The following is a 72,089-nucleotide window of genomic DNA, read 5'->3' as shown; positions in this document are numbered from 1 at the left end:
TTCCCCATTCAAAATGCATGTAACAGTGAGAAACGCACTGTCTTGGCGAAAGAAAGCTATTTTGTACAACTTCATAGAAATAGCTGTAACTTTTGATAGAAGACTCAGACAAACATGTTTATGGCCTTATATTATAGAACTCAAGGTCTCCGTGCTGGGAAAACAGGTTTTGCAGCTGTTTGAGCTAAGATTTCCAAGTTATTCACATAATGAAAACCTATACTTTGTTTCGGTCGAGTTCCCCATTCAAATGCATGTAACAGTGAGAAACGCACTGTCTTGGCGAAAGAAAGCTATTTTGTACAACTTCATATAAATAGCTGTAACTTTTGATAGAAGACTCGGATACACATGTTTATGGCTTTATCTTATAGAACTCAAGGTCTCCGTGCTGGGAAAACAGGTTTTGCAGCTGTTTGAGCTAAGATTTCCAAGTTATTCACATAATGAAAACCTATACTTTGTTTCGGTCGAGTTCCCCATTCAAAATGCATGTAACAGTGAGAAACGCACTGTCTTGGCGAAAGAAAGCGTTTTTGTACAACTTCATAGAAATAGCTGTAACTTTTGATAGAAGACTCGGATACACATGTTTATGGCTTTATCTTATAGAACTCAAGGTCTCCGTGCTGGGAAAACAGGTTTTGCAGCTGTTTGAGCTAAGATTTCCAAGTTATTCACATAATGAAAACCTATACTTTGTTTCGGTCGAGTTCCCCATTCAAATGCATGTAACAGTGAGAAACGCACTGTCTTGGCGAAAGAAAGCGTTTTTGTACAACTTCATATAAATAGCTGTAACTTTTGATAGAAGACTCGGATACACATGTTTATGGCCTTATATTATAGAACTCAAGGTCTCCGTGCTGGGAAAACAGGTTTTGCAGCTGTTTGAGCTAAGATTTCCAAGTTATTCACATAATGAAAACCTATACTTTGTTTCGGTCGGGTTCCCCATTCAAAATGCATGTAACAGTGAGAAACGCACTGTCTTGGCGAAAGAAAGCGCTTTTTGTACAACTTCATAGAAATAGCTGTAATTTTTGATAGAAGACTCAGACAAACATGTTTATGGCCTTATATTATAGAACTCAAGGTCTCCGTGCTGGGAAAACAGGTTTTGCAGCTGTTTGAGCTAAGATTTCCAAGTTATTCACATAATGAAAACTTATACTTTGTTTCGGTGGAGTTCCCCATTCAAATGCATGTAACAGTGAGAAACGCACTGTCTTGGCGAAAGAAAGCGTTTTTGTACAACTTCATATAAATAGCTGTAACTTTTGATAGAAGACTCGGATACACATGTTTATGGCTTTATCTTATAGAACTCAAGGTCTCCGTGCTGGGAAAACAGGTTTTGCAGCTGTTTGAGCTAAGATTTCCAAGTTATTCACATAATGAAAACTTATACTTTGTTTCGGTCGAGTTCCCCATTCAAATGCATGTAACAGTGAGAAACGCACTGTCTTGGCGAAAGAAAGCGTTTTTGTACAACTTCATATAAATAGCTGTAACTTTTGATAGAAGACTCGGATACACATGTTTATGGCTTTATCTTATAGAACTCAAGGTCTCCGTGCTGGGAAAACAGGTTTTGCAGCTGTTTGAGCTAAGATTTCCAAGTTATTCACATAATGAAAACCTATACTTTGTTTCGGTCGAGTTCCCCATTCAAAATGCATGTAACAGTGAGAAACGCACTGTCTTGGCGAAAGAAAGCGTTTTTGTACAACTTCATAGTAATAGCTGTAACCTTTGATAGAAGACTCAGACAAACATGTTTATGGCCTTATATTATAGAACTCAAGGTCTCCGTGCTGGGAAAACAGGTTTTGCAGCTGTTTGAGCTAAGATTTCCAAGTTATTCACATAATGAAAACTTATACTTTGTTTCGGTGGAGTTCCCCATTCAAATGCATGTAACAGTGAGAAACGCACTGTCTTGGCGAAAGAAAGCGCTTTTTGTACAACTTCATAGAAATAGCTGTAACTTTTGATAGAAGACTCAGACAAACATGTTTATGGCCTTATATTATAGAACTCAAGGTCTCCGTGCTGGGAAAACAGGTTTTGCAGCTGTTTGAGCTAAGATTTCCAAGTTATTCACATAATGAAAACTTATACTTTGTTTCGGTGGAGTTCCCCATTCAAATGCATGTAACAGTGAGAAACGCACTGTCTTGGCGAAAGAAAGCGTTTTTGTACAACTTCATATAAATAGCTGTAACTTTTGATAGAAGACTCGGATACACATGTTTATGGCTTTATCTTATAGAACTCAAGGTCTCCGTGCTGGGAAAACAGGTTTTGCAGCTGTTTGAGCTAAGATTTCCAAGTTATTCACATAATGAAAACTTATACTTTGTTTCGGTCGAGTTCCCCATTCAAATGCATGTAACAGTGAGAAACGCACTGTCTTGGCGAAAGAAAGCGTTTTTGTACAACTTCATATAAATAGCTGTAACTTTTGATAGAAGACTCGGATACACATGTTTATGGCTTTATCTTATAGAACTCAAGGTCTCCGTGCTGGGAAAACAGGTTTTGCAGCTGTTTGAGCTAAGATTTCCAAGTTATTCACATAATGAAAACCTATACTTTGTTTCGGTCGAGTTCCCCATTCAAAATGCATGTAACAGTGAGAAACGCACTGTCTTGGCGAAAGAAAGCGTTTTTGTACAACTTCATAGTAATAGCTGTAACCTTTGATAGAAGACTCAGACAAACATGTTTATGGCCTTATATTATAGAACTCAAGGTCTCCGTGCTGGGAAAACAGGTTTTGCAGCTGTTTGAGCTAAGATTTCCAAGTTATTCACATAATGAAAACTTATACTTTGTTTCGGTGGAGTTCCCCATTCAAATGCATGTAACAGTGAGAAACGCACTGTCTTGGCGAAAGAAAGCGCTTTTTGTACAACTTCATAGAAATAGCTGTAACTTTTGATAGAAGACTCAGACAAACATGTTTATGGCCTTATATTATAGAACTCAAGGTCTCCGTGCTGGGAAAACAGGTTTTGCAGCTGTTTGAGCTAAGATTTCCAAGTTATTCACATAATGAAAACTTATACTTTGTTTCGGTCGAGTTCCCCATTCAAATGCATGTAACAGTGAGAAACGCACTGTCTTGGCGAAAGAAAGCGTTTTTGTACAACTTCATATAAATAGCTGTAACTTTTGATAGAAGACTCGGATACACATGTTTATGGCTTTATCTTATAGAACTCAAGGTCTCCGTGCTGGGAAAACAGGTTTTGCAGCTGTTTGAGCTAAGATTTCCAAGTTATTCACATAATGAAAACTTATACTTTGTTTCGGTCGAGTTCCCCATTCAAATGCATGTAACAGTGAGAAACGCACTGTCTTGGCGAAAGAAAGCGTTTTTGTACAACTTCATAGAAATAGCTGTAACTTTTGATAGAAGACTCAGACAAACATGTTTATGGCCTTATATTATAGAACTCAAGGTCTCCGTGCTGGGAAAACAGGTTTTGCAGCTGTTTGAGCTAAGATTTCCAAGTTATTCACATAATGAAAACCTATACTTTGTTTCGGTCGAGTTCCCCATTCAAAATGCATGTAACAGTGACAAACGCACTGTCTTGGCGAAAGAAAGCGTTTTTGTACAACTTCATAGAAATAGCTGTAACTTTTGATAGAAGACTCAGACAAACATGTTTATGGCCTTATATTATAGAACTCAAGGTCTCCGTGCTGGGAAAACAGGTTTTGCAGCTGTTTGAGCTAAGATTTCCAAGTTATTCACATAATGAAAACCTATACTTTGTTTCGGTCGAGTTCCCCATTCAAATGCATGTAACAGTGAGAAACGCACTGTCTTGGCGAAAGAAAGCGTTTTTGTACAACTTCATATAAATAGCTGTAACTTTTGATAGAAGACTCGGATACACATGTTTATGGCTTTATCTTATAGAACTCAAGGTCTCCGTGCTGGGAAAACAGGTTTTGCAGCTGTTTGAGCTAAGATTTCCAAGTTATTCACATAATGAAAACCTATACTTTGTTTCGGTCGAGTTCCCCATTCAAAATGCATGTAACAGTGACAAACGCACTGTCTTGGCGAAAGAAAGCGTTTTTGTACAACTTCATATAAATAGCTGTAACTTTTGATAGAAGACTCGGATACACATGTTTATGGCTTTATCTTATAGAACTCAAGGTCTCCGTGCTGGGAAAACAGGTTTTGCAGCTGTTTGAGCTAAGATTTCCAAGTTATTCACATAATGAAAACCTATACTTTGTTTCGGTCGGGTTCCCCATTCAAAATGCATGTAACAGTGAGAAACGCACTGTCTTGGCGAAAGAAAGCGTTTTTGTACAACTTCATAGAAATAGCTGTAACTTTTGATAGAAGACTCAGACAAACATGTTTATGGCCTTATATTATAGAACTCAAGGTCTCCGTGCTGGGAAAACAGGTTTTGCAGCTGTTTGAGCTAAGATTTCCAAGTTATTCACATAATGAAAACCTATACTTTGTTTCGGTCGAGTTCCCCATTCAAATGCATGTAACAGTGAGAAACGCACTGTCTTGGCGAAAGAAAGCGTTTTTGTACAACTTCATATAAATAGCTGTAACTTTTGATAGAAGACTCGGATACACATGTTTATGGCTTTATCTTATAGAACTCAAGGTCTCCGTGCTGGGAAAACAGGTTTTGCAGCTGTTTGAGCTAAGATTTCCAAGTTATTCACATAATGAAAACCTATACTTTGTTTCGGTCGAGTTCCCCATTCAAATGCATGTAACAGTGAGAAACGCACTGTCTTGGCGAAAGAAAGCTATTTTGTACAACTTCATAGAAATAGCTGTAACTTTTGATAGAAGACTCGGATACACATGTTTATGGCTTTATCTTATAGAACTCAAGGTCTCCGTGCTGGGAAAACAGGTTTTGCAGCTGTTTGAGCTAAGATTTCCAAGTTATTCACATAATGAAAACTTGTACTTTGTTTCGGTCGAGTTCCCCATTCAAATGCATGTAACAGTGAGAAACGCACTGTCTTGGCGAAAGAAAGCGTTTTTGTACAACTTCATAGAAATAGCTGTAACTTTTGATAGAAGACTCAGACAAACATGTTTATGGCCTTATATTATAGAACTCAAGGTCTCCGTGCTGGGAAAACAGGTTTTGCAGCTGTTTGAGCTAAGATTTCCAAGTTATTCACATAATGAAAACCTATACTTTGTTTCGGTCGAGTTCCCCATTCAAAATGCATGTAACAGTGAGAAACGCACTGTCTTGGCGAAAGAAAGCGTTTTTGTACAACTTCATAGAAATAGCTGTAACTTTTGATAGAAGACTCGGATACACATGTTTATGGCTTTATCTTATAGAACTCAAGGTCTCCGTGCTGGGAAAACAGGTTTTGCAGCTGTTTGAGCTAAGATTTCCAAGTTATTCACATAATGAAAACTTATACTTTGTTTCGGTCGAGTTCCCCATTCAAATGCATGTAACAGTGAGAAACGCACTGTCTTGGCGAAAGAAAGCGTTTTTGTACAACTTCATATAAATAGCTGTAACTTTTGATAGAAGACTCGGATACACATGTTTATGGCTTTATCTTATAGAACTCAAGGTCTCCGTGCTGGGAAAACAGGTTTTGCAGCTGTTTGAGCTAAGATTTCCAAGTTATTCACATAATGAAAACCTATACTTTGTTTCGGTCGGGTTCCCCATTCAAATGCATGTAACAGTGAGAAACGCACTGTCTTGGCGAAAGAAAGCGTTTTTGTACAACTTCATAGAAATAGCTGTAACTTTTGATAGAAGACTCAGACAAACATGTTTATGGCCTTATATTATAGAACTCAAGGTCTCCGTGCTGGGAAAACAGGTTTTGCAGCTGTTTGAGCTAAGATTTCCAAGTTATTCACATAATGAAAACTTATACTTTGTTTCGGTCGAGTTCCCCATTCAAATGCATGTAACAGTGAGAAACGCACTGTCTTGGCGAAAGAAAGCGTTTTTGTACAACTTCATATAAATAGCTGTAACTTTTGATAGAAGACTCGGATACACATGTTTATGGCTTTATCTTATAGAACTCAAGGTCTCCGTGCTGGGAAAACAGGTTTTGCAGCTGTTTGAGCTAAGATTTCCAAGTTATTCACATAATGAAAACCTATACTTTGTTTCGGTCGAGTTCCCCATTCAAATGCATGTAACAGTGAGAAACGCACTGTCTTGGCGAAAGAAAGCTATTTTGTACAACTTCATAGAAATAGCTGTAACTTTTGATAGAAGACTCGGATACACATGTTTATGGCTTTATCTTATAGAACTCAAGGTCTCCGTGCTGGGAAAACAGGTTTTGCAGCTGTTTGAGCTAAGATTTCCAAGTTATTCACATAATGAAAACTTGTACTTTGTTTCGGTCGAGTTCCCCATTCAAATGCATGTAACAGTGAGAAACGCACTGTCTTGGCGAAAGAAAGCGTTTTTGTACAACTTCATAGAAATAGCTGTAACTTTTGATAGAAGACTCAGACAAACATGTTTATGGCCTTATATTATAGAACTCAAGGTCTCCGTGCTGGGAAAACAGGTTTTGCAGCTGTTTGAGCTAAGATTTCCAAGTTATTCACATAATGAAAACCTATACTTTGTTTCGGTCGAGTTCCCCATTCAAAATGCATGTAACAGTGAGAAACGCACTGTCTTGGCGAAAGAAAGCGTTTTTGTACAACTTCATATAAATAGCTGTAACTTTTGATAGAAGACTCGGATACACATGTTTATGGCTTTATCTTATAGAACTCAAGGTCTCCGTGCTGGGAAAACAGGTTTTGCAGCTGTTTGAGCTAAGATTTCCAAGTTATTCACATAATGAAAACCTATACTTTGTTTCGGTCGGGTTCCCCATTCAAAATGCATGTAACAGTGAGAAACGCACTGTCTTGGCGAAAGAAAGCGTTTTTGTACAACTTCATAGAAATAGCTGTAACTTTTGATAGAAGACTCAGACAAACATGTTTATGGCCTTATATTATAGAACTCAAGGTCTCCGTGCTGGGAAAACAGGTTTTGCAGCTGTTTGAGCTAAGATTTCCAAGTTATTCACATAATGAAAACTTATACTTTGTTTCGGTCGAGTTCCCCATTCAAATGCATGTAACAGTGAGAAACGCACTGTCTTGGCGAAAGAAAGCGTTTTTGTACAACTTCATATAAATAGCTGTAACTTTTGATAGAAGACTCAGATACACATGTTTATGGCTTTATCTTATAGAACTCAAGGTCTCCGTGCTGGGAAAACAGGTTTTGCAGCTGTTTGAGCTAAGATTTCCAAGTTATTCACATAATGAAAACCTATACTTTGTTTCGGTCGAGTTCCCCATTCAAATGCATGTAACAGTGAGAAACGCACTGTCTTGGCGAAAGAAAGCTATTTTGTACAACTTCATAGAAATAGCTGTAACTTTTGATAGAAGACTCGGATACACATGTTTATGGCTTTATCTTATAGAACTCAAGGTCTCCGTGCTGGGAAAACAGGTTTTGCAGCTGTTTGAGCTAAGATTTCCAAGTTATTCACATAATGAAAACTTGTACTTTGTTTCGGTCGAGTTCCCCATTCAAATGCATGTAACAGTGAGAAACGCACTGTCTTGGCGAAAGAAAGCGTTTTTGTACAACTTCATATAAATAGCTGTAACTTTTGATAGAAGACTCGGATACACATGTTTATGGCTTTATCTTATAGAACTCAAGGTCTCCGTGCTGGGAAAACAGGTTTTGCAGCTGTTTGAGCTAAGATTTCCAAGTTATTCACATAATGAAAACCTATACTTTGTTTCGGTCGGGTTCCCCATTCAAAATGCATGTAACAGTGAGAAACGCACTGTCTTGGCGAAAGAAAGCGTTTTTGTACAACTTCATAGAAATAGCTGTAACTTTTGATAGAAGACTCAGACAAACATGTTTATGGCCTTATATTATAGAACTCAAGGTCTCCGTGCTGGGAAAACAGGTTTTGCAGCTGTTTGAGCTAAGATTTCCAAGTTATTCACATAATGAAAACCTATACTTTGTTTCGGTCGAGTTCCCCATTCAAAATGCATGTAACAGTGAGAAACGCACTGTCTTGGCGAAAGAAAGCGTTTTTGTACAACTTCATATAAATAGCTGTAACTTTTGATAGAAGACTCGGATACACATGTTTATGGCTTTATCTTATAGAACTCAAGGTCTCCGTGCTGGGAAAACAGGTTTTGCAGCTGTTTGAGCTAAGATTTCCAAGTTATTCACATAATGAAAACTTATACTTTGTTTCGGTCGAGTTCCCCATTCAAATGCATGTAACAGTGAGAAACGCACTGTCTTGGCGAAAGAAAGCGTTTTTGTACAACTTCATATAAATAGCTGTAACTTTTGATAGAAGACTCGGATACACATGTTTATGGCTTTATCTTATAGAACTCAAGGTCTCCGTGCTGGGAAAACAGGTTTTGCAGCTGTTTGAGCTAAGATTTCCAAGTTATTCACATAATGAAAACTTATACTTTGTTTCGGTCGAGTTCCCCATTCAAATGCATGTAACAGTGAGAAACGCACTGTCTTGGCGAAAGAAAGCGTTTTTGTACAACTTCATATAAATAGCTGTAACTTTTGATAGAAGACTCGGATACACATGTTTATGGCTTTATCTTATAGAACTCAAGGTCTCCGTGCTGGGAAAACAGGTTTTGCAGCTGTTTGAGCTAAGATTTCCAAGTTATTCACATAATGAAAACCTATACTTTGTTTCGGTCGAGTTCCCCATTCAAAATGCATGTAACAGTGAGAAACGCACTGTCTTGGCGAAAGAAAGCGTTTTTGTACAACTTCATAGTAATAGCTGTAACCTTTGATAGAAGACTCAGACAAACATGTTTATGGCCTTATATTATAGAACTCAAGGTCTCCGTGCTGGGAAAACAGGTTTTGCAGCTGTTTGAGCTAAGATTTCCAAGTTATTCACATAATGAAAACTTATACTTTGTTTCGGTGGAGTTCCCCATTCAAATGCATGTAACAGTGAGAAACGCACTGTCTTGGCGAAAGAAAGCGCTTTTTGTACAACTTCATAGAAATAGCTGTAACTTTTGATAGAAGACTCAGACAAACATGTTTATGGCCTTATATTATAGAACTCAAGGTCTCCGTGCTGGGAAAACAGGTTTTGCAGCTGTTTGAGCTAAGATTTCCAAGTTATTCACATAATGAAAACTTATACTTTGTTTCGGTCGAGTTCCCCATTCAAATGCATGTAACAGTGAGAAACGCACTGTCTTGGCGAAAGAAAGCGTTTTTGTACAACTTCATATAAATAGCTGTAACTTTTGATAGAAGACTCGGATACACATGTTTATGGCTTTATCTTATAGAACTCAAGGTCTCCGTGCTGGGAAAACAGGTTTTGCAGCTGTTTGAGCTAAGATTTCCAAGTTATTCACATAATGAAAACTTATACTTTGTTTCGGTCGAGTTCCCCATTCAAATGCATGTAACAGTGAGAAACGCACTGTCTTGGCGAAAGAAAGCGTTTTTGTACAACTTCATAGAAATAGCTGTAACTTTTGATAGAAGACTCAGACAAACATGTTTATGGCCTTATATTATAGAACTCAAGGTCTCCGTGCTGGGAAAACAGGTTTTGCAGCTGTTTGAGCTAAGATTTCCAAGTTATTCACATAATGAAAACCTATACTTTGTTTCGGTCGAGTTCCCCATTCAAAATGCATGTAACAGTGACAAACGCACTGTCTTGGCGAAAGAAAGCGTTTTTGTACAACTTCATAGAAATAGCTGTAACTTTTGATAGAAGACTCAGACAAACATGTTTATGGCCTTATATTATAGAACTCAAGGTCTCCGTGCTGGGAAAACAGGTTTTGCAGCTGTTTGAGCTAAGATTTCCAAGTTATTCACATAATGAAAACCTATACTTTGTTTCGGTCGAGTTCCCCATTCAAATGCATGTAACAGTGAGAAACGCACTGTCTTGGCGAAAGAAAGCGTTTTTGTACAACTTCATATAAATAGCTGTAACTTTTGATAGAAGACTCGGATACACATGTTTATGGCTTTATCTTATAGAACTCAAGGTCTCCGTGCTGGGAAAACAGGTTTTGCAGCTGTTTGAGCTAAGATTTCCAAGTTATTCACATAATGAAAACCTATACTTTGTTTCGGTCGAGTTCCCCATTCAAAATGCATGTAACAGTGACAAACGCACTGTCTTGGCGAAAGAAAGCGTTTTTGTACAACTTCATATAAATAGCTGTAACTTTTGATAGAAGACTCGGATACACATGTTTATGGCTTTATCTTATAGAACTCAAGGTCTCCGTGCTGGGAAAACAGGTTTTGCAGCTGTTTGAGCTAAGATTTCCAAGTTATTCACATAATGAAAACCTATACTTTGTTTCGGTCGGGTTCCCCATTCAAAATGCATGTAACAGTGAGAAACGCACTGTCTTGGCGAAAGAAAGCGTTTTTGTACAACTTCATAGAAATAGCTGTAACTTTTGATAGAAGACTCAGACAAACATGTTTATGGCCTTATATTATAGAACTCAAGGTCTCCGTGCTGGGAAAACAGGTTTTGCAGCTGTTTGAGCTAAGATTTCCAAGTTATTCACATAATGAAAACCTATACTTTGTTTCGGTCGAGTTCCCCATTCAAATGCATGTAACAGTGAGAAACGCACTGTCTTGGCGAAAGAAAGCGTTTTTGTACAACTTCATATAAATAGCTGTAACTTTTGATAGAAGACTCGGATACACATGTTTATGGCTTTATCTTATAGAACTCAAGGTCTCCGTGCTGGGAAAACAGGTTTTGCAGCTGTTTGAGCTAAGATTTCCAAGTTATTCACATAATGAAAACCTATACTTTGTTTCGGTCGAGTTCCCCATTCAAATGCATGTAACAGTGAGAAACGCACTGTCTTGGCGAAAGAAAGCTATTTTGTACAACTTCATAGAAATAGCTGTAACTTTTGATAGAAGACTCGGATACACATGTTTATGGCTTTATCTTATAGAACTCAAGGTCTCCGTGCTGGGAAAACAGGTTTTGCAGCTGTTTGAGCTAAGATTTCCAAGTTATTCACATAATGAAAACTTGTACTTTGTTTCGGTCGAGTTCCCCATTCAAATGCATGTAACAGTGAGAAACGCACTGTCTTGGCGAAAGAAAGCGTTTTTGTACAACTTCATAGAAATAGCTGTAACTTTTGATAGAAGACTCAGACAAACATGTTTATGGCCTTATATTATAGAACTCAAGGTCTCCGTGCTGGGAAAACAGGTTTTGCAGCTGTTTGAGCTAAGATTTCCAAGTTATTCACATAATGAAAACCTATACTTTGTTTCGGTCGAGTTCCCCATTCAAAATGCATGTAACAGTGAGAAACGCACTGTCTTGGCGAAAGAAAGCGTTTTTGTACAACTTCATAGAAATAGCTGTAACTTTTGATAGAAGACTCGGATACACATGTTTATGGCTTTATCTTATAGAACTCAAGGTCTCCGTGCTGGGAAAACAGGTTTTGCAGCTGTTTGAGCTAAGATTTCCAAGTTATTCACATAATGAAAACTTATACTTTGTTTCGGTCGAGTTCCCCATTCAAATGCATGTAACAGTGAGAAACGCACTGTCTTGGCGAAAGAAAGCGTTTTTGTACAACTTCATATAAATAGCTGTAACTTTTGATAGAAGACTCGGATACACATGTTTATGGCTTTATCTTATAGAACTCAAGGTCTCCGTGCTGGGAAAACAGGTTTTGCAGCTGTTTGAGCTAAGATTTCCAAGTTATTCACATAATGAAAACCTATACTTTGTTTCGGTCGGGTTCCCCATTCAAATGCATGTAACAGTGAGAAACGCACTGTCTTGGCGAAAGAAAGCGTTTTTGTACAACTTCATAGAAATAGCTGTAACTTTTGATAGAAGACTCAGACAAACATGTTTATGGCCTTATATTATAGAACTCAAGGTCTCCGTGCTGGGAAAACAGGTTTTGCAGCTGTTTGAGCTAAGATTTCCAAGTTATTCACATAATGAAAACTTATACTTTGTTTCGGTCGAGTTCCCCATTCAAATGCATGTAACAGTGAGAAACGCACTGTCTTGGCGAAAGAAAGCGTTTTTGTACAACTTCATATAAATAGCTGTAACTTTTGATAGAAGACTCGGATACACATGTTTATGGCTTTATCTTATAGAACTCAAGGTCTCCGTGCTGGGAAAACAGGTTTTGCAGCTGTTTGAGCTAAGATTTCCAAGTTATTCACATAATGAAAACCTATACTTTGTTTCGGTCGAGTTCCCCATTCAAATGCATGTAACAGTGAGAAACGCACTGTCTTGGCGAAAGAAAGCTATTTTGTACAACTTCATAGAAATAGCTGTAACTTTTGATAGAAGACTCGGATACACATGTTTATGGCTTTATCTTATAGAACTCAAGGTCTCCGTGCTGGGAAAACAGGTTTTGCAGCTGTTTGAGCTAAGATTTCCAAGTTATTCACATAATGAAAACTTGTACTTTGTTTCGGTCGAGTTCCCCATTCAAATGCATGTAACAGTGAGAAACGCACTGTCTTGGCGAAAGAAAGCGTTTTTGTACAACTTCATAGAAATAGCTGTAACTTTTGATAGAAGACTCAGACAAACATGTTTATGGCCTTATATTATAGAACTCAAGGTCTCCGTGCTGGGAAAACAGGTTTTGCAGCTGTTTGAGCTAAGATTTCCAAGTTATTCACATAATGAAAACCTATACTTTGTTTCGGTCGAGTTCCCCATTCAAAATGCATGTAACAGTGAGAAACGCACTGTCTTGGCGAAAGAAAGCGTTTTTGTACAACTTCATATAAATAGCTGTAACTTTTGATAGAAGACTCGGATACACATGTTTATGGCTTTATCTTATAGAACTCAAGGTCTCCGTGCTGGGAAAACAGGTTTTGCAGCTGTTTGAGCTAAGATTTCCAAGTTATTCACATAATGAAAACCTATACTTTGTTTCGGTCGAGTTCCCCATTCAAATGCATGTAACAGTGAGAAACGCACTGTCTTGGCGAAAGAAAGCTATTTTGTACAACTTCATAGAAATAGCTGTAACTTTTGATAGAAGACTCGGATACACATGTTTATGGCTTTATCTTATAGAACTCAAGGTCTCCGTGCTGGGAAAACAGGTTTTGCAGCTGTTTGAGCTAAGATTTCCAAGTTATTCACATAATGAAAACTTGTACTTTGTTTCGGTCGAGTTCCCCATTCAAATGCATGTAACAGTGAGAAACGCACTGTCTTGGCGAAAGAAAGCGTTTTTGTACAACTTCATATAAATAGCTGTAACTTTTGATAGAAGACTCGGATACACATGTTTATGGCTTTATCTTATAGAACTCAAGGTCTCCGTGCTGGGAAAACAGGTTTTGCAGCTGTTTGAGCTAAGATTTCCAAGTTATTCACATAATGAAAACCTATACTTTGTTTCGGTCGGGTTCCCCATTCAAAATGCATGTAACAGTGAGAAACGCACTGTCTTGGCGAAAGAAAGCGTTTTTGTACAACTTCATAGAAATAGCTGTAACTTTTGATAGAAGACTCAGACAAACATGTTTATGGCCTTATATTATAGAACTCAAGGTCTCCGTGCTGGGAAAACAGGTTTTGCAGCTGTTTGAGCTAAGATTTCCAAGTTATTCACATAATGAAAACCTATACTTTGTTTCGGTCGAGTTCCCCATTCAAAATGCATGTAACAGTGAGAAACGCACTGTCTTGGCGAAAGAAAGCGTTTTTGTACAACTTCATATAAATAGCTGTAACTTTTGATAGAAGACTCGGATACACATGTTTATGGCTTTATCTTATAGAACTCAAGGTCTCCGTGCTGGGAAAACAGGTTTTGCAGCTGTTTGAGCTAAGATTTCCAAGTTATTCACATAATGAAAACTTATACTTTGTTTCGGTCGAGTTCCCCATTCAAATGCATGTAACAGTGAGAAACGCACTGTCTTGGCGAAAGAAAGCGTTTTTGTACAACTTCATATAAATAGCTGTAACTTTTGATAGAAGACTCGGATACACATGTTTATGGCTTTATCTTATAGAACTCAAGGTCTCCGTGCTGGGAAAACAGGTTTTGCAGCTGTTTGAGCTAAGATTTCCAAGTTATTCACATAATGAAAACTTATACTTTGTTTCGGTCGAGTTCCCCATTCAAATGCATGTAACAGTGAGAAACGCACTGTCTTGGCGAAAGAAAGCGTTTTTGTACAACTTCATATAAATAGCTGTAACTTTTGATAGAAGACTCGGATACACATGTTTATGGCTTTATCTTATAGAACTCAAGGTCTCCGTGCTGGGAAAACAGGTTTTGCAGCTGTTTGAGCTAAGATTTCCAAGTTATTCACATAATGAAAACCTATACTTTGTTTCGGTCGAGTTCCCCATTCAAAATGCATGTAACAGTGAGAAACGCACTGTCTTGGCGAAAGAAAGCGTTTTTGTACAACTTCATAGTAATAGCTGTAACCTTTGATAGAAGACTCAGACAAACATGTTTATGGCCTTATATTATAGAACTCAAGGTCTCCGTGCTGGGAAAACAGGTTTTGCAGCTGTTTGAGCTAAGATTTCCAAGTTATTCACATAATGAAAACTTATACTTTGTTTCGGTGGAGTTCCCCATTCAAATGCATGTAACAGTGAGAAACGCACTGTCTTGGCGAAAGAAAGCGCTTTTTGTACAACTTCATAGAAATAGCTGTAACTTTTGATAGAAGACTCAGACAAACATGTTTATGGCCTTATATTATAGAACTCAAGGTCTCCGTGCTGGGAAAACAGGTTTTGCAGCTGTTTGAGCTAAGATTTCCAAGTTATTCACATAATGAAAACTTATACTTTGTTTCGGTCGAGTTCCCCATTCAAATGCATGTAACAGTGAGAAACGCACTGTCTTGGCGAAAGAAAGCGTTTTTGTACAACTTCATATAAATAGCTGTAACTTTTGATAGAAGACTCGGATACACATGTTTATGGCTTTATCTTATAGAACTCAAGGTCTCCGTGCTGGGAAAACAGGTTTTGCAGCTGTTTGAGCTAAGATTTCCAAGTTATTCACATAATGAAAACTTATACTTTGTTTCGGTCGAGTTCCCCATTCAAATGCATGTAACAGTGAGAAACGCACTGTCTTGGCGAAAGAAAGCGTTTTTGTACAACTTCATAGAAATAGCTGTAACTTTTGATAGAAGACTCGGATACACATGTTTATGGCTTTATCTTATAGAACTCAAGGTCTCCGTGCTGGGAAAACAGGTTTTGCAGCTGTTTGAGCTAAGATTTCCAAGTTATTCACATAATGAAAACCTATACTTTGTTTCGGTCGAGTTCCCCATTCAAAATGCATGTAACAGTGACAAACGCACTGTCTTGGCGAAAGAAAGCGTTTTTGTACAACTTCATAGAAATAGCTGTAACTTTTGATAGAAGACTCAGACAAACATGTTTATGGCCTTATATTATAGAACTCAAGGTCTCCGTGCTGGGAAAACAGGTTTTGCAGCTGTTTGAGCTAAGATTTCCAAGTTATTCACATAATGAAAACCTATACTTTGTTTCGGTCGAGTTCCCCATTCAAATGCATGTAACAGTGAGAAACGCACTGTCTTGGCGAAAGAAAGCGTTTTTGTACAACTTCATATAAATAGCTGTAACTTTTGATAGAAGACTCGGATACACATGTTTATGGCTTTATCTTATAGAACTCAAGGTCTCCGTGCTGGGAAAACAGGTTTTGCAGCTGTTTGAGCTAAGATTTCCAAGTTATTCACATAATGAAAACCTATACTTTGTTTCGGTCGAGTTCCCCATTCAAAATGCATGTAACAGTGACAAACGCACTGTCTTGGCGAAAGAAAGCGTTTTTGTACAACTTCATATAAATAGCTGTAACTTTTGATAGAAGACTCGGATACACATGTTTATGGCTTTATCTTATAGAACTCAAGGTCTCCGTGCTGGGAAAACAGGTTTTGCAGCTGTTTGAGCTAAGATTTCCAAGTTATTCACATAATGAAAACCTATACTTTGTTTCGGTCGGGTTCCCCATTCAAAATGCATGTAACAGTGAGAAACGCACTGTCTTGGCGAAAGAAAGCGTTTTTGTACAACTTCATAGAAATAGCTGTAACTTTTGATAGAAGACTCAGACAAACATGTTTATGGCCTTATATTATAGAACTCAAGGTCTCCGTGCTGGGAAAACAGGTTTTGCAGCTGTTTGAGCTAAGATTTCCAAGTTATTCACATAATGAAAACCTATACTTTGTTTCGGTCGAGTTCCCCATTCAAAATGCATGTAACAGTGACAAACGCACTGTCTTGGCGAAAGAAAGCGTTTTTGTACAACTTCATATAAATAGCTGTAACTTTTGATAGAAGACTCGGATACACATGTTTATGGCTTTATCTTATAGAACTCAAGGTCTCCGTGCTGGGAAAACAGGTTTTGCAGCTGTTTGAGCTAAGATTTCCAAGTTATTCACATAATGAAAACCTATACTTTGTTTCGGTCGAGTTCCCCATTCAAATGCATGTAACAGTGAGAAACGCACTGTCTTGGCGAAAGAAAGCTATTTTGTACAACTTCATAGAAATAGCTGTAACTTTTGATAGAAGACTCGGATACACATGTTTATGGCTTTATCTTATAGAACTCAAGGTCTCCGTGCTGGGAAAACAGGTTTTGCAGCTGTTTGAGCTAAGATTTCCAAGTTATTCACATAATGAAAACTTGTACTTTGTTTCGGTCGAGTTCCCCATTCAAATGCATGTAACAGTGAGAAACGCACTGTCTTGGCGAAAGAAAGCGTTTTTGTACAACTTCATAGAAATAGCTGTAACTTTTGATAGAAGACTCAGACAAACATGTTTATGGCCTTATATTATAGAACTCAAGGTCTCCGTGCTGGGAAAACAGGTTTTGCAGCTGTTTGAGCTAAGATTTCCAAGTTATTCACATAATGAAAACCTATACTTTGTTTCGGTCGAGTTCCCCATTCAAAATGCATGTAACAGTGAGAAACGCACTGTCTTGGCGAAAGAAAGCGTTTTTGTACAACTTCATATAAATAGCTGTAACTTTTGATAGAAGACTCGGATACACATGTTTATGGCTTTATCTTATAGAACTCAAGGTCTCCGTGCTGGGAAAACAGGTTTTGCAGCTGTTTGAGCTAAGATTTCCAAGTTATTCACATAATGAAAACCTATACTTTGTTTCGGTCGGGTTCCCCATTCAAAATGCATGTAACAGTGAGAAACGCACTGTCTTGGCGAAAGAAAGCGTTTTTGTACAACTTCATAGAAATAGCTGTAACTTTTGATAGAAGACTCAGACAAACATGTTTATGGCCTTATATTATAGAACTCAAGGTCTCCGTGCTGGGAAAACAGGTTTTGCAGCTGTTTGAGCTAAGATTTCCAAGTTATTCACATAATGAAAACTTATACTTTGTTTCGGTCGAGTTCCCCATTCAAATGCATGTAACAGTGAGAAACGCACTGTCTTGGCGAAAGAAAGCGTTTTTGTACAACTTCATATAAATAGCTGTAACTTTTGATAGAAGACTCAGATACACATGTTTATGGCTTTATCTTATAGAACTCAAGGTCTCCGTGCTGGGAAAACAGGTTTTGCAGCTGTTTGAGCTAAGATTTCCAAGTTATTCACATAATGAAAACCTATACTTTGTTTCGGTCGAGTTCCCCATTCAAATGCATGTAACAGTGAGAAACGCACTGTCTTGGCGAAAGAAAGCTATTTTGTACAACTTCATAGAAATAGCTGTAACTTTTGATAGAAGACTCGGATACACATGTTTATGGCTTTATCTTATAGAACTCAAGGTCTCCGTGCTGGGAAAACAGGTTTTGCAGCTGTTTGAGCTAAGATTTCCAAGTTATTCACATAATGAAAACTTGTACTTTGTTTCGGTCGAGTTCCCCATTCAAATGCATGTAACAGTGAGAAACGCACTGTCTTGGCGAAAGAAAGCGTTTTTGTACAACTTCATATAAATAGCTGTAACTTTTGATAGAAGACTCGGATACACATGTTTATGGCTTTATCTTATAGAACTCAAGGTCTCCGTGCTGGGAAAACAGGTTTTGCAGCTGTTTGAGCTAAGATTTCCAAGTTATTCACATAATGAAAACCTATACTTTGTTTCGGTCGGGTTCCCCATTCAAAATGCATGTAACAGTGAGAAACGCACTGTCTTGGCGAAAGAAAGCGTTTTTGTACAACTTCATAGAAATAGCTGTAACTTTTGATAGAAGACTCAGACAAACATGTTTATGGCTTTATCTTATAGAACTCAAGGTCTCCGTGCTGGGCAAAAAGGTTTTGCAGCTGTTTGAGCTAAGATTTCCAAGTTATTCACATAATGAAAACCTATACTTTGTTTCGGTCGAGTTCCCCATTCAAATGCATGTAACAGTGAGAAACGCACTGTCTTGGCGAAAGAAAGCTATTTTGTACAACTTCATAGAAATAGCTGTAACTTTTGATAGAAGACTCGGATACACATGTTTATGGCTTTATCTTATAGAACTCAAGGTCTCCGTGCTGGGAAAACAGGTTTTGCAGCTGTTTGAGCTAAGATTTCCAAGTTATTCACATAATGAAAACTTGTACTTTGTTTCGGTCGAGTTCCCCATTCAAATGCATGTAACAGTGAGAAACGCACTGTCTTGGCGAAAGAAAGCGTTTTTGTACAACTTCATATAAATAGCTGTAACTTTTGATAGAAGACTCGGATACACATGTTTATGGCTTTATCTTATAGAACTCAAGGTCTCCGTGCTGGGAAAACAGGTTTTGCAGCTGTTTGAGCTAAGATTTCCAAGTTATTCACATAATGAAAACCTATACTTTGTTTCGGTCGGGTTCCCCATTCAAAATGCATGTAACAGTGAGAAACGCACTGTCTTGGCGAAAGAAAGCGTTTTTGTACAACTTCATAGAAATAGCTGTAACTTTTGATAGAAGACTCAGACAAACATGTTTATGGCCTTATATTATAGAACTCAAGGTCTCCGTGCTGGGAAAACAGGTTTTGCAGCTGTTTGAGCTAAGATTTCCAAGTTATTCACATAATGAAAACCTATACTTTGTTTCGGTCGAGTTCCCCATTCAAATGCATGTAACAGTGAGAAACGCACTGTCTTGGCGAAAGAAAGCGTTTTTGTACAACTTCATAGAAATAGCTGTAACTTTTGATAGAAGACTCGGATACACATGTTTATGGCTTTATCTTATAGAACTCAAGGTCTCCGTGCTGGGAAAACAGGTTTTGCAGCTGTTTGAGCTAAGATTTCCAAGTTATTCACATAATGAAAACTTATACTTTGTTTCGGTCGAGTTCCCCATTCAAATGCATGTAACAGTGAGAAACGCACTGTCTTGGCGAAAGAAAGCGTTTTTGTACAACTTCATATAAATAGCTGTAACTTTTGATAGAAGACTCGGATACACATGTTTATGGCTTTATCTTATAGAACTCAAGGTCTCCGTGCTGGGAAAACAGGTTTTGCAGCTGTTTGAGCTAAGATTTCCAAGTTATTCACATAATGAAAACCTATACTTTGTTTCGGTCGGGTTCCCCATTCAAAATGCATGTAACAGTGAGAAACGCACTGTCTTGGCGAAAGAAAGCGTTTTTGTACAACTTCATATAAATAGCTGTAACTTTTGATAGAAGACTCGGATACACATGTTTATGGCTTTATCTTATAGAACTCAAGGTCTCCGTGCTGGGAAAACAGGTTTTGCAGCTGTTTGAGCTAAGATTTCCAAGTTATTCACATAATGAAAACTTATACTTTGTTTCGGTCGAGTTCCCCATTCAAATGCATGTAACAGTGAGAAACGCACTGTCTTGGCGAAAGAAAGCGTTTTTGTACAACTTCATATAAATAGCTGTAACTTTTGATAGAAGACTCGGATACACATGTTTATGGCTTTATCTTATAGAACTCAAGGTCTCCGTGCTGGGAAAACAGGTTTTGCAGCTGTTTGAGCTAAGATTTCCAAGTTATTCACATAATGAAAACCTATACTTTGTTTCGGTCGGGTTCCCCATTCAAAATGCATGTAACAGTGAGAAACGCACTGTCTTGGCGAAAGAAAGCGTTTTTGTACAACTTCATAGAAATAGCTGTAACTTTTGATAGAAGACTCGGATACACATGTTTATGGCTTTATCTTATAGAACTCAAGGTCTCCGTGCTGGGAAAACAGGTTTTGCAGCTGTTTGAGCTAAGATTTCCAAGTTATTCACATAATGAAAACCTATACTTTGTTTCGGTCGGGTTCCCCATTCAAAATGCATGTAACAGTGAGAAACGCACTGTCTTGGCGAAAGAAAGCGTTTTTGTACAACTTCATAGAAATAGCTGTAACTTTTGATAGAAGACTCAGACAAACATGTTTATGGCCTTATATTATAGAACTCAAGGTCTCCGTGCTGGGAAAACAGGTTTTGCAGCTGTTTGAGCTAAGATTTCCAAGTTATTCACATAATGAAAACCTATACTTTGTTTCGGTCGAGTTCCCCATTCAAAATGCATGTAACAGTGACAAACGCACTGTCTTGGCGAAAGAAAGCGTTTTTGTACAACTTCATATAAATAGCTGTAACTTTTGATAGAAGACTCGGATACACATGTTTATGGCTTTATCTTATAGAACTCAAGGTCTCCGTGCTGGGAAAACAGGTTTTGCAGCTGTTTGAGCTAAGATTTCCAAGTTATTCACATAATGAAAACTTATACTTTGTTTCGGTCGAGTTCCCCATTCAAATGCATGTAACAGTGAGAAACGCACTGTCTTGGCGAAAGAAAGCGTTTTTGTACAACTTCATATAAATAGCTGTAACTTTTGATAGAAGACTCGGATACACATGTTTATGGCTTTATCTTATAGAACTCAAGGTCTCCGTGCTGGGAAAACAGGTTTTGCAGCTGTTTGAGCTAAGATTTCCAAGTTATTCACATAATGAAAACCTATACTTTGTTTCGGTCGAGTTCCCCATTCAAAATGCATGTAACAGTGACAAACGCACTGTCTTGGCGAAAGAAAGCTATTTTGTACAACTTCATATAAATAGCTGTAACTTTTGATAGAAGACTCGGATACACATGTTTATGGCTTTATCTTATAGAACTCAAGGTCTCCGTGCTGGGAAAACAGGTTTTGCAGCTGTTTGAGCTAAGATTTCCAAGTTATTCACATAATGAAAACCTATACTTTGTTTCGGTCGGGTTCCCCATTCAAAATGCATGTAACAGTGAGAAACGCACTGTCTTGGCGAAAGAAAGCGTTTTTGTACAACTTCATAGAAATAGCTGTAACTTTTGATAGAAGACTCGGATACACATGTTTATGGCTTTATCTTATAGAACTCAAGGTCTCCGTGCTGGGAAAACAGGTTTTGCAGCTGTTTGAGCTAAGATTTCCAAGTTATTCACATAATGAAAACCTATACTTTGTTTCGGTCGGGTTCCCCATTCAAAATGCATGTAACAGTGAGAAACGCACTGTCTTGGCGAAAGAAAGCGTTTTTGTACAACTTCATAGAAATAGCTGTAACTTTTGATAGAAGACTCAGACAAACATGTTTATGGCCTTATATTATAGAACTCAAGGTCTCCGTGCTGGGAAAACAGGTTTTGCAGCTGTTTGAGCTAAGATTTCCAAGTTATTCACATAATGAAAACCTATACTTTGTTTCGGTCGAGTTCCCCATTCAAAATGCATGTAACAGTGAGAAACGCACTGTCTTGGCGAAAGAAAGCGTTTTTGTACAACTTCATAGAAATAGCTGTAACTTTTGATAGAAGACTCGGATACACATGTTTATGGCTTTATCTTATAGAACTCAAGGTCTCCGTGCTGGGAAAACAGGTTTTGCAGCTGTTTGAGCTAAGATTTCCAAGTTATTCACATAATGAAAACTTGTACTTTGTTTCGGTCGAGTTCCCCATTCAAATGCATGTAACAGTGAGAAACGCACTGTCTTGGCGAAAGAAAGCGTTTTTGTACAACTTCATATAAATAGCTGTAACTTTTGATAGAAGACTCGGATACACATGTTTATGGCTTTATCTTATAGAACTCAAGGTCTCCGTGCTGGGAAAACAGGTTTTGCAGCTGTTTGAGCTAAGATTTCCAAGTTATTCACATAATGAAAACCTATACTTTGTTTCGGTCGGGTTCCCCATTCAAAATGCATGTAACAGTGAGAAACGCACTGTCTTGGCGAAAGAAAGCGTTTTTGTACAACTTCATAGAAATAGCTGTAACTTTTGATAGAAGACTCAGACAAACATGTTTATGGCCTTATATTATAGAACTCAAGGTCTCCGTGCTGGGAAAACAGGTTTTGCAGCTGTTTGAGCTAAGATTTCCAAGTTATTCACATAATGAAAACCTATACTTTGTTTCGGTCGAGTTCCCCATTCAAATGCATGTAACAGTGAGAAACGCACTGTCTTGGCGAAAGAAAGCGTTTTTGTACAACTTCATAGAAATAGCTGTAACTTTTGATAGAAGACTCAGACAAACATGTTTATGGCCTTATATTATAGAACTCAAGGTCTCCGTGCTGGGAAAACAGGTTTTGCAGCTGTTTGAGCTAAGATTTCCAAGTTATTCACATAATGAAAACTTATACTTTGTTTCGGTCGAGTTCCCCATTCAAATGCATGTAACAGTGAGAAACGCACTGTCTTGGCGAAAGAAAGCGTTTTTGTACAACTTCATATAAATAGCTGTAACTTTTGATAGAAGACTCGGATACACATGTTTATGGCTTTATCTTATAGAACTCAAGGTCTCCGTGCTGGGAAAACAGGTTTTGCAGCTGTTTGAGCTAAGATTTCCAAGTTATTCACATAATGAAAACCTATACTTTGTTTCGGTCGGGTTCCCCATTCAAAATGCATGTAACAGTGAGAAACGCACTGTCTTGGCGAAAGAAAGCGTTTTTGTACAACTTCATAGAAATAGCTGTAACTTTTGATAGAAGACTCAGACAAACATGTTTATGGCCTTATATTATAGAACTCAAGGTCTCCGTGCTGGGAAAACAGGTTTTGCAGCTGTTTGAGCTAAGATTTCCAAGTTATTCACATAATGAAAACCTATACTTTGTTTCGGTCGAGTTCCCCATTCAAAATGCATGTAACAGTGACAAACGCACTGTCTTGGCGAAAGAAAGCGTTTTTGTACAACTTCATATAAATAGCTGTAACTTTTGATAGAAGACTCGGATACACATGTTTATGGCTTTATCTTATAGAACTGAAGGTCTCCGTGCTGGGAAAACAGGTTTTGCAGCTGTTTGAGCTAAGATTTCCAAGTTATTCACATAATGAAAACTTATACTTTGTTTCGGTCGAGTTCCCCATTCAAATGCATGTAACAGTGAGAAACGCACTGTCTTGGCGAAAGAAAGCGTTTTTGTACAACTTCATATAAATAGCTGTAACTTTTGATAGAAGACTCGGATACACATGTTTATGGCTTTATCTTATAGAACTCAAGGTCTCCGTGCTGGGAAAACAGGTTTTGCAGCTGTTTGAGCTAAGATTTCCAAGTTATTCACATAATGAAAACCTATACTTTGTTTCGGTCGGGTTCCCCATTCAAAATGCATGTAACAGTGAGAAACGCACTGTCTTGGCGAAAGAAAGCGTTTTTGTACAACTTCATATAAATAGCTGTAACTTTTGATAGAAGACTCGGATACACATGTTTATGGCTTTATCTTATAGAACTCAAGGTCTCCGTGCTGGGAAAACAGGTTTTGCAGCTGTTTGAGCTAAGATTTCCAAGTTATTCACATAATGAAAACTTATACTTTGTTTCGGTCGAGTTCCCCATTCAAATGCATGTAACAGTGAGAAACGCACTGTCTTGGCGAAAGAAAGCGTTTTTGTACAACTTCATATAAATAGCTGTAACTTTTGATAGAAGACTCGGATACACATGTTTATGGCTTTATCTTATAGAACTCAAGGTCTCCGTGCTGGGAAAACAGGTTTTGCAGCTGTTTGAGCTAAGATTTCCAAGTTATTCACATAATGAAAACCTATACTTTGTTTCGGTCGGGTTCCCCATTCAAAATGCATGTAACAGTGAGAAACGCACTGTCTTGGCGAAAGAAAGCGTTTTTGTACAACTTCATAGAAATAGCTGTAACTTTTGATAGAAGACTCGGATACACATGTTTATGGCTTTATCTTATAGAACTCAAGGTCTCCGTGCTGGGAAAACAGGTTTTGCAGCTGTTTGAGCTAAGATTTCCAAGTTATTCACATAATGAAAACCTATACTTTGTTTCGGTCGGGTTCCCCATTCAAAATGCATGTAACAGTGAGAAACGCACTGTCTTGGCGAAAGAAAGCGTTTTTGTACAACTTCATAGAAATAGCTGTAACTTTTGATAGAAGACTCAGACAAACATGTTTATGGCCTTATATTATAGAACTCAAGGTCTCCGTGCTGGGAAAACAGGTTTTGCAGCTGTTTGAGCTAAGATTTCCAAGTTATTCACATAATGAAAACCTATACTTTGTTTCGGTCGAGTTCCCCATTCAAAATGCATGTAACAGTGACAAACGCACTGTCTTGGCGAAAGAAAGCGTTTTTGTACAACTTCATATAAATAGCTGTAACTTTTGATAGAAGACTCGGATACACATGTTTATGGCTTTATCTTATAGAACTCAAGGTCTCCGTGCTGGGAAAACAGGTTTTGCAGCTGTTTGAGCTAAGATTTCCAAGTTATTCACATAATGAAAACTTATACTTTGTTTCGGTCGAGTTCCCCATTCAAATGCATGTAACAGTGAGAAACGCACTGTCTTGGCGAAAGAAAGCGTTTTTGTACAACTTCATATAAATAGCTGTAACTTTTGATAGAAGACTCGGATACACATGTTTATGGCTTTATCTTATAGAACTCAAGGTCTCCGTGCTGGGAAAACAGGTTTTGCAGCTGTTTGAGCTAAGATTTCCAAGTTATTCACATAATGAAAACCTATACTTTGTTTCGGTCGAGTTCCCCATTCAAAATGCATGTAACAGTGACAAACGCACTGTCTTGGCGAAAGAAAGCGTTTTTGTACAACTTCATATAAATAGCTGTAACTTTTGATAGAAGACTCGGATACACATGTTTATGGCTTTATCTTATAGAACTCAAGGTCTCCGTGCTGGGAAAACAGGTTTTGCAGCTGTTTGAGCTAAGATTTCCAAGTTATTCACATAATGAAAACCTATACTTTGTTTCGGTCGGGTTCCCCATTCAAAATGCATGTAACAGTGAGAAACGCACTGTCTTGGCGAAAGAAAGCGTTTTTGTACAACTTCATAGAAATAGCTGTAACTTTTGATAGAAGACTCAGACAAACATGTTTATGGCCTTATATTATAGAACTCAAGGTCTCCGTGCTGGGAAAACAGGTTTTGCAGCTGTTTGAGCTAAGATTTCCAAGTTATTCACATAATGAAAACCTATACTTTGTTTCGGTCGAGTTCCCCATTCAAAATGCATGTAACAGTGAGAAACGCACTGTCTTGGCGAAAGAAAGCGTTTTTGTACAACTTCATAGAAATAGCTGTAACTTTTGATAGAAGACTCGGATACACATGTTTATGGCTTTATCTTATAGAACTCAAGGTCTCCGTGCTGGGAAAACAGGTTTTGCAGCTGTTTGAGCTAAGATTTCCAAGTTATTCACATAATGAAAACTTGTACTTTGTTTCGGTCGAGTTCCCCATTCAAATGCATGTAACAGTGAGAAACGCGCTGTCTTGGCGAAAGAAAGCGTTTTTGTACAACTTCATATAAATAGCTGTAACTTTTGATAGAAGACTCGGATACACATGTTTATGGCTTTATCTTATAGAACTCAAGGTCTCCGTGCTGGGAAAACAGGTTTTGCAGCTGTTTGAGCTAAGATTTCCAAGTTATTCACATAATGAAAACCTATACTTTGTTTCGGTCGGGTTCCCCATTCAAAATGCATGTAACAGTGAGAAACGCACTGTCTTGGCGAAAGAAAGCGTTTTTGTACAACTTCATAGAAATAGCTGTAACTTTTGATAGAAGACTCAGACAAACATGTTTATGGCCTTATATTATAGAACTCAAGGTCTCCGTGCTGGGAAAACAGGTTTTGCAGCTGTTTGAGCTAAGATTTCCAAGTTATTCACATAATGAAAACCTATACTTTGTTTCGGTCGAGTTCCCCATTCAAATGCATGTAACAGTGAGAAACGCACTGTCTTGGCGAAAGAAAGCGTTTTTGTACAACTTCATAGAAATAGCTGTAACTTTTGATAGAAGACTCAGACAAACATGTTTATGGCCTTATATTATAGAACTCAAGGTCTCCGTGCTGGGAAAACAGGTTTTGCAGCTGTTTGAGCTAAGATTTCCAAGTTATTCACATAATGAAAACCTATACTTTGTTTCGGTCGAGTTCCCCATTCAAAATGCATGTAACAGTGAGAAACGCACTGTCTTGGCGAAAGAAAGCGTTTTTGTACAACTTCATAGAAATAGCTGTAACTTTTGATAGAAGACTCGGATACACATGTTTATGGCTTTATCTTATAGAACTCAAGGTCTCCATGCTGGGAAAACAGGTTTTGCAGCTGTTTGAGCTAAGATTTCCAAGTTATTCACATAATGAAAACTTATACTTTGTTTCGGTCGAGTTCCCCATTCAAATGCATGTAACAGTGAGAAACGCACTGTCTTGGCGAAAGAAAGCGTTTTTGTACAACTTCATATAAATAGCTGTAACTTTTGATAGAAGACTCGGATACACATGTTTATGGCTTTATCTTATAGAACTCAAGGTCTCCGTGCTGGGAAAACAGGTTTTGCAGCTGTTTGAGCTAAGATTTCCAAGTTATTCACATAATGAAAACCTATACTTTGTTTCGGTCGGGTTCCCCATTCAAAATGCATGTAACAGTGAGAAACGCACTGTCTTGGCGAAAGAAAGCGTTTTTGTACAACTTCATAGAAATAGCTGTAACTTTTGATAGAAGACTCGGATACACATGTTTATGGCCTTATATTATAGAACTCAAGGTCTCCGTGCTGGGAAAACAGGTTTTGCAGCTGTTTGAGCTAAGATTTCCAAGTTATTCACATAATGAAAACTTATACTTTGTTTCGGTCGAGTTCCCCATTCAAATGCATGTAACAGTGAGAAACGCACTGTCTTGGCGAAAGAAAGCGTTTTTGTACAACTTCATATAAATAGCTGTAACTTTTGATAGAAGACTCGGATACACATGTTTATGGCTTTATCTTATAGAACTCAAGGTCTCCGTGCTGGGAAAACAGGTTTTGCAGCTGTTTGAGCTAAGATTTCCAAGTTATTCACATAATGAAAACCTATACTTTGTTTCGGTCGAGTTCCCCATTCAAATGCATGTAACAGTGAGAAACGCACTGTCTTGGTGAAAGAAAGCGTTTTTGTACAACTTCATATAAATAGCTGTAACTTTTGATAGAAGACTCGGATACACATGTTTATGGCTTTATCTTATAGAACTCAAGGTCTCCGTGCTGGGAAAACAGGTTTTGCAGCTGTTTGAGCTAAGATTTCCAAGTTATTCACATAATGAAAACCTATACTTTGTTTCGGTCGGGTTCCCCATTCAAAATGCATGTAACAGTGAGAAACGCACTGTCTTGGCGAAAGAAAGCGTTTTTGTACAACTTCATAGAAATAGCTGTAACTTTTGATAGAAGACTCGGATACACATGTTTATGGCTTTATCTTATAGAACTCAAGGTCTCCGTGCTGGGAAAACAGGTTTTGCAGCTGTTTGAGCTAAGATTTCCAAGTTATTCACATAATGAAAACCTATACTTTGTTTCGGTCGGGTTCCCCATTCAAAATGCATGTAACAGTGAGAAACGCACTGTCTTGGCGAAAGAAAGCGTTTTTGTACAACTTCATAGAAATAGCTGTAACTTTTGATAGAAGACTCAGACAAACATGTTTATGGCCTTATATTATAGAACTCAAGGTCTCCGTGCTGGGAAAACAGGTTTTGCAGCTGTTTGAGCTAAGATTTCCAAGTTATTCACATAATGAAAACTTATACTTTGTTTCGGTCGAGTTCCCCATTCAAATGCATGTAACAGTGAGAAACGCACTGTCTTGGCGAAAGAAAGCGTTTTTGTACAACTTCATATAAATAGCTGTAACTTTTGATAGAAGACTCGGATACACATGTTTATGGCTTTATCTTATAGAACTCAAGGTCTCCGTGCTGGGAAAACAGGTTTTGCAGCTGTTTGAGCTAAGATTTCCAAGTTATTCACATAATGAAAACCTATACTTTGTTTCGGTCGAGTTCCCCATTCAAAATGCATGTAACAGTGAGAAACGCACTGTCTTGGCGAAAGAAAGCGTTTTTGTACAACTTCATAGAAATAGCTGTAACTTTTGATAGAAGACTCGGATACACATGTTTATGGCTTTATCTTATAGAACTCAAGGTCTCCGTGCTGGGAAAACAGGTTTTGCAGCTGTTAAAGCTAAGATTTCCAAGTTATTCACATAATGAAAACTTATACTTTGTTTCGGTCGAGTTCCCCATTCAAATGCATGTAACAGTGAGAAACGCACTGTCTTGGCGAAAGAAAGCGTTTTTGTACAACTTCATATAAATAGCTGTAACTTTTGATAGAAGACTCGGATACACATGTTTATGGCTTTATCTTATAGAACTCAAGGTCTCCGTGCTGGGAAAACAGGTTTTGCAGCTGTTTGAGCTAAGATTTCCAAGTTATTCACATAATGAAAACCTATACTTTGTTTCGGTCGGGTTCCCCATTCAAAATGCATGTAACAGTGAGAAACGCACTGTCTTGGCGAAAGAAAGCGTTTTTGTACAACTTCATAGAAATAGCTGTAACTTTTGATAGAAGACTCAGACAAACATGTTTATGGCCTTATATTATAGAACTCAAGGTCTCCGTGCTGGGAAAACAGGTTTTGCAGCTGTTTGAGCTAAGATTTCCAAGTTATTCACATAATGAAAACTTATACTTTGTTTCGGTCGAGTTCCCCATTCAAATGCATGTAACAGTGAGAAACGCACTGTCTTGGCGAAAGAAAGCGTTTTTGTACAACTTCATATAAATAGCTGTAACTTTTGATAGAAGACTCGGATACACATGTTTATGGCTTTATCTTATAGAACTCAAGGTCTCCGTGCTGGGAAAACAGGTTTTGCAGCTGTTTGAGCTAAGATTTCCAAGTTATTCACATAATGAAAACCTATACTTTGTTTCGGTCGAGTTCCCCATTCAAATGCATGTAACAGTGAGAAACGCACTGTCTTGGCGAAAGAAAGCTATTTTGTACAACTTCATAGAAATAGCTGTAACTTTTGATAGAAGACTCGGATACACATGTTTATGGCTTTATCTTATAGAACTCAAGGTCTCCGTGCTGGGAAAACAGGTTTTGCAGCTGTTTGAGCTAAGATTTCCAAGTTATTCACATAATGAAAACCTATACTTTGTTTCGGTCGAGTTCCCCATTCAAAATGCATGTAACAGTGAGAAACGCACTGTCTTGGCGAAAGAAAGCGTTTTTGTACAACTTCATAGAAATAGCTGTAACTTTTGATAGAAGACTCGGATACACATGTTTATGGCTTTATCTTATAGAACTCAAGGTCTCCGTGCTGGGAAAACAGGTTTTGCAGCTGTTTGAGCTAAGATTTCCAAGTTATTCACATAATGAAAACCTATACTTTGTTTCGGTCGAGTTCCCCATTCAAAATGCATGTAACAGTGAGAAACGCACTGTCTTGGCGAAAGAAAGCGTTTTTGTACAACTTCATAGAAATAGCTGTAACTTTTGATAGAAGACTCGGATACACATGTTTATGGCTTTATCTTATAGAACTCAAGGTCTCCGTGCTGGGAAAACAGGTTTTGCAGCTGTTTGAGCTAAGATTTCCAAGTTATTCACATAATGAAAACCTATACTTTGTTTCGGTCGGGTTCCCCATTCAAAATGCATGTAACAGTGAGAAACGCACTGTCTTGGCGAAAGAAAGCGTTTTTGTACAACTTCATAGAAATAGCTGTAACTTTTGATAGAAGACTCAGACAAACATGTTTATGGCCTTATATTATAGAACTCAAGGTCTCCGTGCTGGGAAAACAGGTTTTGCAGCTGTTTGACCTAAGATTTCCAAGTTATTCACATAATGAAAACCTATACTTTGTTTCGGTCGAGTTCCCCATTCAAATGCATGTAACAGTGAGAAACGCACTGTCTTGGCGAAAGAAAGCGTTTTTGTACAACTTCATAGAAATAGCTGTAACTTTTGATAGAAGACTCGGATACACATGTTTATGGCTTTATCTTATAGAACTCAAGGTCTCCGTGCTGGGAAAACAGGTTTTGCAGCTGTTTGAGCTAAGATTTCCAAGTTATTCACATAATGAAAACCTATACTTTGTTTCGGTCGGGTTCCCCATTCAAAATGCATGTAACAGTGAGAAACGCACTGTCTTGGCGAAAGAAAGCGTTTTTGTACAACTTCATAGAAATAGCTGTAACTTTTGATAGAAGACTCAGACAAACATGTTTATGGCCTTATATTATAGAACTCAAGGTCTCCGTGCTGGGAAAACAGGTTTTGCAGCTGTTTGAGCTAAGATTTCCAAGTTATTCACATAATGAAAACCTATACTTTGTTTCGGTCGAGTTCCCCATTCAAAATGCATGTAACAGTGACAAACGCACTGTCTTGGCGAAAGAAAGCGTTTTTGTACAACTTCATATAAATAGCTGTAACTTTTGATAGAAGACTCGGATACACATGTTTATGGCTTTATCTTATAGAACTCAAGGTCTCCGTGCTGGGAAAACAGGTTTTGCAGCTGTTTGAGCTAAGATTTCCAAGTTATTCACATAATGAAAACTTATACTTTGTTTCGGTCGAGTTCCCCATTCAAATGCATGTAACAGTGAGAAACGCACTGTCTTGGCGAAAGAAAGCGTTTTTGTACAACTTCATATAAATAGCTGTAACTTTTGATAGAAGACTCGGATACACATGTTTATGGCTTTATCTTATAGAACTCAAGGTCTCCGTGCTGGGAAAACAGGTTTTGCAGCTGTTTGAGCTAAGATTTCCAAGTTATTCACATAATGAAAACCTATACTTTGTTTCGGTCGAGTTCCCCATTCAAAATGCATGTAACAGTGACAAACGCACTGTCTTGGCGAAAGAAAGCGTTTTTGTACAACTTCATATAAATAGCTGTAACTTTTGATAGAAGACTCGGATACACATGTTTATGGCTTTATCTTATAGAACTCAAGGTCTCCGTGCTGGGAAAACAGGTTTTGCAGCTGTTTGAGCTAAGATTTCCAAGTTATTCACATAATGAAAACCTATACTTTGTTTCGGTCGGGTTCCCCATTCAAAATGCATGTAACAGTGAGAAACGCACTGTCTTGGCGAAAGAAAGCGTTTTTGTACAACTTCATAGAAATAGCTGTAACTTTTGATAGAAGACTCAGACAAACATGTTTATGGCCTTATATTATAGAACTCAAGGTCTCCGTGCTGGGAAAACAGGTTTTGCAGCTGTTTGAGCTAAGATTTCCAAGTTATTCACATAATGAAAACCTATACTTTGTTTCGGTCGAGTTCCCCATTCAAAATGCATGTAACAGTGAGAAACGCACTGTCTTGGCGAAAGAAAGCGTTTTTGTACAACTTCATAGAAATAGCTGTAACTTTTGATAGAAGACTCGGATACACATGTTTATGGCTTTATCTTATAGAACTCAAGGTCTCCGTGCTGGGAAAACAGGTTTTGCAGCTGTTTGAGCTAAGATTTCCAAGTTATTCACATAATGAAAACTTGTACTTTGTTTCGGTCGAGTTCCCCATTCAAATGCATGTAACAGTGAGAAACGCGCTGTCTTGGCGAAAGAAAGCGTTTTTGTACAACTTCATATAAATAGCTGTAACTTTTGATAGAAGACTCGGATACACATGTTTATGGCTTTATCTTATAGAACTCAAGGTCTCCGTGCTGGGAAAACAGGTTTTGCAGCTGTTTGAGCTAAGATTTCCAAGTTATTCACATAATGAAAACCTATACTTTGTTTCGGTCGGGTTCCCCATTCAAAATGCATGTAACAGTGAGAAACGCACTGTCTTGGCGAAAGAAAGCGTTTTTGTACAACTTCATAGAAATAGCTGTAACTTTTGATAGAAGACTCAGACAAACATGTTTATGGCCTTATATTATAGAACTCAAGGTCTCCGTGCTGGGAAAACAGGTTTTGCAGCTGTTTGAGCTAAGATTTCCAAGTTATTCACATAATGAAAACCTATACTTTGTTTCGGTCGAGTTCCCCATTCAAATGCATGTAACAGTGAGAAACGCACTGTCTTGGCGAAAGAAAGCGTTTTTGTACAACTTCATAGAAATAGCTGTAACTTTTGATAGAAGACTCAGACAAACATGTTTATGGCCTTATATTATAGAACTCAAGGTCTCCGTGCTGGGAAAACAGGTTTTGCAGCTGTTTGAGCTAAGATTTCCAAGTTATTCACATAATGAAAACCTATACTTTGTTTCGGTCGAGTTCCCCATTCAAAATGCATGTAACAGTGAGAAACGCACTGTCTTGGCGAAAGAAAGCGTTTTTGTACAACTTCATAGAAATAGCTGTAACTTTTGATAGAAGACTCGGATACACATGTTTATGGCTTTATCTTATAGAACTCAAGGTCTCCATGCTGGGAAAACAGGTTTTGCAGCTGTTTGAGCTAAGATTTCCAAGTTATTCACATAATGAAAACTTATACTTTGTTTCGGTCGAGTTCCCCATTCAAATGCATGTAACAGTGAGAAACGCACTGTCTTGGCGAAAGAAAGCGTTTTTGTACAACTTCATATAAATAGCTGTAACTTTTGATAGAAGACTCGGATACACATGTTTATGGCTTTATCTTATAGAACTCAAGGTCTCCGTGCTGGGAAAACAGGTTTTGCAGCTGTTTGAGCTAAGATTTCCAAGTTATTCACATAATGAAAACCTATACTTTGTTTCGGTCGGGTTCCCCATTCAAAATGCATGTAACAGTGAGAAACGCACTGTCTTGGCGAAAGAAAGCGTTTTTGTACAACTTCATAGAAATAGCTGTAACTTTTGATAGAAGACTCGGATACACATGTTTATGGCCTTATATTATAGAACTCAAGGTCTCCGTGCTGGGAAAACAGGTTTTGCAGCTGTTTGAGCTAAGATTTCCAAGTTATTCACATAATGAAAACTTATACTTTGTTTCGGTCGAGTTCCCCATTCAAATGCATGTAACAGTGAGAAACGCACTGTCTTGGCGAAAGAAAGCGTTTTTGTACAACTTCATATAAATAGCTGTAACTTTTGATAGAAGACTCGGATACACATGTTTATGGCTTTATCTTATAGAACTCAAGGTCTCCGTGCTGGGAAAACAGGTTTTGCAGCTGTTTGAGCTAAGATTTCCAAGTTATTCACATAATGAAAACCTATACTTTGTTTCGGTCGAGTTCCCCATTCAAATGCATGTAACAGTGAGAAACGCACTGTCTTGGTGAAAGAAAGCGTTTTTGTACAACTTCATATAAATAGCTGTAACTTTTGATAGAAGACTCGGATACACATGTTTATGGCTTTATCTTATAGAACTCAAGGTCTCCGTGCTGGGAAAACAGGTTTTGCAGCTGTTTGAGCTAAGATTTCCAAGTTATTCACATAATGAAAACCTATACTTTGTTTCGGTCGGGTTCCCCATTCAAAATGCATGTAACAGTGAGAAACGCACTGTCTTGGCGAAAGAAAGCGTTTTTGTACAACTTCATAGAAATAGCTGTAACTTTTGATAGAAGACTCGGATACACATGTTTATGGCTTTATCTTATAGAACTCAAGGTCTCCGTGCTGGGAAAACAGGTTTTGCAGCTGTTTGAGCTAAGATTTCCAAGTTATTCACATAATGAAAACCTATACTTTGTTTCGGTCGGGTTCCCCATTCAAAATGCATGTAACAGTGAGAAACGCACTGTCTTGGCGAAAGAAAGCGTTTTTGTACAACTTCATAGAAATAGCTGTAACTTTTGATAGAAGACTCAGACAAACATGTTTATGGCCTTATATTATAGAACTCAAGGTCTCCGTGCTGGGAAAACAGGTTTTGCAGCTGTTTGAGCTAAGATTTCCAAGTTATTCACATAATGAAAACTTATACTTTGTTTCGGTCGAGTTCCCCATTCAAATGCATGTAACAGTGAGAAACGCACTGTCTTGGCGAAAGAAAGCGTTTTTGTACAACTTCATATAAATAGCTGTAACTTTTGATAGAAGACTCGGATACACATGTTTATGGCTTTATCTTATAGAACTCAAGGTCTCCGTGCTGGGAAAACAGGTTTTGCAGCTGTTTGAGCTAAGATTTCCAAGTTATTCACATAATGAAAACCTATACTTTGTTTCGGTCGAGTTCCCCATTCAAAATGCATGTAACAGTGAGAAACGCACTGTCTTGGCGAAAGAAAGCGTTTTTGTACAACTTCATAGAAATAGCTGTAACTTTTGATAGAAGACTCGGATACACATGTTTATGGCTTTATCTTATAGAACTCAAGGTCTCCGTGCTGGGAAAACAGGTTTTGCAGCTGTTAAAGCTAAGATTTCCAAGTTATTCACATAATGAAAACTTATACTTTGTTTCGGTCGAGTTCCCCATTCAAATGCATGTAACAGTGAGAAACGCACTGTCTTGGCGAAAGAAAGCGTTTTTGTACAACTTCATATAAATAGCTGTAACTTTTGATAGAAGACTCGGATACACATGTTTATGGCTTTATCTTATAGAACTCAAGGTCTCCGTGCTGGGAAAACAGGTTTTGCAGCTGTTTGAGCTAAGATTTCCAAGTTATTCACATAATGAAAACCTATACTTTGTTTCGGTCGGGTTCCCCATTCAAAATGCATGTAACAGTGAGAAACGCACTGTCTTGGCGAAAGAAAGCGTTTTTGTACAACTTCATAGAAATAGCTGTAACTTTTGATAGAAGACTCAGACAAACATGTTTATGGCCTTATATTATAGAACTCAAGGTCTCCGTGCTGGGAAAACAGGTTTTGCAGCTGTTTGAGCTAAGATTTCCAAGTTATTCACATAATGAAAACTTATACTTTGTTTCGGTCGAGTTCCCCATTCAAATGCATGTAACAGTGAGAAACGCACTGTCTTGGCGAAAGAAAGCGTTTTTGTACAACTTCATATAAATAGCTGTAACTTTTGATAGAAGACTCGGATACACATGTTTATGGCTTTATCTTATAGAACTCAAGGTCTCCGTGCTGGGAAAACAGGTTTTGCAGCTGTTTGAGCTAAGATTTCCAAGTTATTCACATAATGAAAACCTATACTTTGTTTCGGTCGAGTTCCCCATTCAAATGCATGTAACAGTGAGAAACGCACTGTCTTGGCGAAAGAAAGCTATTTTGTACAACTTCATAGAAATAGCTGTAACTTTTGATAGAAGACTCGGATACACATGTTTATGGCTTTATCTTATAGAACTCAAGGTCTCCGTGCTGGGAAAACAGGTTTTGCAGCTGTTTGAGCTAAGATTTCCAAGTTATTCACATAATGAAAACCTATACTTTGTTTCGGTCGAGTTCCCCATTCAAAATGCATGTAACAGTGAGAAACGCACTGTCTTGGCGAAAGAAAGCGTTTTTGTACAACTTCATAGAAATAGCTGTAACTTTTGATAGAAGACTCGGATACACATGTTTATGGCTTTATCTTATAGAACTCAAGGTCTCCGTGCTGGGAAAACAGGTTTTGCAGCTGTTTGAGCTAAGATTTCCAAGTTATTCACATAATGAAAACCTATACTTTGTTTCGGTCGGGTTCCCCATTCAAAATGCATGTAACAGTGAGAAACGCACTGTCTTGGCGAAAGAAAGCGTTTTTGTACAACTTCATAGAAATAGCTGTAACTTTTGATAGAAGACTCAGACAAACATGTTTATGGCCTTATATTATAGAACTCAAGGTCTCCGTGCTGGGAAAACAGGTTTTGCAGCTGTTTGACCTAAGATTTCCAAGTTATTCACATAATGAAAACCTATACTTTGTTTCGGTCGAGTTCCCCATTCAAATGCATGTAACAGTGAGAAACGCACTGTCTTGGCGAAAGAAAGCGTTTTTGTACAACTTCATAGAAATAGCTGTAACTTTTGATAGAAGACTCGGATACACATGTTTATGGCTTTATCTTATAGAACTCAAGGTCTCCGTGCTGGGAAAACAGGTTTTGCAGCTGTTTGAGCTAAGATTTCCAAGTTATTCACATAATGAAAACCTATACTTTGTTTCGGTCGGGTTCCCCATTCAAAATGCATGTAACAGTGAGAAACGCACTGTCTTGGCGAAAGAAAGCGTTTTTGTACAACTTCATAGAAATAGCTGTAACTTTTGATAGAAGACTCAGACAAACATGTTTATGGCCTTATATTATAGAACTCAAGGTCTCCGTGCTGGGAAAACAGGTTTTGCAGCTGTTTGAGCTAAGATTTCCAAGTTATTCACATAATGAAAACCTATACTTTGTTTCGGTCGAGTTCCCCATTCAAATGCATGTAACAGTGAGAAACGCACTGTCTTGGCGAAAGAAAGCGTTTTTGTACAACTTCATAGAAATAGCTGTAACTTTTGATAGAAGACTCAGACAAACATGTTTATGGCCTTATATTATAGAACTCAAGGTCTCCGTGCTGGGAAAACAGGTTTTGCAGCTGTTTGAGCTAAGATTTCCAAGTTATTCACATAATGAAAACTTATACTTTGTTTCGGTCGAGTTCCCCATTCAAATGCATGTAACAGTGAGAAACGCACTGTCTTGGCGAAAGAAAGCGTTTTTGTACAACTTCATAGAAATAGCTGTAACTTTTGATAGAAGACTCGGATACACATGTTTATGGCTTTATCTTATAGAACTCAAGGTCTCCGTGCTGGGAAAACAGGTTTTGCAGCTGTTTGAGCTAAGATTTCCAAGTTATTCACATAATGAAAACTTGTACTTTGTTTCGGTCGAGTTCCCCATTCAAATGCATGTAACAGTGAGAAACGCACTGTCTTGGCGAAAGAAAGCGTTTTTGTACAACTTCATATAAATAGCTGTAACTTTTGATAGAAGACTCGGATACACATGTTTATGGCTTTATCTTATAGAACTCAAGGTCTCCGTGCTGGGAAAACAGGTTTTGCAGCTGTTTGAGCTAAGATTTCCAAGTTATTCACATAATGAAAACCTATACTTTGTTTCGGTCGAGTTCCCCATTCAAATGCATGTAACAGTGAGAAACGCACTGTCTTGGCGAAAGAAAGCTATTTTGTACAACTTCATATAAATAGCTGTAACTTTTGATAGAAGACTCGGATACACATGTTTATGGCCTTATATTATAGAACTCAAGGTCTCCGTGCTGGGAAAACAGGTTTTGCAGCTGTTTGAGCTAAGATTTCCAAGTTATTCACATAATGAAAACTTATACTTTGTTTCGGTCGAGTTCCCCATTCAAATGCATGTAACAGTGAGAAACGCACTGTCTTGGCGAAAGAAAGCGTTTTTGTACAACTTCATATAAATAGCTGTAACTTTTGATAGAAGACTCGGATACACATGTTTATGGCTTTATCTTATAGAACTCAAGGTCTCCGTGCTGGGAAAACAGGTTTTGCAGCTGTTTGAGCTAAGATTTCCAAGTTATTCACATAATGAAAACTTATACTTTGTTTCGGTCGAGTTCCCCATTCAAATGCATGTAACAGTGAGAAACGCACTGTCTTGGCGAAAGAAAGCGTTTTTGTACAACTTCATAGAAATAGCTGTAACTTTTGATAGAAGACTCGGATACACATGTTTATGGCTTTATCTTATAGAACTCAAGGTCTCCGTGCTGGGAAAACAGGTTTTGCAGCTGTTTGAGCTAAGATTTCCAAGTTATTCACATAATGAAAACTTATACTTTGTTTCGGTCGAGTTCCCCATTCAAATGCATGTAACAGTGAGAAACGCACTGTCTTGGCGAAAGAAAGCGTTTTTGTACAACTTCATATAAATAGCTGTAACTTTTGATAGAAGACTCGGATACACATGTTTATGGCTTTATCTTATAGAACTCAAGGTCTCCGTGCTGGGAAAACAGGTTTTGCAGCTGTTTGAGCTAAGATTTCCAAGTTATTCACATAATGAAAACCTATACTTTGTTTCGGTCGAGTTCCCCATTCAAATGCATGTAACAGTGAGAAACGCACTGTCTTGGCGAAAGAAAGCGTTTTTGTACAACTTCATAGAAATAGCTGTAACTTTTGATAGAAGACTCAGACAAACATGTTTATGGCCTTATATTATAGAACTCAAGGTCTCCGTGCTGGGAAAACAGGTTTTGCAGCTGTTTGAGCTAAGATTTCCAAGTTATTCACATAATGAAAAGTTATACTTTGTTTCGGTCGAGTTCCCCATTCAAATGCATGTAACAGTGAGAAACGCACTGTCTTGGCGAAAGAAAGCGTTTTTGTACAACTTCATAGAAATAGCTGTAACTTTTGATAGAAGACTCAGACAAACATGTTTATGGCCTTATATTATAGAACTCAAGGTCTCCGTGCTGGGAAAACAGGTTTTGCAGCTGTTTGAGCTAAGATTTCCAAGTTATTCACATAATGAAAACCTATACTTTGTTTCGGTCGAGTTCCCCATTCAAATGCATGTAACAGTGAGAAACGCACTGTCTTGGCGAAAGAAAGCGTTTTTGTACAACTTCATATAAATAGCTGTAACTTTTGATAGAAGACTCGGATACACATGTTTATGGCTTTATCTTATAGAACTCAAGGTCTCCGTGCTGGGAAAACAGGTTTTGCAGCTGTTTGAGCTAAGATTTCCAAGTTATTCACATAATGAAAACCTATACTTTGTTTCGGTCGAGTTCCCCATTCAAATGCATGTAACAGTGAGAAACGCACTGTCTTGGCGAAAGAAAGCGTTTTTGTACAACTTCATATAAATAGCTGTAACTTTTGATAGAAGACTCGGATACACATGTTTATGGCTTTATCTTATAGAACTCAAGGTCTCCGTGCTGGGAAAACAGGTTTTGCAGCTGTTTGAGCTAAGATTTCCAAGTTATTCACATAATGAAAACCTATACTTTGTTTCGGTCGAGTTCCCCATTCAAATGCATGTAACAGTGAGAAACGCACTGTCTTGGCGAAAGAAAGCTATTTTGTACAACTTCATATAAATAGCTGTAACTTTTGATAGAAGACTCGGATACACATGTTTATGGCCTTATATTATAGAACTCAAGGTCTCCGTGCTGGGAAAACAGGTTTTGCAGCTGTTTGAGCTAAGATTTCCAAGTTATTCACATAATGAAAACTTATACTTTGTTTCGGTCGAGTTCCCCATTCAAATGCATGTAACAGTGAGAAACGCACTGTCTTGGCGAAAGAAAGCGTTTTTGTACAACTTCATATAAATAGCTGTAACTTTTGATAGAAGACTCGGATACACATGTTTATGGCTTTATCTTATAGAACTCAAGGTCTCCGTGCTGGGAAAACAGGTTTTGCAGCTGTTTGAGCTAAGATTTCCAAGTTATTCACATAATGAAAACTTATACTTTGTTTCGGTCGAGTTCCCCATTCAAATGCATGTAACAGTGAGAAACGCACTGTCTTGGCGAAAGAAAGCGTTTTTGTACAACTTCATAGAAATAGCTGTAACTTTTGATAGAAGACTCGGATACACATGTTTATGGCTTTATCTTATAGAACTCAAGGTCTCCGTGCTGGGAAAACAGGTTTTGCAGCTGTTTGAGCTAAGATTTCCAAGTTATTCACATAATGAAAACTTATACTTTGTTTCGGTCGAGTTCCCCATTCAAATGCATGTAACAGTGAGAAACGCACTGTCTTGGCGAAAGAAAGCGTTTTTGTACAACTTCATATAAATAGCTGTAACTTTTGATAGAAGACTCGGATACACATGTTTATGGCTTTATCTTATAGAACTCAAGGTCTCCGTGCTGGGAAAACAGGTTTTGCAGCTGTTTGAGCTAAGATTTCCAAGTTATTCACATAATGAAAACCTATACTTTGTTTCGGTCGAGTTCCCCATTCAAATGCATGTAACAGTGAGAAACGCACTGTCTTGGCGAAAGAAAGCGTTTTTGTACAACTTCATAGAAATAGCTGTAACTTTTGATAGAAGACTCAGACAAACATGTTTATGGCCTTATATTATAGAACTCAAGGTCTCCGTGCTGGGAAAACAGGTTTTGCAGCTGTTTGAGCTAAGATTTCCAAGTTATTCACATAATGAAAAGTTATACTTTGTTTCGGTCGAGTTCCCCATTCAAATGCATGTAACAGTGAGAAACGCACTGTCTTGGCGAAAGAAAGCGTTTTTGTACAACTTCATAGAAATAGCTGTAACTTTTGATAGAAGACTCAGACAAACATGTTTATGGCCTTATATTATAGAACTCAAGGTCTCCGTGCTGGGAAAACAGGTTTTGCAGCTGTTTGAGCTAAGATTTCCAAGTTATTCACATAATGAAAACTTGTACTTTGTTTCGGTCGAGTTCCCCATTCAAATGCATGTAACAGTGAGAAACGCACTGTCTTGGCGAAAGAAAGCGTTTTTGTACAACTTCATAGAAATAGCTGTAACTTTTGATAGAAGACTCAGACAAACATGTTTATGGCCTTATATTATAGAACTCAAGGTCTCCGTGCTGGGAAAACAGGTTTTGCAGCTGTTTGAGCTAAGATTTCCAAGTTATTCACATAATGAAAACCTATACTTTGTTTCGGTCGAGTTCCCCATTCAAATGCATGTAACAGTGAGAAACGCACTGTCTTGGCGAAAGAAAGCGTTTTTGTACAACTTCATATAAATAGCTGTAACTTTTGATAGAAGACTCGGATACACATGTTTATGGCTTTATCTTATAGAACTCAAGGTCTCCGTGCTGGGAAAACAGGTTTTGCAGCTGTTTGAGCTAAGATTTCCAAGTTATTCACATAATGAAAACTTGTACTTTGTTTCGGTCGAGTTCCCCATTCAAATGCATGTAACAGTGAGAAACGCACTGTCTTGGCGAAAGAAAGCGTTTTTGTACAACTTCATATAAATAGCTGTAACTTTTGATAGAAGACTCGGATACACATGTTTATGGCTTTATCTTATAGAACTCAAGGTCTCCGTGCTGGGAAAACAGGTTTTGCAGCTGTTTGAGCTAAGATTTCCAAGTTATTCACATAATGAAAACTTATACTTTGTTTCGGTCGAGTTCCCCATTCAAATGCATGTAACAGTGAGAAACGCACTGTCTTGGCGAAAGAAAGCGTTTTTGTACAACTTCATAGAAATAGCTGTAACTTTTGATAGAAGACTCGGATACACATGTTTATGGCTTTATCTTATAGAACTCAAGGTCTCCGTGCTGGGAAAACAGGTTTTGCAGCTGTTTGAGCTAAGATTTCCAAGTTATTCACATAATGAAAACTTATACTTTGTTTCGGTCGAGTTCCCCATTCAAATGCATGTAACAGTGAGAAACGCACTGTCTTGGTGAAAGAAAGCTATTTTGTACAACTTCATATAAATAGCTGTAACTTTTGATAGAAGACTCGGATACACATGTTTATGGCTTTATCTTATAGAACTCAAGGTCTCCGTGCTGGGAAAACAGGTTTTGCAGCTGTTTGAGCTAAGATTTCCAAGTTATTCACATAATGAAAACTTATACTTTGTTTTGGTCGAGTTCCCCATTCAAATGCATGTAACAGTGAGAAACGCACTGTCTTGGCGAAAGAAAGCGTTTTTGTACAACTTCATAGAAATAGCTGTAACTTTTGATAGAAGACTCGGATACACATGTTTATGGCTTTATCTTATAGAACTCAAGGTCTCCGTGCTGGGAAAACAGGTTTTGCAGCTGTTTGAGCTAAGATTTCCAAGTTATTCACATAATGAAAACTTATACTTTGTTTCGGTCGAGTTCCCCATTCAAATGCATGTAACAGTGAGAAACGCACTGTCTTGGCGAAAGAAAGCGTTTTTGTACAACTTCATAGAAATAGCTGTAACTTTTGATAGAAGACTCGGATACACATGTTTATGGCTTTATCTTATAGAACTCAAGGTCTCCGTGCTGGGAAAACAGGTTTTGCAGCTGTTTGAGCTAAGATTTCCAAGTTATTCACATAATGAAAACTTATACTTTGTTTCGGTCGAGTTCCCCATTCAAATGCATGTAACAGTGAGAAACGCACTGTCTTGGTGAAAGAAAGCTATTTTGTACAACTTCATATAAATAGCTGTAACTTTTGATAGAAGACTCGGATACACATGTTTATGGCTTTATCTTATAGAACTCAAGGTCTCCGTGCTGGGAAAACAGGTTTTGCAGCTGTTTGAGCTAAGATTTCCAAGTTATTCACATAATGAAAACTTATACTTTGTTTTGGTCGAGTTCCCCATTCAAATGCATGTAACAGTGAGAAACGCACTGTCTTGGCGAAAGAAAGCGTTTTTGTACAACTTCATAGAAATAGCTGTAACTTTTGATAGAAGACTCGGATACACATGTTTATGGCTTTATCTTATAGAACTCAAGGTCTCCGTGCTGGGAAAACAGGTTTTGCAGCTGTTTGAGCTAAGATTTCCAAGTTATTCACATAATGAAAACTTATACTTTGTTTCGGTCGAGTTCCCCATTCAAATGCATGTAACAGTGAGAAACGCACTGTCTTGGCGAAAGAAAGCGTTTTTGTACAACTTCATAGAAATAGCTGTAACTTTTGATAGAAGACTCGGATACACATGTTTATGGCTTTATCTTATAGAACTCAAGGTCTCCGTGCTGGGAAAACAGGTTTTGCAGCTGTTTGAGCTAAGATTTCCAAGTTATTCACATAATGAAAACTTATACTTTGTTTCGGTCGAGTTCCCCATTCAAATGCATGTAACAGTGAGAAACGCACTGTCTTGGCGAAAGAAAGCGTTTTTGTACAACTTCATATAAATAGCTGTAACTTTTGATAGAAGACTCGGATACACATGTTTATGGCTTTATCTTATAGAACTCAAGGTCTCCGTGCTGGGAAAACAGGTTTTGCAGCTGTTTGAGCTAAGATTTCCAAGTTATTCACATAATGAAAACCTATACTTTGTTTCGGTCGAGTTCCCCATTCAAATGCATGTAACAGTGAGAAACGCACTGTCTTGGCGAAAGAAAGCGTTTTTGTACAACTTCATAGAAATAGCTGTAACTTTTGATAGAAGACTCAGACAAACATGTTTATGGCCTTATATTATAGAACTCAAGGTCTCCGTGCTGGGAAAACAGGTTTTGCAGCTGTTTGAGCTAAGATTTCCAAGTTATTCACATAATGAAAAGTTATACTTTGTTTCGGTCGAGTTCCCCATTCAAATGCATGTAACAGTGAGAAACGCACTGTCTTGGCGAAAGAAAGCGTTTTTGTACAACTTCATAGAAATAGCTGTAACTTTTGATAGAAGACTCGGATACACATGTTTATGGCTTTATCTTATAGAACTCAAGGTCTCCGTGCTGGGAAAACAGGTTTTGCAGCTGTTTGAGCTAAGATTTCCAAGTTATTCACATAATGAAAACTTGTACTTTGTTTCGGTCGAGTTCCCCATTCAAATGCATGTAACAGTGAGAAACGCACTGTCTTGGCGAAAGAAAGCGTTTTTGTACAACTTCATATAAATAGCTGTAACTTTTGATAGAAGACTCGGATACACATGTTTATGGCTTTATCTTATAGAACTCAAGGTCTCCGTGCTGGGAAAACAGGTTTTGCAGCTGTTTGAGCTAAGATTTCCAAGTTATTCACATAATGAAAACTTATACTTTGTTTCGGTCGAGTTCCCCATTCAAATGCATGTAACAGTGAGAAACGCACTGTCTTGGCGAAAGAAAGCGTTTTTGTACAACTTCATAGAAATAGCTGTAACTTTTGATAGAAGACTCGGATACACATGTTTATGGCTTTATCTTATAGAACTCAAGGTCTCCGTGCTGGGAAAACAGGTTTTGCAGCTGTTTGAGCTAAGATTTCCAAGTTATTCACATAATGAAAACTTATACTTTGTTTCGGTCGAGTTCCCCATTGAAATGCATGTAACAGTGAGAAACGCACTGTCTTGGTGAAAGAAAGCTATTTTGTACAACTTCATATAAATAGCTGTAACTTTTGATAGAAGACTCGGATACACATGTTTATGGCTTTATCTTATAGAACTCAAGGTCTCCGTGCTGGGAAAACAGGTTTTGCAGCTGTTTGAGCTAAGATTTCCAAGTTATTCACATAATGAAAACTTATACTTTGTTTTGGTCGAGTTCCCCATTCAAATGCATGTAACAGTGAGAAACGCACTGTCTTGGCGAAAGAAAGCGTTTTTGTACAACTTCATAGAAATAGCTGTAACTTTTGATAGAAGACTCGGATACACATGTTTATGGCTTTATCTTATAGAACTCAAGGTCTCCGTGCTGGGAAAACAGGTTTTGCAGCTGTTTGAGCTAAGATTTCCAAGTTATTCACATAATGAAAACTTATACTTTGTTTCGGTCGAGTTCCCCATTCAAATGCATGTAACAGTGAGAAACGCACTGTCTTGGCGAAAGAAAGCGTTTTTGTACAACTTCATAGAAATAGCTGTAACTTTTGATAGAAGACTCGGATACACATGTTTATGGCTTTATCTTATAGAACTCAAGGTCTCCGTGCTGGGAAAACAGGTTTTGCAGCTGTTTGAGCTAAGATTTCCAAGTTATTCACATAATGAAAACTTATACTTTGTTTCGGTCGAGTTCCCCATTCAAATGCATGTAACAGTGAGAAACGCACTGTCTTGGCGAAAGAAAGCGTTTTTGTACAACTTCATATAAATAGCTGTAACTTTTGATAGAAGACTCGGATACACATGTTTATGGCCTTATATTATAGAACTCAAGGTCTCCGTGCTGGGAAAACAGGTTTTGCAGCTGTTTGAGCTAAGATTTCCAAGTTATTCACATAATGAAAACTTATACTTTGTTTCGGTCGAGTTCCCCATTCAAATGCATGTAACAGTGAGAAACGCACTGTCTTGGCGAAAGAAAGCGTTTTTGTACAACTTCATATAAATAGCTGTAACTTTTGATAGAAGACTCGGATACACATGTTTATGGCTTTATCTTATAGAACTCAAGGTCTCCGTGCTGGGAAAACAGGTTTTGCAGCTGTTTGAGCTAAGATTTCCAAGTTATTCACATAATGAAAACTTATACTTTGTTTCGGTCGAGTTCCCCATTCAAATGCATGTAACAGTGAGAAACGCACTGTCTTGGCGAAAGAAAGCGTTTTTGTACAACTTCATAGAAATAGCTGTAACTTTTGATAGAAGACTCGGATACACATGTTTATGGCTTTATCTTATAGAACTCAAGGTCTCCGTGCTGGGAAAACAGGTTTTGCAGCTGTTTGAGCTAAGATTTCCAAGTTATTCACATAATGAAAACTTATACTTTGTTTCGGTCGAGTTCCCCATTCAAATGCATGTAACAGTGAGAAACGCACTGTCTTGGCGAAAGAAAGCTATTTTGTACAACTTCATAGAAATAGCTGTAACTTTTGATAGAAGACTCGGATACACATGTTTATGGCTTTATCTTATAGAACTCAAGGTCTCCGTGCTGGGAAAACAGGTTTTGCAGCTGTTTGAGCTAAGATTTCCAAGTTATTCACATAATGAAAACCTATACTTTGTTTCGGTCGAGTTCCCCATTCAAATGCATGTAACAGTGAGAAACGCACTGTCTTGGCGAAAGAAAGCGTTTTTGTACAACTTCATAGAAATAGCTGTAACTTTTGATAGAAGACTCAGACAAACATGTTTATGGCCTTATATTATAGAACTCAAGGTCTCCGTGCTGGGAAAACAGGTTTTGCAGCTGTTTGAGCTAAGATTTCCAAGTTATTCACATAATGAAAAGTTATACTTTGTTTCGGTCGAGTTCCCCATTCAAATGCATGTAACAGTGAGAAACGCACTGTCTTGGCGAAAGAAAGCGTTTTTGTACAACTTCATAGAAATAGCTGTAACTTTTGATAGAAGACTCAGACAAACATGTTTATGGCCTTATATTATAGAACTCAAGGTCTCCGTGCTGGGAAAACAGGTTTTGCAGCTGTTTGAGCTAAGATTTCCAAGTTATTCACATAATGAAAACTTGTACTTTGTTTCGGTCGAGTTCCCCATTCAAATGCATGTAACAGTGAGAAACGCACTGTCTTGGCGAAAGAAAGCGTTTTTGTACAACTTCATAGAAATAGCTGTAACTTTTGATAGAAGACTCAGACAAACATGTTTATGGCCTTATATTATAGAACTCAAGGTCTCCGTGCTGGGAAAACAGGTTTTGCAGCTGTTTGAGCTAAGATTTCCAAGTTATTCACATAATGAAAACCTATACTTTGTTTCGGTCGAGTTCCCCATTCAAATGCATGTAACAGTGAGAAACGCACTGTCTTGGCGAAAGAAAGCGTTTTTGTACAACTTCATATAAATAGCTGTAACTTTTGATAGAAGACTCGGATACACATGTTTATGGCTTTATCTTATAGAACTCAAGGTCTCCGTGCTGGGAAAACAGGTTTTGCAGCTGTTTGAGCTAAGATTTCCAAGTTATTCACATAATGAAAACTTGTACTTTGTTTCGGTCGAGTTCCCCATTCAAATGCATGTAACAGTGAGAAACGCACTGTCTTGGCGAAAGAAAGCGTTTTTGTACAACTTCATATAAATAGCTGTAACTTTTGATAGAAGACTCGGATACACATGTTTATGGCTTTATCTTATAGAACTCAAGGTCTCCGTGCTGGGAAAACAGGTTTTGCAGCTGTTTGAGCTAAGATTTCCAAGTTATTCACATAATGAAAACTTATACTTTGTTTCGGTCGAGTTCCCCATTCAAATGCATGTAACAGTGAGAAACGCACTGTCTTGGCGAAAGAAAGCGTTTTTGTACAACTTCATAGAAATAGCTGTAACTTTTGATAGAAGACTCGGATACACATGTTTATGGCTTTATCTTATAGAACTCAAGGTCTCCGTGCTGGGAAAACAGGTTTTGCAGCTGTTTGAGCTAAGATTTCCAAGTTATTCACATAATGAAAACTTATACTTTGTTTCGGTCGAGTTCCCCATTCAAATGCATGTAACAGTGAGAAACGCACTGTCTTGGTGAAAGAAAGCTATTTTGTACAACTTCATATAAATAGCTGTAACTTTTGATAGAAGACTCGGATACACATGTTTATGGCTTTATCTTATAGAACTCAAGGTCTCCGTGCTGGGAAAACAGGTTTTGCAGCTGTTTGAGCTAAGATTTCCAAGTTATTCACATAATGAAAACTTATACTTTGTTTTGGTCGAGTTCCCCATTCAAATGCATGTAACAGTGAGAAACGCACTGTCTTGGCGAAAGAAAGCGTTTTTGTACAACTTCATAGAAATAGCTGTAACTTTTGATAGAAGACTCGGATACACATGTTTATGGCTTTATCTTATAGAACTCAAGGTCTCCGTGCTGGGAAAACAGGTTTTGCAGCTGTTTGAGCTAAGATTTCCAAGTTATTCACATAATGAAAACTTATACTTTGTTTCGGTCGAGTTCCCCATTCAAATGCATGTAACAGTGAGAAACGCACTGTCTTGGCGAAAGAAAGCGTTTTTGTACAACTTCATAGAAATAGCTGTAACTTTTGATAGAAGACTCGGATACACATGTTTATGGCTTTATCTTATAGAACTCAAGGTCTCCGTGCTGGGAAAACAGGTTTTGCAGCTGTTTGAGCTAAGATTTCCAAGTTATTCACATAATGAAAACTTATACTTTGTTTCGGTCGAGTTCCCCATTCAAATGCATGTAACAGTGAGAAACGCACTGTCTTGGTGAAAGAAAGCTATTTTGTACAACTTCATATAAATAGCTGTAACTTTTGATAGAAGACTCGGATACACATGTTTATGGCTTTATCTTATAGAACTCAAGGTCTCCGTGCTGGGAAAACAGGTTTTGCAGCTGTTTGAGCTAAGATTTCCAAGTTATTCACATAATGAAAACTTATACTTTGTTTTGGTCGAGTTCCCCATTCAAATGCATGTAACAGTGAGAAACGCACTGTCTTGGCGAAAGAAAGCGTTTTTGTACAACTTCATAGAAATAGCTGTAACTTTTGATAGAAGACTCGGATACACATGTTTATGGCTTTATCTTATAGAACTCAAGGTCTCCGTGCTGGGAAAACAGGTTTTGCAGCTGTTTGAGCTAAGATTTCCAAGTTATTCACATAATGAAAACTTATACTTTGTTTCGGTCGAGTTCCCCATTCAAATGCATGTAACAGTGAGAAACGCACTGTCTTGGCGAAAGAAAGCGTTTTTGTACAACTTCATAGAAATAGCTGTAACTTTTGATAGAAGACTCGGATACACATGTTTATGGCTTTATCTTATAGAACTCAAGGTCTCCGTGCTGGGAAAACAGGTTTTGCAGCTGTTTGAGCTAAGATTTCCAAGTTATTCACATAATGAAAACTTATACTTTGTTTCGGTCGAGTTCCCCATTCAAATGCATGTAACAGTGAGAAACGCACTGTCTTGGCGAAAGAAAGCGTTTTTGTACAACTTCATATAAATAGCTGTAACTTTTGATAGAAGACTCGGATACACATGTTTATGGCTTTATCTTATAGAACTCAAGGTCTCCGTGCTGGGAAAACAGGTTTTGCAGCTGTTTGAGCTAAGATTTCCAAGTTATTCACATAATGAAAACCTATACTTTGTTTCGGTCGAGTTCCCCATTCAAATGCATGTAACAGTGAGAAACGCACTGTCTTGGCGAAAGAAAGCGTTTTTGTACAACTTCATAGAAATAGCTGTAACTTTTGATAGAAGACTCAGACAAACATGTTTATGGCCTTATATTATAGAACTCAAGGTCTCCGTGCTGGGAAAACAGGTTTTGCAGCTGTTTGAGCTAAGATTTCCAAGTTATTCACATAATGAAAAGTTATACTTTGTTTCGGTCGAGTTCCCCATTCAAATGCATGTAACAGTGAGAAACGCACTGTCTTGGCGAAAGAAAGCGTTTTTGTACAACTTCATATAAATAGCTGTAACTTTTGATAGAAGACTCGGATACACATGTTTATGGCTTTATCTTATAGAACTCAAGGTCTCCGTGCTGGGAAAACAGGTTTTGCAGCTGTTTGAGCTAAGATTTCCAAGTTATTCACATAATGAAAACTTATACTTTGTTTCGGTCGAGTTCCCCATTCAAATGCATGTAACAGTGAGAAACGCACTGTCTTGGCGAAAGAAAGCGTTTTTGTACAACTTCATAGAAATAGCTGTAACTTTTGATAGAAGACTCGGATACACATGTTTATGGCTTTATCTTATAGAACTCAAGGTCTCCGTGCTGGGAAAACAGGTTTTGCAGCTGTTTGAGCTAAGATTTCCAAGTTATTCACATAATGAAAACTTATACTTTGTTTCGGTCGAGTTCCCCATTCAAATGCATGTAACAGTGAGAAACGCACTGTCTTGGTGAAAGAAAGCTATTTTGTACAACTTCATATAAATAGCTGTAACTTTTGATAGAAGACTCGGATACACATGTTTATGGCTTTATCTTATAGAACTCAAGGTCTCCGTGCTGGGAAAACAGGTTTTGCAGCTGTTTGAGCTAAGATTTCCAAGTTATTCACATAATGAAAACTTATACTTTGTTTTGGTCGAGTTCCCCATTCAAATGCATGTAACAGTGAGAAACGCACTGTCTTGGCGAAAGAAAGCGTTTTTGTACAACTTCATAGAAATAGCTGTAACTTTTGATAGAAGACTCGGATACACATGTTTATGGCTTTATCTTATAGAACTCAAGGTCTCCGTGCTGGGAAAACAGGTTTTGCAGCTGTTTGAGCTAAGATTTCCAAGTTATTCACATAATGAAAACTTATACTTTGTTTCGGTCGAGTTCCCCATTCAAATGCATGTAACAGTGAGAAACGCACTGTCTTGGCGAAAGAAAGCGTTTTTGTACAACTTCATAGAAATAGCTGTAACTTTTGATAGAAGACTCGGATACACATGTTTATGGCTTTATCTTATAGAACTCAAGGTCTCCGTGCTGGGAAAACAGGTTTTGCAGCTGTTTGAGCTAAGATTTCCAAGTTATTCACATAATGAAAACTTATACTTTGTTTCGGTCGAGTTCCCCATTCAAATGCATGTAACAGTGAGAAACGCACTGTCTTGGCGAAAGAAAGCGTTTTTGTACAACTTCATATAAATAGCTGTAACTTTTGATAGAAGACTCGGATACACATGTTTATGGCTTTATCTTATAGAACTCAAGGTCTCCGTGCTGGGAAAACAGGTTTTGCAGCTGTTTGAGCTAAGATTTCCAAGTTATTCACATAATGAAAACCTATATTTTGTTTCGGTCGAGTTCCCCATTCAAATGCATGTAACAGTGAGAAACGCACTGTCTTGGCGAAAGAAAGCGTTTTTGTACAACTTCATAGAAATAGCTGTAACTTTTGATAGAAGACTCAGACAAACATGTTTATGGCCTTATATTATAGAACTCAAGGTCTCCGTGCTGGGAAAACAGGTTTTGCAGCTGTTTGACCTAAGATTTCCAAGTTATTCACATAATGAAAACCTATACTTTGTTTCGGTCGAGTTCCCCATTCAAATGCATGTAACAGTGAGAAACGCACTGTCTTGGCGAAAGAAAGCGTTTTTGTACAACTTCATAGAAATAGCTGTAACTTTTGATAGAAGACTCAGACAAACATGTTTATGGCCTTATATTATAGAACTCAAGGTCTCCGTGCTGGGAAAACAGGTTTTGCAGCTGTTTGAGCTAAGATTTCCAAGTTATTCACATAATGAAAACTTATACTTTGTTTCGGTGGAGTTCCCCATTCAAATGCATGTAACAGTGAGAAACGCACTGTCTTGGCGAAAGAAAGCTATTTTGTACAACTTCATATAAATAGCTGTAACTTTTGATAGAAGACTCGGATACACATGTTTATGGCTTTATCTTATAGAACTCAAGGTCTCCGTGCTGGGAAAACAGGTTTTGCAGCTGTTTGAGCTAAGATTTCCAAGTTATTCACATAATGAAAACCTATACTTTGTTTCGGTCGAGTTCCCCATTCAAAATGCATGTAACAGTGAGAAACGCACTGTCTTGGCGAAAGAAAGCGTTTTTGTACAACTTCATAGAAATAGCTGTAACTTTTGATAGAAGACTCGGATACACATGTTTATGGCTTTATCTTATAGAACTCAAGGTCTCCGTGCTGGGAAAACAGGTTTTGCAGCTGTTTGAGCTAAGATTTCCAAGTTATTCACATAATGAAAACTTATACTTTGTTTCGGTCGAGTTCCCCATTCAAATGCATGTAACAGTGAGAAACGCACTGTCTTGGCGAAAGAAAGCGTTTTTGTACAACTTCATATAAATAGCTGTAACTTTTGATAGAAGACTCGGATACACATGTTTATGGCTTTATCTTATAGAACTCAAGGTCTCCGTGCTGGGAAAACAGGTTTTGCAGCTGTTTGAGCTAAGATTTCCAAGTTATTCACATAATGAAAACCTATACTTTGTTTCGGTCGGGTTCCCCATTCAAAATGCATGTAACAGTGAGAAACGCACTGTCTTGGCGAAAGAAAGCTATTTTGTACAACTTCATAGAAATAGCTGTAACTTTTGATAGAAGACTCAGACAAACATGTTTATGGCCTTATATTATAGAACTCAAGGTCTCCGTGCTGGGAAAACAGGTTTTGCAGCTGTTTGAGCTAAGATTTCCAAGTTATTCACATAATGAAAACCTATACTTTGTTTCGGTCGAGTTCCCCATTCAAATGCATGTAACAGTGAGAAACGCACTGTCTTGGCGAAAGAAAGCGTTTTTGTACAACTTCATATAAATAGCTGTAACTTTTGATAGAAGACTCGGATACACATGTTTATGGCTTTATCTTATAGAACTCAAGGTCTCCGTGCTGGGAAAACAGGTTTTGCAGCTGTTTGAGCTAAGATTTCCAAGTTATTCACATAATGAAAACCTATACTTTGTTTCGGTCGAGTTCCCCATTCAAATGCATGTAACAGTGAGAAACGCACTGTCTTGGCGAAAGAAAGCTATTTTGTACAACTTCATATAAATAGCTGTAACTTTTGATAGAAGACTCGGATACACATGTTTATGGCTTTATCTTATAGAACTCAAGGTCTCCGTGCTGGGAAAACAGGTTTTGCAGCTGTTTGAGCTAAGATTTCCAAGTTATTCACATAATGAAAACCTATACTTTGTTTCGGTCGAGTTCCCCATTCAAAATGCATGTAACAGTGAGAAACGCACTGTCTTGGCGAAAGAAAGCGTTTTTGTACAACTTCATAGAAATAGCTGTAACTTTTGATAGAAGACTCGGATACACATGTTTATGGCTTTATCTTATAGAACTCAAGGTCTCCGTGCTGGGAAAACAGGTTTTGCAGCTGTTTGAGCTAAGATTTCCAAGTTATTCACATAATGAAAACTTATACTTTGTTTCGGTCGAGTTCCCCATTCAAATGCATGTAACAGTGAGAAACGCACTGTCTTGGCGAAAGAAAGCTATTTTGTACAACTTCATATAAATAGCTGTAACTTTTGATAGAAGACTCGGATACACATGTTTATGGCTTTATCTTATAGAACTCAAGGTCTCCGTGCTGGGAAAACAGGTTTTGCAGCTGTTTGAGCTAAGATTTCCAAGTTATTCACATAATGAAAACTTATACTTTGTTTCGGTCGAGTTCCCCATTCAAATGCATGTAACAGTGAGAAACGCACTGTCTTGGCGAAAGAAAGCGTTTTTGTACAACTTCATATAAATAGCTGTAACTTTTGATAGAAGACTCGGATACACATGTTTATGGCTTTATCTTATAGAACTCAAGGTCTCCGTGCTGGGAAAACAGGTTTTGCAGCTGTTTGAGCTAAGATTTCCAAGTTATTCACATAATGAAAACTTATACTTTGTTTCGGTCGAGTTCCCCATTCAAATGCATGTAACAGTGAGAAACGCACTGTCTTGGCGAAAGAAAGCTATTTTGTACAACTTCATATAAATAGCTGTAACTTTTGATAGAAGACTCGGATACACATGTTTATGGCTTTATCTTATAGAACTCAAGGTCTCCGTGCTGGGAAAACAGGTTTTGCAGCTGTTTGAGCTAAGATTTCCAAGTTATTCACATAATGAAAACTTATACTTTGTTTCGGTCGAGTTCCCCATTCAAATGCATGTAACAGTGAGAAACGCACTGTCTTGGCGAAAGAAAGCGTTTTTGTACAACTTCATATAAATAGCTGTAACTTTTGATAGAAGACTCGGATACACATGTTTATGGCTTTATCTTATAGAACTCAAGGTCTCCGTGCTGGGAAAACAGGTTTTGCAGCTGTTTGAGCTAAGATTTCCAAGTTATTCACATAATGAAAACCTATACTTTGTTTCGGTCGAGTTCCCCATTCAAATGCATGTAACAGTGAGAAACGCACTGTCTTGGCGAAAGAAAGCTATTTTGTACAACTTCATATAAATAGCTGTAACTTTTGATAGAAGACTCGGATACACATGTTTATGGCTTTATCTTATAGAACTCAAGGTCTCCGTGCTGGGAAAACAGGTTTTGCAGCTGTTTGAGCTAAGATTTCCAAGTTATTCACATAATGAAAACCTATACTTTGTTTCGGTCGAGTTCCCCATTCAAAATGCATGTAACAGTGAGAAACGCACTGTCTTGGCGAAAGAAAGCGTTTTTGTACAACTTCATAGAAATAGCTGTAACTTTTGATAGAAGACTCGGATACACATGTTTATGGCTTTATCTTATAGAACTCAAGGTCTCCGTGCTGGGAAAACAGGTTTTGCAGCTGTTTGAGCTAAGATTTCCAAGTTATTCACATAATGAAAACTTATACTTTGTTTCGGTCGAGTTCCCCATTCAAATGCATGTAACAGTGAGAAACGCACTGTCTTGGCGAAAGAAAGCTATTTTGTACAACTTCATATAAATAGCTGTAACTTTTGATAGAAGACTCGGATACACATGTTTATGGCTTTATCTTATAGAACTCAAGGTCTCCGTGCTGGGAAAACAGGTTTTGCAGCTGTTTGAGCTAAGATTTCCAAGTTATTCACATAATGAAAACCTATACTTTGTCTCAGGCGAGTTCCCCATTCAAATGCATGTAATAGCGAGAAACGCACTAACGTGGTGAAATAAAGCGTTTTTCATGGTCTTCTTAAAGACAGCTGTAACTTTTGATAGAAGACTCAGAAATACATATTTATGGCTTTATCTTCTAGACTTCAATATCCCCGTGCTGGGCAAACAGGTTTTAAAGCTGTGTGAGCTAAGATTTTCAAGTTATTCACATAATGAATACCTATACTTTGTTTCAGGCGAGTTCCCCATTCAAATGCATGTAACAGTGAGAAACGCACTGTCTTGGCGAAATAAAGCGTTTTTCATCAACTTCATATAAATAGCTGTAACCTTTGATAGAAGACTCAGAAATACATGTTTATGGCTTTATCTTATAGAATTCAATATCCCCGTGCTGGGCAAACAGGTTTTGCAGCTGTTTGAGCTAAGATTTTCAAGTTATTCACATAATGAAAACCTATACTTTGTTTCGTGCGAGTTCCCCATTCAAAGGCATGTAATCGTCAGAAACGCACTAACGTGGTGAAATAAAGCGTTTTTCTTGGTCTTCATAAAGACAGCTGTAACTTTTAATAGAAGACTCAGAAATACATATTTATGGCTTTATCTTATAGAATTCAATATCCCCGTGTTGTGCAAACAGGTTTCGCAGCTGTTTGAGCTAAGATTTTCAAGTTATTCACATAATGAAAACCTATACTTTGTTTCGGACGAGAACTCCATTCAAATGCAGGTAATAGCGAGAAACGCACTAACGTGGTGAAATAAAGTCTTTTTCATGGTCTTCATAAAGACAGCTGTAACTTAAAGCCAGAAATACATATTTATGGCTTTATCTTATAGAATTCAATTTCCCCGTGCTGGGTAAAAATGTTTTGCAGCTGTTTGAGCTAAGATTTTCAAGTTATTCACATAATGAAAACCTATACTTTGTTTCGTGCGAGTTCCCCATTCAAATGCATGTAATCGTCAGAAACCCACTGTCTTGGCGAAATAAAGCGCTTTTGCACAACTTCATATAAATGGGTGTAACTTTTGATAGAAGATTCAGATATACGTATTCATGGCTTTATCTTATAGAATTCAATATCCCCGTGCTGGGCAAACAGGTTTTGCAGCTGTTTGAGCTAAGATTTTCAAGTTATTCACATAATGAAAACCTATACTTTGTTTCATGCGAGTTCCCCATTCAAATGCATGTAATCGTCAGAAACGCACTGTCTTGGCGAAATGAAGCGTTTTTGCACAACTTCATATAAATCGGTGTAACTTCTGATAGAAGATTCAGACTCACATATTTATGGCTTTACCTTATAGAATTCAATATCCCCGTGCTGGGCAAAAAGGTTTTGCAGCTGTTTGAGCTAAGATTTTCAAGTTATTCACCTAATGAAAACCTATACTTTGTGTCGGGCGAGAACTCCATTCAAATGCATGTAATCGTCAGAAACGCACTGTCTTGGCGAAATAAAGCGTTTTTGCACAACTTCATATAAATCGGTGTAACTTTTGATAGAAGATTCAGATATACGTATTCATGGCTTTATCTTATAGAATTCAATATCCCCGTGCTGGGCAAACGGGGTTTGCAGCTGTGTGAGCTAAGATTTTCAAGTTATTCACATAATGAAAACTTATACTTTGTTTCGGTCGAGTTCCCCATTCAAATGCATGTAATCGTCAGAAACGCACTGTCTTGGCGAAATAAAGCCTTTTTCATGGTCTTCATAAAGACACCTGTAACTTTTGATAGAAGACTCAGATATACGTATTCATGGCTTTATCTTATAGAATTCAATATCCCCGTGCTGGGCAAACAGGTTTTAAAGCTGTTTGAGCTAAGATTTTCAAGTTATTCACATAATGAAAACCTATACTTTGTTTCAGGCGAGTTCCCCATTCAAATGCATGTAACAGTGAGAAACGCACTGTCTTGGCGAAATAAAGCGTTTTTCATCAACTTCATATAAATAGCTGTAACCTTTGATAGAAGACTCAGAAATACATGTTTATGGCTTTATCTTATAGAATTCAATATCCCCGTGCTGGGCAAACAGGTTTTGCAGCTGTTTGAGCTAAGATTTTCAAGTTATTCACATAATGAAAACCTATACTTTGTTTCGTGCGAGTTCCCCATTCAAATGCATGTAATCGTCAGAAACGCACTGTCTTGGCGAAATAAAGCCTTTTTCATGGTCTTCATAAAGACACCTGTAACTTTTGATAGAAGACTCAGAAATACATATTTATGGCTTTATCTTATATAATTCAATATCCCCGTGCTGGACAAACAGGTTTTGCAGCTGTTTGAGCTAAGATTTTCAAGTTATTCACATAATGAAAACCTATACTTTGTTCCGTGCGAGTTCCCCATTCAAATGCATGTAATCGTCAGAAACGCACTAACGTGGTGAATAAAGCGTTTTTCTTGGTCTTAATAAAGACAGCTGTAACATTTGATAGAAGACTCAGAAATACATATTTATGGCTTTATCTTATAGAATTCAATATCCCCGTGCTGGGCAAAAAGGTTTTGCAGCTGTTTGAGCTAAGATTTTCAAGTTATTCACATAATGAAAACCTATACTTTGTGTCGGACGAGAACTCCATTCAAATGCATGTAATAGCGAGAAACGCACTAACGTGGTGAAATAAAGCCTTTTTCATGGTCTTCATAAAGACAGCTGTAACTTTTGATAGAAGACTCAAAAATACATATTTATGGCTTTATCTTATAGAATTCAATATCCCCGTGCTGGGCAAAAAGGTTTTGCAGCTGTTTGAGCTAAGATTTTCAAGTTATTCACATAATGAAAACCTATACTTTGTTTCAGGCGAGTTCCCCATTCAAATGCATGTAACAGTGAGAAACGCACTGTCTTGGCGAAATAAAGCGTTTTTCATCAACTTCATATAAATAGCTGTAACCTTTGATAGAAGACTCAGAAATACATGTTTATGGCTTTATCTTATAGAATTCAATATCCCCGTGCTGGGCAAAAAGGTTTTGCAGCTGTTTGAGCTAAGATTTTCAAGTTATTCACATAATGAAAACCTATACTTTGTTTCGTGCGAGTTCCCCATTCAAATGCATGTAATCGTCAGAAACGCACTAACGTGGTGAAATAAAGCCTTTTTCATGGTCTTCATAAAGACAGCTGTAACTTAAAGCCAGAAATACATATTTATGGCTTTATCTTATAGAATTCAATTTCCCCGTGCTGGGTAAAAATGTTTTGCAGCTGTTTGAGCTAAGATTTTCAAGTTATTCACATAATGAAAACCTATACTTTGTTTCTGGCGAGTTCCCCATTCAAATGCATGTAATTGTCAGAAACGCACTGTCTTGGCGAAATAAAGCGTTTTTGCACAACTTCATATAAATCGGTGTAACTTTTGATAGAAGATTCAGATATACGTATTCATGGCTTTATCTTATAGAATTCAATATCCCCGTGCTGGGCAAACGGGTTTTGCAGCTGTTTGAGCTAAGATTTTCAAGTTATTCACATAATGAAAACCTATACTTTGTTTCAGGCGAGTTCCCCATTCAAATGCATGTAATAGCGAGAAACGCACTGTCTTGGCGAAATAAAGCGTTTTTCATGGTCTTCTTAAAGACAGCTGTAACTTTTGATAGAAGACTCAGAAATACATATTTATGGCTTTATCTTCTAGACGTCAATATCACCGTGCTGGGCAAACGGGTTTTAAAGCTGTGTGAGCTAAGATTTTCAAGTTATTCACATAATGAAAACCTACACTTTTGTTTCGTGCGAATTCCCCATTCAAATGCATGTAACAGTGAGAAACGCACTAACGTGGTGAAATAAAGCGTTTTTTCTTGGTCTTCATAAAGACAGCTGTAACTTTTGATAGAAGACTTTGCAGCTGTTTGAGCTAAGATTTTCAAGTTATTCACATAATGAATACCTATACTTTGTTTCAGGCGAGTTCCCCATTCAAATGCATGTAACAGTGAGAAACGCACTGTCTTGGCGAAATAAAGCGTTTTTCATCAACTTCATAGAAATAGCTGTAACCTTTGATAGAAGACTCAGAAATACATATTTATGGCTTTATCTTATAGACTTCAATATCCCCGTGCTGGGCAAACAGGTTTTGCAGCTGTTTGAGCTAAGATTTTCAAGTTATTCACATAATGAAAACCTATACTTTGTGTCGGACGAGAACTCCATTCAAATGCATGTAATAGCGAGAAACGCACTAACGTGGTGAAATAAAGCCTTTTTCATGGTCTTCATAAAGACAGCTGTAACTTTTGATAGAAGACTCAGAAATACATGTTTATGGCTTTGTCTTATAGAATTCAATATCCCCGTGCTGGGCAAACGGGTTTTGCAGCTGTTCGAGCTAAGATTTTCAAGTTATTCACATAATGAAAACCTACACTTTTGTTTCGTGCGAATTCCCCATTCAAATGCATGTAACAGTGAGAAACGCACTAACGTGGTGAAATAAAGCGTTTTTTCTTGGTCTTCATAAAGACAGCTGTAACTTTTGATAGAAGACTTTGCAGCTGTTTGAGCTAAGATTTTCAAGTTATTCACATAATGAATACCTATACTTTGTTTCAGGCGAGTTCCCCATTCAAATGCATGTAACAGTGAGAAACGCACTGTCTTGGCGAAATAAAGCGTTTTTCATCAACTTCATAGAAATAGCTGTAACCTTTGATAGAAGACTCAGAAATACATATTTATGGCTTTATCTTATAGACTTCAATATCCCCGTGCTGGGCAAACAGGTTTTGCAGCTGTTTGAGCTAAGATTTTCAAGTTATTCACATAATGAAAACCTATACTTTGTGTCGGACGAGAACTCCATTCAAATGCATGTAATAGCGAGAAACGCACTAACGTGGTGAAATAAAGCCTTTTTCATGGTCTTCATAAAGACAGCTGTAACTTTTGATAGAAGACTCAGAAATACATGTTTATGGCTTTATCTTATAGAATTCAATATCCCCGTGCTGGGCAAACGGGTTTTGCAGCTGTTTGAGCTAAGATTTTCAAGTTATTCACATAATGAAAACCTATACTTTGTTTCAGGCGAGTTCCCCATTCAAATGCATGTAATCGTCAGAAACGCACTGTCTTGGCGAAATAAAGCCTTTTTCATGGTCTTCATAAAGACACCTGTAACTTTTGATAGAAGACTCAGAAATACATATTCATGGCTTTATCTTATATAATTCAATTTCCCCGTGCTGGGTAAAAATGTTTTGCAGCTGTTTGAGCTAAGATTTTCAAGTTATTCACATAATGAAAACCTATACATTGTTTCGTGCGAGTTCCCCATTCAAATGCATGTAATCGTCAGAAACGCACTGTCTTGGCGAAATAAAGCGTTTTTGCACAACTTCATATAAATCGGTGTAACTTTTGATAGAAGATTCAGATATACGTATTCATGGCTTTATCTTATAGAATTCAATATCCCCGTGCTGGGCAAACGGGTTTTGCAGCTGTTTGAGCTAAGATTTTCAAGTTATTCACATAATGAAAACCTATACTTTGTTTCGTGCGAGTTCCCCATTCAAATGGATGTAATCGTCAGAAACGCACTGTCTTGGCGAAATAAAGCGTTTTTGCACAACTTCATATAAATCGGTGTAACTTTTGATAGAAGATTCAGATATACGTATTCATGGCTTTATCTTATAGAATTCAATATCCTCGTGCTGGGCAAACAGGTTTTGCAGCTGTTTGAGCTAAGATTTTCAAGTTATTCACATAATGAAAACCTATACTTTGTGTCGGGCGAGAACTCCATTCAAATGCATGTAATCGTCAGAAACGCACTGTCTTGGCGAAATAAAGCGTTTTTGCACAACTTCATATAAATGGGTGTAACTTTTGATAGAAGATTCAGATATATGTATTTATGGCTTTATCTTATAGAATTCAATATCCCCGTGCTGGGCAAACAGGTTTTAAAGCTGTGTGAGCTAAGATTTTCAAGTTATTCACATAATGAATACCTATACTTTGTTTCAGGCGAGTTCCCCATTCAAATGCATGTAACAGTGAGAAACGCACTGTCTTGGCGAAATAAAGTGTTTTTCATCAACTTCACATAAATAGCTGTAACCTTTGATAGAAGACTCAGATATACGTATTCATGGCTTTATCTTATAGAATTCAATATCCCCGTGCTGGGCAAACGGGTTTTGCAGCTGTTTGAGCTAAGATTTTCAAGTTATTCACATAATGAAAACCTATACTTTGTTTCAGGCGAGTTCCCCATTCAAATGCATGTAATAGCGAGAAACGCACTAACGTGGTGAAATAAAGCGTTTTTCATGGTCTTCTTAAAGACAGCTGTAACTTTTGATAGAAGACTCAGAAATACATATTTATGGCTTTATCTTATAGAATTCAATATCCCCGTGCTGGGCAAACAGGTTTTAAAGCTGTGTGAGCTAAGATTTTCAAGTTATTCACATAATGAATACCTATACTTTGTTTCAGGCGAGTTCCCCATTCAAATGCATGTAACAGTGAGAAACGCACTAACGTGGTGAAATAAAGCGTTTTTTCTTGGTCTTCATAAAGACAGCTGTAACTTTTGATAGAAGACTTTGCAGCTGTTTGAGCTAAGATTTTCAAGTTATTCACATAATGAAAACCTATACTTTGTTTCTTGCGAGTTCCCCATTCAAATGCATGTAATCGTCAGAAACGCACTAACGTGGTGAAATAAAGCGTTTTTCTTGGTCTTCATAAAGACAGCTGTAACTTTTGATAGAAGACTCAGAAATACATATTTATGGCTTTATCTTATAGACTTCAATATCCCCGTGCTGGGCAAACAGGTTTTGCAGCTGTTTGAGCTAAGATTTTCAAGTTATTCACATAATGAAAACCTATACTTTGTGTCGGACGAGAACTCCATTCAAATGCATGTAATCGTCAGAAACGCACTAACGTGGTGAAATAAAGCGTTTTTCATGGTCTTCATAAAGACAGCTGTAACTTTTGATAGAAGACTCAGAAATACATGTTTATGGCTTTATCTTATAGAATTCAATATCCCCGTGCTGGGCAAACGGGTTTTGCAGCTGTTTGAGCTAAGATTTTCAAGTTATTCACATAATGAAAACCTATACTTTGTTTCGTGCGAGTTCCCCATTCAAATGCATGTAATCGTCAGAAACGCACTGTCTTGGCGAAATAAAGCGTTTTTGCACAACTTCATATAAATCGGTGTAACTTTTGATAGAAGATTCAGATATACGTATTCATGGCTTTATCTTATAGAATTCAATATCCCCGTGCTGGGCAAAAAGGTTTTGCAGCTGTTTGAGCTAAGATTTTCAAGTTATTCACATAATGAAAACCTATACTTTGTTTCGTGCGAGTTCCCCATTCAAATGCATGTAATCGTCAGAAACGTAATAACGTGGTGAAATAAAGCGTTTTTCATGGTCTTCATAAAGACAGCTGTAACTTTTGATAGAAGACTCAGAAATACATGTTTATGGCTTTATCTTATAGAATTCAATATCCCCGTGCTGGGCAAACGGGTTTTGCAGCTGTTTGAGCTAAGATTTTCAAGTTATTTACATAATGAAAACCTATACTTTGTTTCGTGCGAGTTCCCCATTCAAATGCATGTAATCGTCAGAAACGCACTGTCTTGGCGAAATAAAGCGTTTTTGCACAACTTCATATAAATCGGTGTAACTTTTGATAGAAGATTCAGATATACGTATTCATGGCTTTATCTTATAGAATTCAATATCCCCGTGCTGGGCAAACGGGTTTTGCAGCTGTTTGAGCTAAGATTTTCAAGTTATTCACATAATGAAAACCTATACTTTGTGTCGTTCGAGAACGCCATTCAAATGCATGTAATCGTCAGAAACGCACTGTCTTGACGAAATAAAGCGTTTTTGCACAACTTCATATAAATCGGTGTAACTTTTGATAGAAGATTCAGATATACGTATTCATGGCTTTATCTTATAGAATTCAATATCCCCGTGCTGGGCAAAAAGGTTTTGCAGCTGTTTGAGCTAAGATTTTCAAGTTATTCACATAATGAAAACCTATACTTTGTTTCTTGCGAGTTCCCCATTCAAATGCATGTAATCGTGAGAAACGCACTAACGTGGTGAAATAAAGCGTTTTTCTTGGTCTTCATAAAGACAGCTGTAACTTTTGATAGAAGACTCAGAAATACATATTTATGGCTTTATCTTATAGACTTCAATATCCCCGTGCTGGGCAAACAGGTTTTGCAGCTGTTTGAGCTAAGATTTTCAAGTTATTCACATAATGAAAACCTATACTTTGTGTCGGACGAGAACTCCATTCAAATGCATGTAATCGTCAGAAACGCACTAACGTGGTGAAATAAAGCGTTTTTCATGGTCTTCATAAAGACAGCTGTAACTTTTGATAGAAGACTCAGAAATACATGTTTATGGCTTTATCTTATAGAATTCAATATCCCCGTGCTGGGCAAACGGGTTTTGCAGCTGTTTGAGCTAAGATTTTCAAGTTATTCACATAATGAAAACCTATACTTTGTTTCGTGCGAGTTCCCCATTCAAATGCATGTAATCGTCAGAAACGCACTGTCTTGGCGAAATAAAGCGTTTTTGCACAACTTCATATAAATCGGTGTAACTTTTGATAGAAGATTCAGATATACGTATTCATGGCTTTATCTTATAGAATTCAATATCCCCGTGCTGGGCAAAAAGGTTTTGCAGCTGTTTGAGCTAAGATTTTCAAGTTATTCACATAATGAAAACCTATACTTTGTTTCGTGCGAGTTCCCCATTCAAATGCATGTAATCGTCAGAAACGTAATAACGTGGTGAAATAAAGCGTTTTTCATGGTCTTCATAAAGACAGCTGTAACTTTTGATAGAAGACTCAGAAATACATGTTTATGGCTTTATCTTATAGAATTCAATATCCCCGTGCTGGGCAAACGGGTTTTGCAGCTGTTTGAGCTAAGATTTTCAAGTTATTCACATAATGAAAACCTATACTTTGTGTCGTTCGAGAACGCCATTCAAATGCATGTAATCGTCAGAAACGCACTGTCTTGACGAAATAAAGCGTTTTTGCACAACTTCATATAAATCGGTGTAACTTTTGATAGAAGATTCAGATATACGTATTCATGGCTTTATCTTATAGAATTCAATATCCCCGTGCTGGGCAAAAAGGTTTTGCAGCTGTTTGAGCTAAGATTTTCAAGTTATTCACATAATGAAAACCTATACTTTGTGTCGGGCGAGAACTCCATTCAAATGCATGTAATAGCGAGAAACGCACTAACGTGGTGAAATAAAACCTTTTTAATGGTCTTCATAAAGACAGCTGTAACTTTTGATAGAAGACTCAGACACAAATGTTCATGGCTTTATCTTATAGACTTCAATATCCCCGTGCTGGGCAAACAGGTTTTGCAGCTGTCTGAGCTAAGATTTTTTTAGTGCTAGAAAAGCACTGGCCGCGGTGTAATGTTGATGGAGTCAGCCAGCAACGCAGGCCCTGGTAAAAATGTGGATGGCCTCAGGCAGCACACTGGCCCTGTTGTAATGTAGATGTCATCAGCCAGCAACACAAGCCCTGCTGAAATATTGTTGGCCTAAGCCATGAACACAGGCACTGGTGAAATGTAGATGGCCTCAGCTGGCAACATACACCCTGGTGAAATGTAGTTGGCCTCAGCCAGTAGCACAGGCCCTGTTGTAATGTTGATGGCCTCATCTAACAACACTGGACACCAATATCACAGGTCCGTGTGTATTGTGGATGTCATCAGCAAGCAACACAGGCCCTGGTGTAATGTGGATGGTATTGGCTAGCACCACAGTCCCTGGTGTAATGTGCATGGCCTCAGCCAACACCACTGGCCCTGGTGTGGTGAAGATGGCCTCACAGGGAACACTTGCCCTGCTGCAATGTGGATGGCATCAACGAGTAGCACAGGCCCTTTTTTTTCTGTATGGCATCAGCCAGCAACACTGGCCCTTGTGTATTGTGGTTGGCATCAGCCAGCAACACAGGCTCTGGTGAAATGTAGATGGCCTGAGAAAGCAGTACAGGCTCTGGAGTAATATGGATGGCATCAGCCAGTAGCACAGCCCTTTGTGTATTGTGGATGGATCCCATACATAATCCACAAAGGGCTTTACATTTCACCAGATCCTGTGTTGCTGGCTGATCCAGCCAGCAACACAGGATCTGGTGAAATGTTGTTGGCCTCAGCTGGCAACATACACCCTGGTGAAATGTAGTTGGCCTCAGCCAGTAGCACAGGCCCTGTTGTAATGTGGATGGCCTCATCTAACAACACTGGCCCTGGTGAAATATGGATGGTATTGGTCAGCACCACGCACCCTTGTGTAATGTGAGTGGCCTTAGCCAACACCACAGGCACAGGTGTAATGTGGATGGCATCAACGAGCAGCAGAGGCCCTGGTGGGGTGAAGATGGCCTCACAGGAAGCACTGTCCCTGGTGTAATGTGGATAGTATAAGCCAGCATCACAGGCCCTGGTGTAATGTGTATGGCCTCAGCCAACAACAGTGGCCCTGGTGTAATGTGGATGGTATTGGCAAGCACCAAAGGCCCTGGTGTAATATGAATGTCCTCAGCCAGTAGAACAGGCCCTTGTGTATTGTGGATCGCATCAGCCAGCAACACAAGCCCTGGTGAAATGTGGATGGTATCAACGAGTAGCACAGGCCCTGGTGAAATGCAGTTGGCCTCAACCAGTAGCACATGACCTGGTGTAATGTGGATCGCATCAGCCAGCAACACAAGCCCTGGTGTAATGTGGATGGCTTCAGAGGGCAGCACAGTCCCTGGTGAAATGTAGTTTGCCTCTGCAAGAAGCACAGGACCTGGTGTGGTGGAGATGGCCTCACAGGAAGCACTGGCCCTGGTATTATGTGGATGGTATCAACCAGTATCACAGGCCCTGGTGTGGTGATGAGTACCTCACAGGAAGCACTGGCTCTGGGGTAATCTTGATGGCCACAGCCAGCAACACTGGTTCTGGTGAAATGTGGATGGTATTGGCCAGCAGCACAGGCCCTGGTGTGTTGAAGATGGGCTCACAGGGAGCACGGGTCATGTGAACTGTAGATGGCACTAGCCAGAAGCACAGGCCCTAGTGAAATGTGTTTGGTAGCAGACCTCAGTGCAAGAAAGTGTCTTTCCAACACTGAAAAAGCACAGAGGCCAACTTTGACATTAAAAGGTGTAAAAACAAGTACAAGATATTTACAATAAGCAGACCTCAGTGCAAGAAAGAGTCTTTCCAACACTGATAAGCACAGAGGCCAACTTTGACATTAAAAGGTGTTCAAACAAGTACAAGATATTTACAATAAGCAGACCGCAGTGCAAGAAAGAGTCTTTCTGTAGCCGCCAAGACTGGTGGACCTAAATCTTCACCACCACGTCTGGTATACATACAAGTGAAAAAGGGGAGTGGGTGGGTCAGCGCTCAGGGCACAGAAACTTAGCTGGCTTCAAACACCATTTATTTCCATAAAAAAACACAGCCAGAGTCACAAATACAAGATAAAATTCCCCGTATACAATAAAAATAGTGTTGCAACCCGCTAAAAACCCTGCCGGCAGAAATAACTATACACTATTAAAACAAGGCTAAAACATGTTTTCCAAATGCTAAAATTACCCTCCCATAGTCCCATAATCCCACAGTCCAGCCACACAAGGCCGAATGGTCCTTATATGAAAGAGACAGGAGAGGAACTTCTCTTCCAGTATGGTAAAACTCGTCAGCAGCAGACCATGGAGGAGGCTCCTATCGCAGACCTGTCTCCTCCTGACAGCGCGTCGCGGCACAGTCCCGCCCAACTCCACACATGAACACGGCCTCCCTTGTCTCACCGTCAGATGCAGGCAGAAGGGCATCCCTGCCCTGTTGTGCATTGCAGCCATCGCCACCCACTGTTGATGTTCCTGCCGTTGGGACTGGATCACCGAACGACTCGCGGCACCCCACAGTCAGGAGGGAGTTCCTTACACACACACGTGCGGGCTTGCGCACGTTCCTTTTTCTCCTGCTCACCTTTCGTGCGTCAGTCCTCTCTGTCTCTGCGCTCGCTATCCCCTTTAACAGGTCAACCTGGCGGCTGATAGGCCACCTTGGGGAACGCCCCCACCTCACAGGTGCCTACAATTGACTGTTTAGTCCACAGTGGGTTAAAGGAACATGGTACAACATTAACACAAATATAAATATGAGGATAAAACCATGCAGTATAAATATCAATAAACAAACCTGCAATATAAATATCACTATAAAATCATGCAAATAAAATCAACACTATGTACCAATACACAGATTGATAAAACATAAAAACACAAATTTCCGCTGTGTGACATTTCCAACACTGAAAAATAAAAAAGGCCAACTTTGACATGAAAAGGTGTAAAAACAAGTACAAGATATTTACAATAAGCAGACCTCAGTGCAAGAAAGAGTCTTTCCAACACTGATAAGCACAGAGGCCAACTTTGACATGAAAAGGTGTAAAAACAAGTACAAGATATTTACAATAAGCAGACCTCAGTGCAAGAAAGAGTCTTTCCAACACTGATAAGCACAGAGGCCAACTTTGACATGAAAAGGTGTAAAAACAAGTACAAGATATTTACAATAAGCAGACCTCAGTGCAAGAAAGAGTTTTTCCAACACTGAAAAAGCACAGAGGCCAACTTTGACATTAAAAGGTGTAAAAACAAGTACAAGATATTTACAATAAGCAGACCTCAGTGCAAGAAAGAGTCTTTCCAACACTGATAAGCAAAGAGGCCAACTTTGACATTAAAAGGTGTTCAAACAAGTACAAGATATTTACAATAAGCAGACCTCAGTGCAAGAAAGAGTCTTTCCAACACTGATAAGCAAAGAGGCCAACTTTGACATTAAAAGGTGTTCAAACAAGTACAAGATATTTACAATAAGGAAATTGGCCCCGCTGATCGTGCTGTAACAGTGGTCCAATGTCCTCTCCTCTCTGGTCGGGCATTTAATATACTGCTTGTAGTTTGGAAGCTCATGGCTCAGATTGGCTTTGTTAAAGTCCCCAAGAGCAATGATGAGAGAGTCCATTCGCACCAGAACCTCTCGCCATAAGAACAGTTTCTTCCCCTCTGCTGTCGGACACATGAACAATAACCGTATGACTGTTCCCACCACTAACACATGACCCTACGCTGTGTTCACTGCATCATTCCATGTTTGGCACTGATCACCACCTGCACTCATGTATATATCATGTATATATCTATCCACTTAGCACTTTTAATTCTTATTCTTATTTTTATATTTTTATGACAGTATGTTTGCACTGAAGCACCGCAGCAATTTCCTAATGTTGTAAACCTGCTCAACATTTGGCAATAAAACCCTTTCTGATTCTGATTCTGATTCTGAATAAGCAGACCTCAGTGCAAGAAAGAGTCTTTCCAACACTGATAAGCACAAAGGCCAACTTTGACATTAAAAGGTGTTCAAACAAGTACAAGATATTTACAATAAGCAGACCTCAGTGCAAGAAAGAGTCTTTCCAACACTGATGAGCACAGAGGCCAGCATGCGAGCAGCAGCGTTCTGCACCAGTTGGAGGCGATGCAGACAGGAAAGATCTAAACCAGCATAAAGGGAGTTACAGTAGTCCAGCCGTGATGTAATAAAAGCATGGACCACCCTTTCTAGATCGCTCCTGCACAGGTGGGACTTGACTTTAGCTAAAATCCGTAGATGATAAAAAGATCCCTTGACTACGGAGCTGATTTGTTTATCAAATTTAAAAGCACTGTCAAAAGTAACACCGAGGCTCTTAATGGAGGAAGTACATTTGAAAGTTAGGGGTCCCATAAAATCAAAGGAAAGGTTGGGGTCTTTAGGAAGCCCAAACTCAATGACTTCAGTTTTACTTTCATTTAGATGTAGGCAGTGTTGGGGAGTAACGGAATAGATGTACCGCCGTTACGTATTTAAAATACAAAATATGAGTAACTGTATTCCGTTACAGTTACCGTTTAAAAAGGTGGTATTTAGAATACAGTTACTTTGTTGAAATAAATGGATCACACCGCGGTACTTTCCTGTTTCATATTGTCGCGGGTCAGGACTGTTTGGGTTTTGTTTGACAGCCACGTGCTGTTGTTCCAGGCGGCAGCGTTACGGTTGCCATGGTTACAGGGCGACGCTCTATCTCTCGCGCGGCTGTGTGTTTCCTGGGTGAGAGAGCACCTTTTTGTTGTTGTTGTTGTTGTGCTAAGCTAACAGGCAGAATGCTACAAGAATAGCTCGAAAGAATGTAGCATCATGGGCAGTATAGTCCGTGTTGCAGGGAGAATGGACTGCCATACCCGTTATGTGTCTGTGAGCAAGAGGAGGGAGAAAAAAGGATAATGGAGTAATTGATTCAATAAGATAGTGAAACAACATGCAGTAAAATGTTGATCATGTTGAGCATGTTTAATCCAGTGTGCAGAGCAAGGTTATTATTATTAAAGAAAACAAATGAAATAACGAAAACTAGAAGAGGAAAAACGTTTGCTTTAATGGAAATAACAAATAAAATAACAAAAAACTAACTAAAACTGTAATGCCTGTCCACAAAATTAGCCAAAGTCCATTGAATTTGTTGTAAAATGTGTTTAGTTTCATTGATGTGTGCGTGCCCTACAATAGCTAAGTCAAGGCGCTACGGTAGTTGAGTCGTCTGTGTTGCTGCTCCGTCCACGCGCAGAATCATGTCAGGAAAGTCGGGAGGAAGCGCCTGAGTCCCATTGAGGATCATTTTAATATGACTGTTTTTTAGATATAGCAAGAGTCTTGTGGTGGAGAGAGACACAATGTCCTCCTGAGACCCAGAGAAAAAGAGGGGAAAAGGGAAAAATAGTTTCCTTTTTCTTTTTCTTTTTTTTCTTTTTTCTTTTAAATAAATCAGGTGTTATTAAAATAACAATCTCATAAGATGAAGATCAGGGACCAACCCAGAAGTCACTGACACTTCACTAGCTGTAAACTATTGGTTCAGGAATAAGTGATGGCACTGAACTTTCTATTTCACAAAAGTCAATTGATTTAGGATATCTGAGGAAGTACTGATTTTTATTTGGAGACACAAAGGAACATTTGGCACTTCCCTCATCTCACAGCTGTTTCATTGTTACACCCAACCATTCTATAATTGAAATGCCTTGGACTGTTAACCATTTCAGGCAAGCTTTTTCTTGAGTTTTGGAGAGAACTCTTCATTACTGATATTATTCAGGTCATGTCTACATGTTTGTCCCAGGTTTCTCAGTCAAGAGGAGCTTGAACTCCAGATACGGTGAATCCTTTTCGCATATTGAAATCACTGATAACTTTCAGCAACGACGTGATCTTGTAGAAACAATTAGGGCCCATGGACTCATCTATAATTGCGACTCTTATTTTTAAATCTATTGGAAAACATTTCTGCATTTTACCCATATTTATTTTCAACTTAAAATAAAAAATTCCAGATTCTCCTACATATTGGTTTTGAACCAGATAGGATGATAGATATCAGGTGGCCCTGTGTCTCTATTACACCTGCCACTGCATCTCGATAATCTTTGTGTAGTTCTTACTGGGGTCTCACCCTCTCCTATTTGGTTCACATGACTCTCATTCTTTGAAAAAAAAAAAAAAAAAAAACTATGCTTGAATCTCGCTCAGTTATTTTGTTAAGAATTCTCTCTGCCTTTGTTAAAGAGTTGTCTACTAGGAAAAAGTGAAATAAAATATAGGTATAAAGTCCCGACGTGCACTACAGTACACATTAAAAGAGTAGGCATGTTCTCTGTGAAACTAAATAAGCTTAAAAAAACCCCCAAAAAAACCAACCCTCAAATTGTTTATTAGATGTTTATTTTCAAAAAATAATAAAAATCTGAGTTTAACAAAACGGTTCAAATGAAAATATCAAGTTTATCTCTCTAGCTTCCATAAAATGTGCTTGTGGGCATGCCGGCCATTTAAAAGGTAGGAAAAACAATTGGCAAGGCCACAACCCCACACGCGCGATATAATTTTAAAGGTACTGTTGTCCTCTCTAGGAAACATCAGGACTCAGGAGAGTGGTAAGTGGAGTATGAGAGCTACAAGCGAAAACTAAATGTACACTACAGTGCGCTAAAATAAATTACTGGGTCATCAGGGGGTCATGAGGGACATTTATAAAACGAAAGTCCCACAAACCTTGAAGTGCACTTGAAAAGCTCACACGAGAAGGTTATTCTAGCTTACCTTGAAGAGCTCATCAGGGGGAGCACACTCCCCCTTTTGAAGAGCTCCCCCACTCAACCTGCATCCTCAGGAAACAGCTAACCCTAGATAAGGCAGCGTGATGCATCCCGGGACAACGGGACTGGGACGCCTAAATAATTGTGTGAGTTAATCACCTTCAAAAGGTTTATCAATTAACTTGAACCAAAATTAGGAACACGCAGTGCTGCAAAAGTTAATAGTCTTAATACTCAAGGATAAGCAGAAGAGCATGGCTGATATGATGAAACCGGGATTTTGTTATACTTAATTTTTGCAAAATATAAATAAAACTATAACTGACACTAATCATAATTAAACTGAAACTGAGGATTTTCAGAAAATAAAAACTAGACTAAACTAGCAAAGAATTGGTAAAAACTGATTACAACTGGTACAAACATCAGGACCGGTGACTATTGAAGATCTGGAGTTGAAATAAAATAAAAAAAAGAAATAAATGAATAAAACTAATGGAAATGGCAAAACGATTATAACCCTTGTGCAGAGATTGGCGAATCTGACTGGGATATGTTATACAATGGATTGTCGTAACAGTCAACGTTAAAGTCGCTTTCGGCAGTCCAGACTAAGATGGCGTTGAACATCATTAGGGCGGAAGAGGGTTGGTGTGACCAAGGTGTGGTTTGGCTTGTTGTATGTATATTTTGAGATCAGATGGCTCTGGATGGACCAGTTACCAGTGATGGAAGGAGGACAGACTCATTAAATGAGGAGAAGGAATTTTCTGGGATTGGAGATCCTCTGGGTGAGTGGTTGACTAATAGCATGCAGAAAATAAAAACTATCTGTTGTATTAATTGGTAATAGATTGATAATTGGCCACATTTATAGTTGTATTAACTTGTTGTGGACGTAGTCGACTTCAAGTTTAAGCACTCTAATTAACAGGTTGAAAATAGTGATATTAAAGGAAGAATATGCAGCGCCACCCTGTCAGACGCCAGTGATGGTGGAGCTCAGTGATGAATCAGGTGAGCTGCATTCATGGCTGAATCAAAACAGAGTTTCCCCTGCTGTGGTCAGGGAGGGAGAAACCAGGGGAAGGTCAAATTTAAGAGAGCCATCTATAAACGTTTATGTGTCAAATTAAACGGGAAAAAAGGGGGTGTTTTACTGTTATTTTCACATCGGCATTATTATTG

Source organism: Rhamphochromis longiceps, linkage group LG2, assembly GCF_057381845.1.
Source record: "Rhamphochromis longiceps isolate RC_006_pf linkage group LG2, R_longiceps_female_GT1.1, whole genome shotgun sequence".
Lineage (NCBI taxonomy): Eukaryota > Metazoa > Chordata > Actinopteri > Cichliformes > Cichlidae > Rhamphochromis > Rhamphochromis longiceps.
The sequence above is the reverse complement of the archived record's forward strand: the minus strand, read 5'-3'. Positions refer to the sequence as shown.